Source organism: Mirounga angustirostris, unplaced genomic scaffold, assembly GCF_029215605.1.
Source record: "Mirounga angustirostris isolate CCGP_5_RB_7025 unplaced genomic scaffold, mMirAng1.0.hap1 SCAF_4, whole genome shotgun sequence".
In the NCBI taxonomy this organism is placed as follows: Eukaryota; Metazoa; Chordata; class Mammalia; order Carnivora; family Phocidae; genus Mirounga; species Mirounga angustirostris.
The window spans coordinates 22,325,077-22,397,165 of record NW_026991712.1 but is presented as its reverse complement, the minus strand read 5'-3'; the positions used below and the strand labels follow the sequence as shown (position 1 = coordinate 22,397,165).

At 37.5% G+C, this 72,089-nt stretch overlaps 1 protein-coding gene across 3 annotated transcripts; it reads right to left on the bottom strand.

Annotated features, from left to right (window-relative positions):
• Positions 1-17,036: 17,036 nt before the first annotated feature.
• Positions 17,037-45,698, bottom strand: RAD21 (RAD21 cohesin complex component). Of its 3 annotated transcripts, none has more exons than XM_045896008.2 (14): positions 45,491-45,698; positions 38,239-38,413; positions 33,496-33,625; positions 31,138-31,237; positions 29,325-29,431; positions 28,240-28,446; positions 27,646-27,771; positions 27,194-27,316; positions 25,272-25,495; positions 23,783-23,942; positions 23,203-23,351; positions 21,127-21,276; positions 19,398-19,481; positions 17,037-18,764 (listed from the first exon to the last, which is right to left on the bottom strand). In XM_045896008.2, exons 2-14 carry the CDS (start codon positions 38,380-38,382, stop codon positions 18,573-18,575), a joined length of 1,896 nt encoding a protein of 631 aa, XP_045751964.1. In that variant the 5' UTR covers positions 38,383-38,413; positions 45,491-45,698; the 3' UTR covers positions 17,037-18,572. The 3 variants fall into 3 exon arrangements, with proteins under 3 accessions (XP_045751964.1, XP_064444054.1, XP_045751965.1); XM_064587984.1 differs by lacking the exon at positions 45,491-45,698 and adding an exon at positions 45,236-45,377; XM_045896009.3 differs by lacking the exon at positions 45,491-45,698 and adding an exon at positions 45,077-45,218.
• Between the last annotated feature and the right edge of the window lie 26,391 nt (positions 45,699-72,089).

The window sequence follows — 72,089 nt, the reverse complement described above, 5'->3', positions numbered from 1 at the left end:
TACCCAGAAGTGGGATTACTAGATCACATGGTAGTTCTATTTTTAATTTCTTGAGGACCCTCTATAGTGTTTTCCATAATGGTTATACCAACTTACAATCCCACCAGCAGTGCACAGGAATTCCCTTGCCTCCACATCCTCAGCATACTTGTTATCTGTTATCTTTTTGATGATAGCCATTGTAACAGGTGTGAGGTGATATCTCATTGTGGTTCTGATTTTCATTTCTCTGGTAAGTAGCGATGTTGAGTACCTATTTATGTACCTGTTGGCCTTTGGATGTCTTCTTTGGGAAAATGTCTATTCAGTTTCTCTGTTCATTCTTTTTTAACTGGATTATTTGTTTTGCTATTGAGTTGTAGGACTTATTTGCATATTTTGGATATTAACCCCTTATCAGATACATGATTTGCATATATTTTTTCCCATTCTTTATATTGCCTTTTCATTTTGTTGATGGTTTCCTTTGTTGTGCAAAAGCTTTTTAGTTTGTTGTAGTCTCACTTGTTTGTTTTCCCTTTATTACCTTTGGTTTTGGTGTCAAATTCAAAAAGTCATAGCCAAGACAGATGTCAAGGAGCTTATCCCCTATGTTTTCTTCTAGAAATTTTATGGTTTCAGGTCTTAAATTCAAGCAAACCAAATCCAGTTTGAGTTGATTTTTGTGTATGGTATAAGATAGGGGTTTATTTTCTTTCTTTCGCATGTGGCTACCCACTTATCCCAAAACCATTTATTGAAGAGACCATTCTTTTCCCATTGTATGTTCTTAGCTCCTTGGTTGTAAGTTAATTGACCACATATATGTAGGTTTATTTCTGGGCTCTATTCTGTTTCATTGGTCTCTGTGTGTGTTTATATGCCAATATCATACTGTTCTAATTACTATAGCTTTTTAATATAGTTTGAAATCAAGAAGCATGATGCCTCCAGCTTTGTTCTTTTTTTCTCAAGATTGCTTTGGCTATTTGGATCTTTTCCATATACTTTTTAGAATTATTTGTTCTATTTCTGTGAAAAATGCCATGGGAATTTTATTTTTTTTAAGATTATTTATTTATTAGAGAGAGAGTGTGCAAGCACAAGTCCGGGGAGGAGCAGAGGGAGAGGGAGAAGAAGACTCCCTGCTGAACACAAAGCCCAACTCGGGGTTCCATCCCAGGACCCTGAGATCATGACTTGAGCCGAAGTCAGACATTTAAATGACTGAGCCACCCGAGTGCACCCCCCATGGGAATTTTAATAAGGATTACATTGAATCTATAAATGATTTTGGGTATTATAGACATTTTAACAATACTAATTCTTCTAAATTATGAGCACTGAATAGCTTTCTATTTATTTGTCTTCAATTTCTTTCATCAATGTCTTATAATTTTCAGTGTACAGGTCTTTCACCTCCTTAGTTAGATTTATTTTTATTTTTTTAAGATCTTATTTTTTTTGTAAATTTTTTTTTTTAAGATTTTATTTATTTGACAGAGAGAGACACAGCAAGAGAGGGAACACAAGCAGGGGGAGTGGGAGAGGGAGAAGCAGGCCTCCCATGGAGCAGGGAGCCTGATGCGGGGCTCGATCCCAGGACCCTGGGACCATGACCTGAGCCGAAGGCAGATGCTTAACGACTGAGCCACCCAGGCGCCCCAAGATCTTATTTTATTTTTAAGTAATCTCTCCATCCAACATGGGGCTCAAACTCACAACTTCAAGAGTTGCATGCTCTACCAAATGAGCCAGCCAGGCACCCCTCCTTCGTTAAATTTAGTCCTAAGCATTTTATTCTTTTGGATGCTATTGCAGAATGGATTGTTTTTATTAATTTCTCTTTCTGATAGCTTGATGGTGTATAGAAACTGATTTTTGCATATTGATTTTATATCCTGTAACTTTACTGAATTTATTCTAACAGTATTTTGGTGGAGTCTTTAAGGTTTTCTATATATAATGTCATTTACAAATAGAGACAGTTTTATGTCTTCCTTTCTGATTTGGATGCCTTTTCTTTCTTTCCTAATTGCTCTGGCTAGGATTTCCAATACTATTTTCTATAGAAGTGGCAATAGTGAACATCATGTATTGTTCCTGATTTTAGAGGTAATGCTTTAACCTTTTCACCATTGAGTTTGTTAGCTATGGGCTTGTCATATATGGCCTATATTATGTTGAGGTATATTCCTTCTATACCCATTTCATTGGGAGTTTTTACCACGAAAGGATATTGAATTTTGTCAAATGATGTTTCTATATCTATTGAGATGATCATAAGATTTTTATCCTTTTGTGAATGTAATATATCACATTGATTGATTTGCAGATTTCGAGCCATCCTTATGTCCTTGGAATAAACCTCACTTGGTCATGATGTATGATCCTTTTAATGTGCCATTGTATTTGGTTTGCTAGTATTTTGTTGGGGATTTTTGCATCTAAATTCATCAGAGATACTGTCCTGTAATTTCTTTTTCTTGTAGTGTCCTTGTCTGTTTTTGGTATCAAGATAATCCTGGCCTCATAAACTGAATTTGGAAGTGCTCTCCTCTTCTACATTTGGAAAGGTTGAGAAGGATTGATATCAGTTCTTTAAATGTTTGGTGGAATTCACCAGTGAATCCATCTGGCCCTGGGCTTTTCTTTGTTTCTTGGGTGGTTTTGATTACTGATTCAAATTCTTTACTAGTGATCTGTTCATATTTTCTATTGCTTCGTGATTCAATCTTGGTAGGTTATAGGAATTTATCCACTTCTAGTGGATCATAGTAGTCTCTAATGATCCTTTGTATTTTTGCATTATCAATTGTAATGTCTCTTCTTTCATTTCTAATTTTTTTTTAGTTTTATCCTCTTCATTATTTAGTCTAACTAAAGAAAGACTAAAGTCTATCTTTTTTAAAAAACCAGCTCTAAAGTGAGATAAGTTAGAGAAAGACAAATACCCTATGATTTCACTCAAATGTGGAATTTAAGAAACAAAACAAATGAGCAAAGGGGAAAAAAAGAGAGAGAGAGAGAGGGAGGGAGGCAAACCAAGAAATGGACTCAACTATAGAGAACAAACTGATGGCTATTGGAAGGGAGGGTCAGTATGGCGATGGGTTAAATAAGTGATGGGGTTAAGGAGTGTACTTGTGATGAGTGCCAGGTGTTGTATGAAAGTGTTGAATCACTATATTGTACACCTGAAACTAATATTGCACTGTATGTTAACTTACTGGAATTTAAATAAAAACCTAGGTCTTAGTTTCATTGGCCTTCTCTATTTATTGTCTTTTGATTGATTTCCATTCAAAGTTGGTATTTCCTTTCTTCTACTAACTGTGGACTTAATTTGTTCCTCTTTTTCTAGTTCCATGAGAGGTAAAGTTAGGTTGAGACCTTCCCCCCCCGCAATGTAGGTGTTTATAGCTATAACATTCCCTCTTTTTTTTTTTTTTAAGATTTTATTTATTTATTTGAGAGAGCATGCGAGCATGAGGAGGGGAAGAGGCAGAAGGAGAAGGACAAACAGATTCCCTGCTGAGTTTGGAACCTAACATGTGATCTGTCTTGGAGAACGTTCCAGATGCGCTTGAAAAGAATGTGTAGTCTGCTACTTTTGGATGAAATGTTTTATATATATCTCTTAAGTGTATTATTCAAGGCCACTGTTTCCTTATTTTCTGTCCGGATGACCTATCCATTGGTTTAAGTAAGGTGTTAAAGTACCATTATTGTATTACTATCATGTTTCCCTTTATGACTGTTAATATTTGCTTTATATATTTAGGTGGTCCTATATTTGGTGCATAGATATTTATAATTGTTATATCCTTTTGTTGGGTTGATTCCTTTATCATTATGTAATGCCCTTCTTTGTCCCTTATTACAGTCTTTGTTTTGAAGTCTATTTTGTCTAATATAAATACTGCTACCACAGTTTTTTTCTATTTGCATGGAATATCTTTTTCCATCCCTTCATTTTCAGTCTGTGATTGTCTTTAAGTCTGAAGTGAAACTTTTGTAGGTAGCATATAGATGAGTCTTGTTTTTTTTAATCATTCCATCCCCCTATGTTTTTGATGGGAGGATTTAGACCATTTACACTTAAAGTTATTATTAGTAGGTATGTACTTTTTGCCATTTTAATTGTTTTCTGATTGTTTATGCAGTTCTTCTCTGTTCCTTTCCTATTCTCTTGCTCTCTTTCCTTGTGATTGATGACTCAGTGTTATAATAACTGTAGTGTTGTTCTTAGATTTTCTCTCTCTTTTTTTTTTTGGCATATCTATTATAACTTTTTGGTTTGTGGTTACTATGAGGTTCATATATAACATCCTAAATATATAGCAGTCTATAATAAGTCAATGGCCTCTTACATTAAAACACATTCTAAAAGCAGTACGTTTTTACTCCCCCTTTCATGTTTTATTATGTATATGATGTCATATTTTTACATCTATTTATTTTGTGAATGTCTTAACTAATATTTTAGATATAATTGAATTTACTACTTTTGTCTTTTGACCTTATACTAGCTTTGTAAGTGATTGGTCTACCTTTGCTATGTGTTTATTTATTTAGTTTTAAATTTTTATGTATTTATTTATTTTGTAATCTCTACACCCAGTGTAGGGCTCAAACTCATGACCTTGAGATCAAGAGTCATGTGCTCTTCCCACTGAGCCAACTAGGCGTCTCTTTTATGTGTTTATTTTTATCTGTGAAATTTTTTCCTTTCATAATTTTCTTCTAAGTTATAGCCTTTTCCTTTCCTCTTGAAAAGGTCATCTCTTTAACTTTTCTTGTAAGGCCAGTTTATTGGTAAAGAACTTTAACTTTTGTTTGCCTGGGAAACTCTCCTTCAGTTCTGAAAGATAACCTTGCCAGGTAGAATATTCTTGTTTGTAGGGTTTTTTTCCTTTCAGTTCTTTGAATATATAGTGTCATTCTCTTCTGGCCTGCAAAGTTTCTGCTGAAAAATCAGCTGCTACCTTACAAAGTTTCTTTTGTATGTTTTTTTTTTTTTTTCTTTTTCTTTTTGCTGTTCAGCTTGTGTGATTTCCATTACTCTGTCTTCCAGATTGTGACCCATTCTTCTGTATCATCTACTTGGCTATTGATACCCTCTTCAATTCAGTGATTATATTCTTTAGCTCTGATTGGTTCTTTTTTATATTTTCTATGTCTTTGTTGAAGTTCCCACTGTGTTCATCCATTCTTCTCCCAAGTGTGCTGAGCATATATATGACTATTAATTTGAACTCTGTCATGTGGATTGCTTATTTCCATTTCATTTATTTCCTTTTCTGAGGTTTTGTCCTGTTCTTTCATTTTGAACAAATTCCTCTGTTTCCTCATTTTGCCTGACTTTCTGTGTTTGTTTTACTGCATTCGGTAGATCAAGCATGTCTCCTGGTCTTGAAGTTGTGGCCTTAGGTAGATGGCATCTTTTGGGGCCCAGAAGCATAATCCCTCCTAATCATCAGGGCCAGGTGCTCCAGGGGAGTCCTTGTGTGGGCTGTATGTGCCCTCTTGTTGTGGCTGGGCCACGATTGCTACATGGCTAACTGCAAGACTTGGCTGTGACTGTTATGGAGATACTAGTGATAGGTGGTTTGCGTCCCCTCCCCCCCAGGGTGAGAGCCTCCTTGGGGGAATGTTGGGGTGACTGTCCCAGCCAAGGCTGCCCACCAGGTAGGGCAGCAATGGTGCTGCTTTGTGGGGCACCAGACCCAGCCAGATCTGTTCACTGGCTGTTGCACTACCAGGGCCATTTTGGGGAGGTACTTGACCTGACTGACTCGCAATACAAGCTCTTTTCAGGAAGATACTGGCTTACAGTGAGCTAGAGGGAGAGGGGAAGAGGAGGTGTCTGCTGATTTCCCTGGCCTCTGGGGAGGATCACAGTAACTCCTATATATGTGCTAAATTAAAAGCCCAAGGCAGAGGAAGCCTGACCCTTAGTAGCAGCTTTTAAAGTGTGCAAATAGACCCCTTTCAGAGAAAGATTGGGATGATGGGTGATTTTTCCTGCTCCCTTTGTGCTGAGTCCTGGGGGATAGCTGTGGTGAGTACTCATGTACCTGTTAAGAATTTGTTCTTTGTTTGACATAGTCTTGTGTGTCTCATGGATGTGAGCCCCCACTGGCTTTCAGAGTTAGGCAATTTGGGGCCTGACCCTCAAATGGAAGTCCTAAAAATTTTGACTGCAGATGTGGGGATCCAAGGCCATGTCTCTTCAGAAAGAAAATGGGAGTTGAGTTCCCTCATGATTTTATATAGCTCCTGCTAGGAGTGGGGTTTATGGTAAGGTTTGACTCTCTTTCCTACCTGTTTTGATGTGGGATTTATTTGTTGACCCAATGTGTAGGAGTTGCTTGGCTAGTTTCTGGATTTCTTTTAAAGGAAATTGCTCCATGGATAGCTGTACATTTGGTGTGCCTTTGGGAAGAAGGGAGTTCAGGAACCTCCTGTGTCACCATCTTTGCAGCTTTTTGAGGATTGCTCGTCTCCAAGTGCATTGCAGGCAGAGAGAGGATAATGTGCTGAAAAGGAGGGAATGTTCAGAGAGCAACCATCCTCTAGGTTCCTCCAGCATCTCATGTAGATCCCCTAGTGTTGACGGTGACCTTGAGTCTCTTCATTCTCCTATTTTACGTTCCATTCTGTCAAATTCATATTCTGAAAACTCCATTTTCTAAGATGAATCCCTTGCTTTAAACATTTTTACAGTAGCCACTACTTACTGAGTGTTGACTATTTTAGGCACTCTTTATTTCATGTAATCTTCACAAGACTTTTCAAGTTCTGCACTGATGGTCCAAATTTGTAGCTGAATAAGTGGAGTCTCATGGCAACCCTGGTCCATTTAACTGCAAATACCAGATTACTTCTCACTTGACCTGTCATTCTCAAATTTGGGTACTGTTGGCAGAATGTCATGGGCTACTCTCATCCATGTAGTAAATAAGGTATACCTTCCAGGAGCATCAATGTTACTCAGAGATTATGTGGAAGATCTATTACTAAATAAATTCCTTCTATCCATGCATCCATTGAACTACTTTGTGTTCAGTGGGAAATAGGAATCTGGAGACACATTCTGCAGGGAGTGAGACCTAGACAACAGTGCTTTTTTTTTTTTTTTTAAAGATTTTATTTATTTGAGAGAGAGAGAATGAGAGGGGGGAGGGTCAGAGGGAGAAGCAGACTCCCTGCCAAGCAGGGAGCCCGATGCGGGACTCCATCCAGGGACTCCAGGATCATGACCCGAGCCGAAGGCAGTCACTTAACCAACTGAGCCACCCAGTCGCCCTAGACAACAGCACTTTTTAAAGTTCCCTGGTTGGTTGCTGAGGGCAGCAAGACTGATAACCTCTGCTGTACATGCTTTGGCCCCTCTTATGTCTCCCAATTTAGTTCCTATTACTTTCCTCCCACTCACTTTGTTCCAGTCTGTATCTGGTCTTGCTTCATCTTGAACATGTCAGGCATACTTATGTCTCAGAGTCTTTGCTGTAACTGTTCACTCTTTCTAAAACATTCTTCCTCTCTACAGCCCCTTATCTTTCTTACCTCGTTTAAGCCTTTGCTCAGAACTTCACCTTTTAAATGAGGCCGAATCTGACCACTCTATGTTTGCAAACTATATTTTTTGTAGCATATTAGATTTTAAATTTAAGTTTATTGTTGATTATTTGTCTCCATGCCAGAATGTAAGCTCTATGAAGGCACAGCACTTTATTTTGTGCATTCTTGTATGGTAAGCAACTTGAATAAATTTGGGAGAATTATCTTAAGACTTTGCAAACTTTTTTTTCTTTTTTTTTAGATTTTATTTGAGAGAGACAGAGCATGAGTGGGGGGAGGGGCAGAAGGAGAGGGAGAAGCAGACTCCCCACTGAGCTTGGAGCCCAACACTGCTCCATCTCAGGACCCCAAGATCATGACCTGACCCAAAGTCAGACACTTAACCGACTGAGCTACCCAGGCACCCCTAGATTTTGCAAACTTTTAATGTCATGTTGAGCTGTGCTAATATGATAGCCATTATATGACTAATGGCTATTGAACATTGAATTGTAGCTAGTATGAATTGAGATGAGTTGTAAAACACATGCTAGATTTTTAAGATTTAGTAAAAAAAAATAAATTTTACAGACTGATTACATTTTGAAGTATTTTGGATATATTGGATTGAATGTGTAATTAACTTCACCTTTTCAATGTGACTACTAGAAAAAATAAAATTACATAGGGGGCTTATATTTGACAGCACTGATTCGTAATTGATTAGGGCTCTCTATCTTAAAACTGTTTTTTGCTTCACCCTGTCAATATTAGCTAGTTTTGTATTCAAATCAACTATACTATTTCAGCATTCTCCTTTTCATTGACAACATTAAAAAATCTCATTTTAAAAATTCCTATTTTAGTTATTCTTCTGGTTATCTTATTAATAAGCTAACTAGAGCTTTCACATGTGCTAGTTATATGAGCATTTTAACATTTTGAGAATTGATAGAATTCATTACATACTTTTGAATGAAGGAGGCTGTTGCAGTAATCTCTGTAAGTCTTAAATAAAGTAGTGATAACAGAGGAATGTATTGAAATAAAAGAATCACCAGGTATTGGAGATGCCAAAGGTGAATTGAGATGCATGTGATCTCTCCATGTGAAGATGGTCCTCTTACAAGTTGCCCTACGATCAGAAAGATTAAGAACTTCGCACAAGCACGTGGCCTGAATCAAAGTCAGTGTATCCCCTTCACAATAAAAGTTAGGGGCTTTTCAAATTGCTTTTAATTAGCTCATAGGTTTTTACAACTCTTGGAAACAGAGGGACGTGGTTTTCATTTTATCTTAATTTTAGAAGCTGGGTTTTGAGACCCCTGAGTCATTGGTCTTTCAACTGTACCCTTTTGGTAGCTCTAAGCTTGAGGACAGAAGTCAAGACAGGATTCTACTCTCAAGGTCTCCACCTGGGCATTTTAGTCCCATGTCAAATACTCGTGGGTTCTGCTATACCTCAAACAAACCATTTCACTTTACCCACTATGTTGAGCCATCTTTTAAATGTTTATTATTTTTAAATTTTTTTCTTATTGAATTATAGTTGACACGTTACATTAGTTTCAGGTGTACCACATAATGATTTGACAAGTTTATGTGTTATGGTCACAGATGTAGCTATCATGTATCACCATGTAATGCTATTATAATACCATTGACCATATTTCCTATGCTGTACCTTTTATCCCCGTGATTAATTCAATCTATAACTGGAAATTTATATCTCCCACTCCCCTTCACCCATTTTTACCCACATCCCTACCTACTCACTTCTGGCAACCACCAGTTCTCTGTATTTAGGGTTGTTTGCTTATTAATGTATTTTTTAGATTCCTTATATAAGTAAAATCATATGGTATTTGTCTTTCTCTGACTTATTTCTCTTAACAGTCTCTAGTTCCATCTATATTGTCACAAATAGTAAGATCTCATTCTTTTTTATGGCTGCAAAATATTCTATTGTACATTTATAATACATCTTCTTTATCCATTTATCATTGAACACTTGGGTTGCTTCTTTATCATGTCTATTGTAAATAATACTGCAATAAGCATGGGAGTGCATATATCTTTTTTGAATAAATCTTTTCATTTTCTTTGGGTAAATACCTAGTAGTGGAATTACTGGTTCCTTTGGTATTTCAATTTTTAATTTTTTGAGGAAATCCCATACTGTTTTTCACAGTGGCAGTACCAATTTACATCCCTACAGTGGCAGTACCAATTTACATTCATGAGGGTTCCCTTTCTTCTACATCCTTGCTAATGCTTGTTATTTCTTGTCTTTTTGATTCAAGCCATTCTGACAGGTGTGAGATGATATCTCATGGTGGTTGTGATTTGCATTTCCCTAATGATTAGTGATGATGAGCATCTGAGTGATTTGTCTGTTGGCCATCTGTATGTCTTTTTTTGGAAAACATATACTCAAGACCTCTGCCCATTTTTAAATTGGATTATTTGGGCTTTTTGGTGTTGAGTTGTGTAAGTTCTTTATATAGTTTAGATACTAACCCTTTACTGGATATGTCATTTACAAATATCTTCTCCCATTTAGCAGGTTGCCTTTTTATTGTGTTGATGGTTTCCTTGGCTGTGCAAAAGTTTTTGATTTTGTTGGAGTGCCAATAGTTTATTTTTAATTTTGTTTCCCTTGCTTGAAGAGGCATACCTAGAAAAATGTTGCTAAAGCTGATGTCAAAGAGATTACCACCTATGTTTTCTTCTAGGAGTTTTATAGTTTCAGGTTTCACACTTAGGTCTTTATCCATTTTGAGTTTACTTCTGTGTACAGTGTTAAGAAAGTGGTCCAGTTTCAATTTTTTGCATATAGCTGTCCAGTTTTCCTAGCACCATTTATTGAAGAGACTATGTTTTTCCCATTGTATATTCTTGACTCTTTTGCCAGATTAATTGACCATATAATGGTGGGGCTATTTCTGGGCTCACTACTCCGTACTGTTGATCTATGTGTTTATTTTTGTGCCAGTACCATACTGTTTTGATTACTACAGCTTTGTTGCATATCTTGAAATCTGGAATAGTGATATCTCTAGTTTTGTTCTTCTTTCCCAAGATTGCTTAGGGTATTCAAGGTCTTTTGTGGTTCCATACAAATTTCAGGATTTAGTTCTGTGAAAAAATGCTATTGGTATTTTGATAGGGATTGCATTGAATCTGTAGATTGCTTGGGTAGTAGAGACATTGTAATGATATTAATTCTTCTAATCCATTGTAACAATATTCTTCCAGTCCATTAGAACAGAATATTTTTCCATTTGTTTGTGTCATTCTCAATTTCTCTTGTCAACGTTCTACAGGTTTTCAGAGTACAGGGCTTTCTCCTCCTTGGTTGAATTTATTTCTGGGTGTTTTATTCTTTATTGTGCAATTGTAAATGGGCTTGTTTTCTTAATTTCTCTTTCTGTGACATCATTATTAGTGTATAGACATGCAACGGATTTCTCTATTTAGTTTGTTTCCTGCAGTTTTACGGAAAGTCATCTGTCCATCCTAATAATTTCTGGTGGACACTTTAGGATTTTTTTTTCTTTTTCTTTTCTTTTCCCCTTTCCTTTCCTTTTCCTTCTTTCTTTTTTGAAAGATTTTATTTATTTGAGAGAGAGAGAGAGAGAGAGAGAGAGACAGCAAGCATGAGTAGGGGGAGGAGCAGAGGGAGAAGGAGAAGCAGACTCTCCTCCTGAGCAGGGAGCCCAACATGGGGCTAGATCCCAGGACTCCAGGGTCATGACCTGAGCCGAAGGCAGATGGTTAACTGACTGAGCCACCCAGGTGCCCCTAGGATTTTCTATATATAGTATCATGTCATTGGCAAATAGTGCAAGTTTTACTTCTTCCTTACCAATTTGGATGCCTTTTATTTCTTTTTCTTATCTGATTGCTGCAGCTAGGACTTCCAGTACTATGTTGAATAAAAGTGGTGAGAGTGGACATCCTTGTCTTATTCCTGATCTTAGAAAGCTCTGTTTTTTACCATTGAGTATGATGTTAGCTGTAGATTTTTCATATATGATCTTTATTATGTTGAGTTATGTTCTCTCCAAACACACTTTGTTGAGAATTTTTATCATGAACAGATTTTTAATTTTGTCAAATGCTTTTTTGCATCTATTGAGATGATCATATGGTTTTTATCCTTCGTTTTGTTAATATGGTATGTCAGGTTGGTTGATTTGTGAATATTGAACCATCCTTGGAATAAATACCACTTGATCGTAGCAAATGATCCTCTGAATGTATTGTTGAATTTGGTTTGCCAATATTTTGTTGAGGATTTTTGCATCTCTGTTCATCAGGGAGATTGTAGTTTTCTACTTATGTACTGTCTTTGTCTGGTTTTGGTATCAGGGTAATGCTGGCCTCATAGGATGTATTTGGAAGCTTTCCTTCCTCTTCTATTTTCTGGAATAGTTTGAGGAATATAGGTATTAACTCTTCTTTATTTTTAAAAGATATATTTATTTGACATAGAGCACAGCAGGGGGAGCAGCAGGCAGAGGGGGAGGGAGAAGAAGGCTCCCCGCTGAGCAGGGAGCCCAATGCGGGGCTTGATCCCAGGACCCTGGGATCATGACCTGAGCCACCCAGTCACCCCTAAATCTTCTTTAAATGTTTGGTAGAATTCACCTGTGACTCCATCTGGCCCTGGACTTTTGTTTGTTGGTAGTTTGGCTACTGATTCAATTTGTTACTAGGAATCATTCTGTTCAGATTTTCTATTTCTTCCTCATTCAGTTGGAAGACTGTATGTTTCTAGGAATTTATCCATTTCTTCTAGGTTGTCCAGTTTGTTGGCATATAATTTTTCATAAAAATCTTTTACAATTCCTTGTACTTCTGTGGTGTTGGTTGTTACTTCTCCTTCATTTCTGATTTTAGTTATTAGTGGTTTTTTTCTTGATGTACCTATCTCTATTAATTTTATCTTTTCAAATTAGCTCTTGGTTTCACAGATCTTTTCTGATGTTTGTTTAGTCTCTATTTCATTCATTTCTGTTTTGATCTATATAATTTCCTTTCTTGGGCTTTGCTTTTCTAGTTTCTTTATGTGTAAGGTTAAATTGCTTTGAGATTTTTCTTGTTTCTTGAGGTAGACCTGTATTACTGTAAGTTTTCCTCTTAGAACTGCTTTTGCTGCATCCTCAAACTTTTGGACTGTTGTGTTTTCATTCTCATTTGTCTCCATGTATTTTTTGGTCTCCCCTTTGATTTCTTGGTTGACCAACTTATTGTTTAGTAGCACCTTGCTTCGCTGGCATGTGTTTGTGTTTTTTCCAGTTTTTTTTCTTGTAATTGATTTCCAGTTTCATACTGTTGTCATCGGAAAAGATGAATGATAGGATTTCAGTCTTAAACTGTTCCATGAAAGGGACATATATGCAAAATGACCTCCAAAGGCTAAAGGAGATGAAGACTGATGGAGACTGAAGAAGTCTGACAAATCCAGGCTGATGAAATATGGTTTATTAAGGGGACTTATGGACAGGAGCATGTCTTTGATGGCTTCAAGACAAGTAGATCTCTGTAACCTCACCTCCCTGAACAGCCCTAGAGTCTGGGAGTACATGCTGGGGAAACACTGCATTGGAGAATGTTTAAGAATATATGTGTATCACAGTCATATCTCTAGAGCAGATCAAGGACATTATGCCCTGATCTGGGTGTGGTGAGACCAAAAGAATCAGGGTGGAGGGAGCTGTATTTAAGATTTCTGGTCATAGAGAGGTCCTCATGGTAGATTTGTCCAAGGTGGCATTAGTGTGTTCACATATAAATGTATTGAGACTTATTTTGTGGCCTAACATGATCTATCCAGGAGAATGTCCCATGTGCACTTGAAAAGAATGTATTTTGTGTTGTTTTTGGCTGGAATGTTCTTTATATATGTTATGTCCATTTGGTCTAATGTGTCACTCAAAGACCTTTTCCTTACTGATTTTCTGCCTGGAAAAATCTCTCCATTGTTACATCGAGTGTTAAAATCCTGTACTATTATTGTATTACTGTCAATTTCTCCCTTTATGTCTGTTAACTTGCTTTATGTATTTAGGTTCTCCCATGTTGGGTGGATAGATAGCTGTTGCTATGTCCTCTTGTTGGATTGGTCCCTTTATCATTATGTAATGCCTTGCCTTCGGTCCCTTTATCATTATGTATTTTGTCTGATAGAAGTATTGCTACCCTAGCCTTTCTTTCTTTTTTCTTTTTTTTTTTTTTTTTGCTTTCACCTGTATGGAATATCTGTTTTCATCCCTTCACTTTCAGTCTGTATGTGTCTTTAGGTCTCAAGTGGGTCTTTTGTAGGTACAATATAGATGGGTCCTCCTTTTTAAAATCCATTCTCCACTCTGTCTTTTGAATGGAACATTTAGACCATTTACATGTAAAGTAATAATACATATGTACTTATTGGTATTTTGTTAATTGTTTTTCAGATGTTTTGTAGTTCTCTTTTTTCTCTTGCCCTTTTTTTTTTTCCTTTTTGTAATTGATGGCTTTCTGCAGTTAGGCCTGGCTTTTTTTCATCAGAATAGCCACAGCATTTCAGAAAGTAGGATGCAGAATTTTCTGCTAATTGTCATTAGAGATCGAAGTTCCATACAGTGAAGTATTGGAAAGGCTGTTTTGAGTAATAAGGGATCAATTAACATAAAACTGATAACCATATTTCTCTGTCTCTCCATTTTACTTGACTTTCTGTGTTTGTTTCTGTGAATTAAGTGCAACAGTTCTCCTAAACTTCAAAGAATGGTCTTGTGTATGGTCGTCTGTAGACTGTGAGTGCCCAATGCCTTTCACTGGCTGGCTAGAGCTGTGGCTGATGTGGGCTGAGTCTTGGGGCACTCTGTGCTGGGGCTGCCCTAGGGGGGATGGCTGGAGCTGAAGTGGGCATGGGCTGGACTGGTCCTGAGGCACTCTGCTTAGTATATGCTCTGGTAGGACAGCTGAAGCTTAAATGTGTTCAAGCCGGGTCGTTTCAGCTCTCTGCACAGAAGAGCCCCTGGTAGGACAGCTAAAGCTGAAGTGGGTACTAGCTGAGGGGCCCAAGGCTCTACGTGCTGAGGGGCCCAAGGCTCTACGTGCAAAGGGCACATTGGCAGGCTAGCTGAAGCTGAAGTGGGTGTAAGCCAGAGTTTTCCGGGGTTCTCTGTGCAGAGGGTGCCTTTGCAGTGTGGCTGGAGTTGAGGTGAGGCATGGGCCAGGGGGCTTATGGGTCCTCTGTACAGGGGGCACCCTGGCATGATATAGCTGAAGAGGTCATGAGCCAGGGTGATCCTGGGCCTCTCTGTGCAGAGGATGTCCTGGAAGGACAGCTGAAGCTGAAGTGGGTGCAAGCTGGCGTGTCCTGGGATCCTCAGTGCAGGGAGTGCCATGGTGGGGCCACTGGAGCTGAGGCTGGTATGAGGCATGGTGGGGCCACTGGAGCTGAGGCTGGGGTGTTCTGCACAGGGGGCACCCTGGCAGGGTGGCTGGAATCAAGGTGGGTATGGGCTGGGGGTTCCTGAGGTGCCGTGTACGGGGGGCAACCTGGTGAGGCAGCTGGAGTGAACTGGGAGGTCCCAGAGTACTCTGTGCCGGGGGTTCCCCAGCAAACTGTCTGAAGCCAAAGTCATGACCAGGAGTGTCCTGATGTGTGCTACCCTTGGGCTGTGTTGGTGGGATGGCGGGGTGGGGGGGTTGGTGTGGACTAGGGGGCCCCGGGCTCATTGAGGTGTAAGCTGGCTAGGGCACCCAGACCCTACTTCCCGACCACCCTATCAGTGTTGGGGGAATGTAAACCATGGTGTTTGCCAACCTGACTTGAGAGTTCCAGCAACTCCCCTGCTGTTCAGTGGAGTTCTAGGGCTGCTGCTTTTATTTTCTAGTTCCTCTGAAATTGCAGCTTCTTTTTCTGTGCTTCAGGACATCCAGGACTGGCGTGGGCTAGGCTCCCAGGGCTCACCGAGGTAACTGGCCGGCTAAAGTGCCAGGAACGTTCTCCTGTCTATCAAGGTGGACGGGGAATGTAAACCCCTGGGACCTAGAGAGAGTTCCAGAGCCTCTTCCATCATTTGGCAAGGTTCTAGGGCTGGATCTTTTACATACTAGTTGCCATTTTAAACCAGGGCTCCTTTTCTGTGCCCCAGGGCAGATCTGCTCAGTCCCTCAGTACTATCCCTCCCCACCACAGTTCATAGCATCATGACGTGGGGATTCCGTTATCTTGTGTCCATCTCCTGCTTCCATGTATGGTCTCTTTTGTTGTGCAGGTGTTTAGTCAGCCCTCAGTTCTTCAGGAGGAATTATCCTGAAAGTAAGTGTAGATTTGGTGTTCCTGAAGGAGGTGAGTTCAGGATCTCTCTACACTGCCATCTTGGACCATGAATCGAAGTTATTTTCCATCTTCTGAGAATCTTTTCTGGACTACTCCCTAGATACTTTGGCATGCTATATTCTGGGCTCCTATCACTTTCATATTAGATTATAATTTCTCCCTAAGTCTGTTTTACCATAGGTGGGTGGGCCTCAAAGAATCTTTGGGTTTGAGTATAACTGGTGCTTAGTAAACACTGGTTTTCCTATTACAAACAGCATTAAGCTACTGATGGTTGAAGCCTTGCTCTATCTTTTTTTTTTTTTTTAATATTTATTTATTCATGAGAGAGAGAGAGAGGCAGAGGGAGAAGCAGGCTCCCCGCCTAGCAGGAAGCCCGATGCGGAACTCGATCCCGGGACCCTGGGATCATGACCTGAGCCGAAGGCAGACGCTTAACCATCTGAGCCACCCAGGTGCCCCTGCTCTATCATTTTTTAAAGATTTTATTTACCAGAGAGAGAGCACAAGCAGGGGGGAGCGGCAGGCAGAGGGAAAAGCATGCTCCCTGCTGAGCAAGAAGCCCAATGCGGGACTTGATCCCAGGACAACTGGGATCATGACCTGAGCCGAAGGCAGACGCTTAATCTACTGAGACACCCAGGCATCCCAGAAGCCTTGCTGTATCCTAAGCATAAAGTCTTAAGTGTCTTAAAGCTCACGGTTGGGAGCAGGATAAGGCTCGAACGCATAGGAAGGTACATTCCATGTTACTGACTGCTCTGGCTTGCAGCAGGCTTCTCCGATGGACCCAGGAAATCTCCAGTACATGCCCACTAGCGTACACTGACAGGCATGTCACAATTTGTAGGTAGTTAGCAGTTACAGGGATAGATCTGTGCCCCCCAGATTCCTCAGGACAAGCCATTTGTTACTTCCATTTTAATCTTAGATCTGTAACGTTGATGATGTGTATTAGAACATACTATCAAAGTTTCAGATCACATGGCTCTTCTTTTAAAGACACACTCGTCTTTTTTTTTTTTTTTTTTTTTAACAATTCACCTACTATTTGTATGGACAATTATTCTAGATAAGGCAAGCAACAGATGAGGCCTAATTAACATTTTCCTGGGGGAACATCATCAAACAGCTAATCAGTACTCCAAAATTTACAGCTTATACCACAACTTTTATTAGAAAAGTTATACATAACATAGCATCAACTATTTTCAAGAACAATATTAAACCCGGTAAGCAACAAAACCAGACTAACAAAATGTGTTAACAAGAAACTAATGACCTTTCTATAATCAAACATTCAATTATCTACAAATGACTTTTTACAAAGGGAGAAAAATCCATGGTTTACAGGCACATATTGAAAATAAAGCTGCAATAGCAATTTTTATACACTTACCATTTTCAAGAAACTGAATCATCAAAACAGTAATTACGAGTTCACTAATTTAAAACCTTTCACATAATTTAAAATTACTGGGTATACACTGAAGTCTGAGTTTCAAAAGTGATTTTTTTTTTTTTCCACAAAAGTGCCAACACTTAAGCTAGAACTTTCAGTGTGAGTAATTTTGCCCTAAAAAGTTAAGACATGTTCTGATAATCATAACAGTCACATAATTTCTGGTGCTATCTGGTCTGTTAATAATAAAGCCTTTATTTGGATGCTTTTCTTAAATTATAGGAAACCGGATATAGGATTTCTGTTGCAAAGCCATTAAAATAAAGTTCCAAACACAGGAGTGTGCAGCCTTGGGAAAATATCAGTACTAACACTTATAATAAATACCAGAGAAGCCATTAGTTATTAACAGCACTGTCTGCTTAAGGGTTAAGTCAACCAGGTGTGTAATTTCCCATCAGTCTGTCCTTTTAGTTGGCATAGCAATTTCTATTTTCATGATCTGAGTACTCAAATATATCCAAACATCTTTTTAAAACTTTGATTTAGAGCTTCTGGAAAGTTATAAACATTTTTATATTCTACTCTAAAAAGTCTACTTCTGCTCATTTTAGAGCCTCACTAAAACAACAGATTTTAGGATAGTCAGGTTCATTAAAAAGTTTCAAATGGAATGACTTACAAAAGAACACTTTAAACCAAGTCCTATCATTTTATAGCTGAAGGGGTTGAGTTTCACACACCCTCTTGGTCATTACAGAATTACACTTTAAAATAGTATCTCAGGAGGACATCTGTTTTAGGCCCCATCCCCAAACACAGCCGTTAACAAGACTGCCAGTGTTACTAGTGGGAAAAGACAACTTCTTTCTCTCAAAGGCTCACAGCATCGTTCTTACTTAAATCGTCAGGCATTTTTTTTTTCTGACAGGTTTTCCTTCCCAATGTGGTGATGGAGAACTAAGATAAAAATCCTGACTTTCAACTGCTACTCAATAGTATTACATGCGCCAGTATTGCACACATCTGTTCTGAACTGTTAAAATGATCTTCTGGGTCCTTGGGTGCGCTTGTTTTCTCCATCAGAACACAAACACACCCATCGAAGCAGTTTCCCTTAAAGATGAAATTGATAAAATACCGGGGGGAAAAAAAAATGAAGAAAAAGGCAGACTTTGTACAGACAAAAATCTAAATTTTCTCAAAGGGTTTTGTGTGCCCTACACATGGGGGCAATTTGTATACACTAGTGAAATGAACACTAGCTATAATGCTTCTAGCTGCTCAAATAATGTGGAACCTTGGTCCAGGTGTTGCAATGATGTCACTGTATGGTTCTTCCTGCGTCAGCTCAATAGCTTGTTGCTTTTTAAGAACCAAGAAGCTGTAGAACTTTGCTGCAGCTTGCTTTCTGTTTGTGTTTCGACATAACTCAAGCAAACTGATGGATTCAGCTCCAGTTTTAGCAAGAGCTCGCTGAAATAAAACCAAAGGAAGAATTAAATCAAAGTAATCTCACAGTAAAGTGGTAATTTAAAAAGGGTGCCAATTTTGGGTACCAGAAAAAGTATACAGTATATTCTGCTGGGGGTGGACTTTTTTGAAGAGTCTGAGTGAAGGTAATGGGGCAAAGTATATTATGGCATATCTAAAATCAAAGGTCCTTCCAACAAATGTGATACAATAGTAAAACTGAACATATACAGTCCCTAAAATTTCAACTTATTTTTAAAATCCAACTATCCTTTGACTCTATTTTGGGAAACCTTGAGCAACTTGCCTGGTATTTCACAGATGTGCAAAATATCTCATCTGTATCTGACTCAACAAATTTAATGGTTCAACACATTAAATATGTTCAATGAAAACCAAGAAGATGTAGACACAGAAAGGCGTTCTATAAACCACCACCCCAGCTTCCCTTTGCAGCGTAACTATAGGGAAGTGTTCACCTGGATGCTCTCCAGGCTTACTCTGGGCCTAAAAATTTATGTATTAAAATACATAGTGCTAGAAAAGTAGGCTTTCCAGTCCGAGCCTGTTGGCTCTTTTTTTAAGGGAGCAATGCCAAGTCTTTGCTCAAGTGTCAGTCAGGACTGGTGTACCTACCTGAAGCCCATGAAGCATCTGCTGAGTCCTTTTGTTCCATCTTCTTTCTTCTTGATCCTGATCACCTCCGGAAGCATCTTCATCCTGCAAATGGCCCCAACACACAAAAAAGCTGACAAAAGTGGTCTACTGCAAAATGAACTATTTCCTTATGTCCTGAAAGTTTTAAATTGTGTATTCTGAGTAACAGAAAATTATAAATCTCTTTGCGCTTAGTATGAACTTTGAAGCTTGTCTTTCTTAAATTACAGAAGAAAGTCTTCCGTATCTGCAAGTAAACATTTGGATGAATATATGATTCTATGCTGGTCTATTAAGGATGTGGTCTACACCACGTGGCCCCTGGACTTCTGCTGGTTGGTGAGCTACTGGTTACTGATTGGCCCCTGCTAAGACCATTGTGTTGGATATAAATCAACTATGCCACTAAGCACATTGCTTATTTCAACTGAATGTGTTTTTTCAGTAGCATGATTTTCTAGATCATTTATATTCTGTCAGATCCCAATCTCATTGTAAACCAGTATCAAAGAGCACAGATTAGCAGATGAGTAAGTAGTACTGGTCTATACAGTGTTTTAAGAGAAATAGGGTGTGGATGGCACAGTCAATTAAGCATGCCTGCCTTTGGCTCAGGTCATGTGGGATCAAGCCCCACTTGAGCTCCCTCCCTCTGTTGCTCCCCCCACCTCTCTGCCAAGTAAATTTTTTTTTTTTTTTTTTTTAAGAAATGGGCTATAATCCATAATACTTGATTTTACTTGAGCTGCCCAGCTCCCTACAGGACTTGCCTTCTAAATGACTTTCTAAACTCCTGAAGTTGGCATAGAGCAACAGCTGAGATGCTTCCATGCTATGCTGGAACTACATACCATACTTCAAAGAGCCAAGAGTTGTAAGGACTTCATAATAGCACAATTTTAAATACTGATTCAACACTAAGTCTGAGATAATGGCATACCTTAGACTAGAGTAGCTCTGGGGCTAAATTTTGACTTTTTACAACCATTTAGTGCTGGAGTGCTATGGTTTTTTAATCTATAGTTGACATTTTCATTAGTATCCATTTGTATTTGTAATTTACTGTATGTACCCAGTCCCTAACCTTTAGCCTTAAAAGAATTTTAAAAAGCTTCAATGCTTCCTAGAAGATATTTCAAGGTTTTTATTTTACATTTAAACAAAGATCCAGAAAGGGGGGGGGGGGGAGACCTTGAACAGCCAAATAAGGGCCCTGAAAGGAAATCCATTGCTAAAGTGCCCTTACTTTTCAAAAAATAAAAGCCATTCAAACCTTTACTCAACCTATTTTAGCCAAGTCACATCTCACCCCAGTTAATGAAAACAAATCTCCTACCAATGGACAATGGTTATCAGATTTCCAGGCCACAGAGATGTCATACCAGAGGCAGATGCTAAAAGCAGTAAAAATTGGCCACAAGATAATAAAACTAGCTACAATCAATTTAGAAGTCAACCAAGAAATCAGTGAAAGGGCGGTCAGTCCTATGTCCTTCAAAGGCCACAAGGGAGCCAATGAGTTAAAGCACAGCATAAAATTTGATGTTAACAATGATCTAAATTAAGAATTTGGTTAAATTTTGTTTCTGTTTGAACATTTTTCATCACTGTTATGCTCAACACCAGTTACTAAGAGAGCAGGTTGAAGCTCTATACTAAATCTGGGATGGGATTTATTCATGAAGTCTCTTTGCCAGTGTTTCCTTACCTCCTCCTCTTCATCATCTTCTTTCTCCTTCTCTTTCTCCTTCTCTTTCTCTGGTAGAAGTTCTAACTCCGGAATTAACTGACAGATATTTGGAGGCTCCTCAGGGGGTAGCTCTACAGGGGGTATTTCCACCTGCTCTACCTGCTGGGGCTTAAAGCAAGAGAAGAAATACTGGGGTCATACTGCCATTCCTCACAATCAAAAGTTGATTATATCTTGTTCTTACAAAGCTTTAACAGAAGAAATTAACAAAAGTGTTTTGTCCTTATACTTTTTAGGAACCAAATAGTTATAAAGTCTATGTGAGAAATTTGTAAATCACAAGAAAAACTATGAACAGAAAAAAAAAACCCCAAAACTTTCTGTAGTAGCATTTTAGGAAAAACCACACAAAACAGAACTGCCCACTAATGCAATGCATTTATTAACATTAAATAGCCTGTACTGTCAACTGTTACTGCATGAAATTGTCTTAAGGCTATTACAACTAAGCTTGGGCTCTAAATAAGAGCCTAGGAGCTCTTATGGCAGCAAATAATAGGAATGAGGAGACCATTTTTCTGAGTCTATCTCTTGATTTTTTCCCCTCGGGCTTAATATAAATAGCTGAGAATGTTAAAAACAACTTCTTCCAGGACCGTAGTACTAGAGTAACCCACTTGTTACCTGTCCCCACCCCCATTCCTGAGCTCATACAGAAAGATGCTATTTTGGACAACTCCACCACCAGAGGGAACAGAAAAATAGTTCTTAAGATTGCAGAGGAATCTTCTGCCAGTACCTCTTGATGGAGGCTGAACCAAAAGTCCAAGGTTAATTTATTCTAGAAATTTAAGACTGGGAAGCCTTACACTAGACCTTACTTCCTTCACAGTTTAGTTCTCCTACCCTAAATGAACTTAATGGTAGAGTGTCTGCATGAAGAGGCCAGTTTTTTTTTTTTTTAAGCAATTTGACAAGTATATTCTGATTATTTAGTAAGGTAGCTTAAAACTGTCTCATGTTGCAGGAACCTGCAACAGAATAGAGAGCTGAGGAGTCAACCCATGCAATGGGGAAATCTTATTTCAATAATGGTTCTGGGAAAACTGGACCACTATCTTACACCATACATGAATACAAACCAAAAATGGATTAAAGACTTGAATGTAAGACCTGAAACCATAAACTACTAGAAGAAAACATAGGACAGGTAAGCTCCTCAAAATAGGTATTGGCAATGATTTTTGGATTTGACAGCAAAGGCAATTTTTAAAAGCAAAAAATAAGCAAGTGGGACCACATGGATAGACTTGGAAGGCATTATACTAAGTGAAATAAGAGGAAGACAAATATGTATGATATCACTTGTATGGAGAATCTAAAAAAACTCAACTCATAAAAGCAGAGTGCAATGGTAGTACTAGGGGTTAGAAAGATACTTCCACTTGTAAGTTCTAGGGATCTAATACACAGTATGGTGATTATAGTTAATACTGTATCATATACTTGAAAGTTGCTAAGAGTACATCTTAAAAGTTCTCAGGACAAGAAAAAAAAATGTAATTATGTAGGTGACAGATGTTATACGTGTTGTGGAATCATTTCACAACACGTATAACAATACCGTAAACTAGTATGATGTTGTATGTCAATAATATCTCATTAAAACTAGAGGAAAAAATGTTCAATCTTGCTGACAAAGAAAACCGAAATTTAAGGAATGAGGTGTTAAGAAGTTTGACAGTCTGTGTGCACTTTACTCATGACATACCTGAAGAATTTACCAGGTTCCTTATATTGTTTTTCATCTTTAATCTAGAATTGTCAGATTCACCCTGAACTAAACTGGAACCAAGTTTAGAGTCAAAGATTCCACATTAGCCAAGGATGGTCACATTAGGCCATTTTGAAACAAGACTACCTTAAGAAGAGTCAGGAAGGCTGAAACTCCTGGAATATCTTCTCTCACTTAGGGCTCACCTGTGTTCACATCCTTGGCTGCCAATTCTTTCTCTCTGGACCTATTCCTGGTCATTTTTTTCCTCAACCAAAATATTTCAAAAGGGCTCCTTGACAACTGATGTGCTTACTTACAGGGATCACAGGCTCTGGGTCAATTTGTCCTGCTTTTCGCTTGACTCCCTGAGGAGGTGGTGGAGGCATGGCTGACTCGTCCAAGTTTGTTCTGCTGGTCTCCATCACTGACTCCTGGAGGCGGCTTGGCTCTTCCAAAATGGGCTCATCTGCAATTGGTCATATGAAGAGGAGATGTGAATTATACAGTCTTTAACAATATTTCAGAATTTAATACTAATGCATTAAAACAAAAGTACTTTCTCTAATGCAGAAGGCCAAATAAAAATTTTACCTCTGCAAAGATTACTCAGTTTGTAACAATACACATAAAGACGGGAAAGGGCAAAATTCCACCACCTGTAAATCTAATGCAGGATAATCCTCTTAGCAGAAGATTACTCACAGCCAGTCCTGAACTTTAAACCGTTCCAAAAACAGAAAGCTTCCTATTTAACAAACCAATCAAATGTATTTCCCTGCCCAAAAATTTGAGTATACTCCTTTGTTCCTGATTTCTCTTACTCTGGCAATATACAGGTAAATCTTAAACCCAACGTGCATGTAAACTTCATCAAGGAACTATTACGACAGAACACACCGATAACATCACGCTGCTGGTGCTGCTGCTGCTGATCCTCTCTGGGAACCTCCGGATTTTCAAATTCTTTGAGGAATTCATCCAAATTATCAGCCTCTCCTCCTTTCCTCCTTTTTCTAAGATCTTCTGGTACTAGCGGTGTAAGACAGCGGGTAAAGAGCTATTAAAAAAAAAAAAAAATCTCAATTATAAATCACATTAAAAATTTACCACTGACATTTCTATTTTCCATTAAGTACGTTTTCATACAGTTGTAATCAGTGTATATATAATTCAGCGTGATTTCTACTTAATGTTAGATCCACACTTCATTACATCTTAATATAATTTTTAAATATAGGATATTTGATTTTAAGTGCAGCAATTTTAAAAGTCAAATTATCCAGTCTTGTAACTTGGAGATAACACTAAAATTTTAAATCTTCCTGCAGTTTATTTTCATATTTACACACTTAAAACTGTATCTAATGGAATCATACCAGGTAGTTTTACATGTTTTTTTCACTTAATAATATGGAAATCTTATTAACTATCACAAATTTTCATGACTGCGTAATATTCCACTGAGTGGAGATACATATATGTATGTGTGTATACATCACATTGGAACCATTTTTCAATATTTTTTTTAGTTTAATTGCAAACAATGTAATGAACATCCTCACAGAACTGGCTTTTTCCATATTTGGAATTACTTCCTTAGGAAAATTTCTAATAATGAGACCAGTGCGTCAAAGAAATATTTTAAGGACTTTCTTCCAAATGATTATATGATTGTTCTTCCGATAAATAGTAAAATCTATAGAATCAACTGGTTCTATGCATATTTCAACGTTAGACTAACCGTCTCCTAGCACTGCTTTTACTCTCCGTTCTTCCCTTCAGAACCTTGTTTTGGAGTAGTCTGGAACTTAAAATGAGCAGAAAAAGGCTTACGGGTGAAAATAATTCTCATAAAGCCAGAGAATTCTTCACTGGCTACGAAGCAAGATCTACAGACGGCAGGCTTGAAGCACAGTGTACACTGAGGCCAAAGAACAGTAATTTATTAAAAGGGTGAAAAGGGAGAACTAGTATTAAAAACCTCAATGGCTTTTTAGGATAGAAAAAATTCCGTCTATATGTATTTTTTTAATTTTATCAGAGCGAGAGAGTACAAGCCGGGGGAGCGGCAGGCAGAGGGAGAAGCAGAGTCCCCGCCGAGCAGGGAGCCCGATGCGGGACTCGATCCCGGGACTCCAGGATCACGACCTGAGCCGAAGGCAGTCGCTTAACCGACTGAGCCACCCAGGCATCCCTCCTTCTACATCTTTGAGAAATACAGGTATCAGCAGGATCTTTCAGATCAGGTTATATTCACTATATTGTGATTTAAGTAAAAAAAGGTGCCATATAGTTGAAAATATCTGATCAAAAAGGTCAAAGGTTTCAAAAATTTTTAAAAATGGCCAAATATACATAGGATAAAAAATTCTGCAAACTATATTACCTTCAGTAGTCTATTATTCCATAAAGGCTGAGCAGGTAAGGAGAAGAGTTTTTCCACTCCCCCTGTCTCTTTCCACATCATCAATTTCTTGGTGGGTGGTGCCAGATCCAAAGTAGTAACAATATCAGAATAATCACTAAGTTGGGCTCGAATCGTCTTACTATCCAACTCTTTGACACTGTCAACAATCAGCTTCCTCTTCCTCTTGGCTTTTGTTTCTTTGACTGGAATGATAGAAGAAAATAAGGTCATTTTCCCGTGAGGCCATCATGAAACAGAGCTACCAGACTTGGTCTCATTGAAGCCCTGCTTTTCTATATACCTGGTAGAAAACCCTCAAGACGGCAGAGTCCGTGTTAACAGATGTGTTTCTGCAGTTCCACATAGAGGCTGGCATGCAATAGGTGCTCAATAAAAATCTGAATTAATGAATATATACAGACTTTGGGCAAAAATGAGTAAAGTAATGTAAAAGCCATTATGTTTTGCCCATGTACTGTAAATATGAAACATCTCACCCTTGATTCAGATTAGGCTCAAGTCCTGGGTTTTACGACTATTACACCTGGGTGACCATTAAGAAAAGTTAACTTTATCTTGCTTATCTCTTTATTTCCTCTTTTCAAATATGGCCAACCACTTTTAGGAGTTGTAAAATACTTAAGTTCTCCGTAAATGGCTGCAATTACTATTTTTAGTGGAAAAGTTAAAATTCATATATGGCAGTTGTACAGATTGATTAAATGGAAAAAAAAAAAGTCCACACCCAGTCAGATGGACCTGGAACTCCATCCTAGTTACTTATTGTATATTTATTTCTAATCCTTACTAAAATTGCAAAGTAGGTAGCATTATCTCAATTTCTTAAGATACAAGTAAGTTCAAGATTTCATCCTGTCAGAAATGTTACATGCCCAAAGATTTTTCTGCATAAAATTTTAGGTAAAGATGTTATTCAGTGACAGCCTCTGTCCAACCCCTATCCTCCAGCTACTAAGTTCCCTTCCTTCTCTTTGAAAGTCAAAAGTTATTAAAACAGCCGGCAAAGCCTGGTCATCCTATTTTAAACAGTGCAATGCATCCACCATCCTGCCTCATTTACAGTTCTCTATAATATCTGGCATTAATACAGTACATATTTTACTTACCCATGATCCACTAATTAGTACTTAAGTTCCAGGAGGATAAAGACTTGTTCATTGTTACATTTTTAGTTTCTAAACAGAGTAGGTGCCTAGCAAACACTCTTTGTAAGTGAGAAGCCCAAGTCACAATTTTTGGTGATCAAATTCTAGGAGAAAACCTAAGTAAGTTACTCTTGTTCTACTTAAAAGTAATACCTATATATTGAATTACACTCTGATTTCAAGTGTAACTGAAATGCAAGTATACCCATAAACCATCTAGAAATTTTAGTTTCACATCCAAATTACATATCTTAACTTGCTTTTACTGAGAAGCAGCACCCCCAATATGTTTTGCTATGTCTAAAACAAATACAACACTGATTTTAGAATCTATCACATTTCCAGTTTAAAAAAAAAAATTCTTAGGCTTTCCCAGATTGTAGCCCAACTATTATACAAAATCTAGAACTTTGAAACAATCTGTACTTCACTGTAAAATGCTTTGCAATGTTTTCTAATTGTTATACATGTGACTTGTTATCATTTTGGGAACCCCGAAAGACTAAGATACAGGTTAGCAAAAAACTCAGTTCTATACTTTTATATTTCAGAGCAACTTCTACAGGTATTCTCTAAGATACTTAGATTATAACTGAAGATTCTATAATACAAGACTGACAAAGAAGAAAGAAGCTTAGCTATTTATCTAAAACAAGAGTAACAGAATAGAGAAGAAGAGCCAGAATTAAGACCTTATGTTCTGAATTTTGTAAGTCAAAAAGTCTGTTTGCTCACCAGTGATATCAATAGGTTCCAAAGCAAAGGCTTCTTCTTCATTTGGAACAAGTGTTGTCTGATCAGTCATAGTTGGCATTGGTTCAACAGGATCCACTGAATCAGGACTATCAGGCCCTCCCACTATAAAAACAGAAATTTGGTCATAAAAGGCATGGGTATTTAATACATCTCCTACAAATGGGGGAAAAAAAATCCCTTTGAGAATTGAAAGAAACCCACTGGTACCAATACCAAACACTTCCAGTTATGAAGGAGGCCCTCCAGAGGGGCGGCTAAAAAAGGGGAGGGGTGCAGGGTTAATCACGTAAGAGAATCAGAACAATAAGCACTGTTTTTAAGGAGATTTATAATTCATTAAAAGCTGGAACTTTTAGTTTGTGGTCTTCGACATCAAATACCTTTTTAGCTGCATACAGCCACGCCCATGACACCGAGCAGGAAATGCTTACTTGATACGTTCTCATCTTCGTCCATATCATCATGTGCAGGCTGTTCTGGCAACATCACACCTGCCTCTGACAGGGCCGGGGGATCATCAAAGATACCACCATCATTATTACTTATAAGTTTGTCATCTGAAATAGGGAACATAATTTAGTTACAACTTGAAAAAGAAATGCTAAAAGAATTGCCAATCATTGGGAAAATAAAATTACATTAAAATGAACCAAATTTAAAAATCTGTACCCGACTTGCATCTGTTTCTCTTCAAGGTAGCATACAAAAAAGTGTAACGGTATAGAGAAAAAATTCCATTTTCCAGTTCACATCTCCATTTAAAACATTTACTATTAAGATATCAAACACAAATAGAGCAGTTTAAGAACTAGTAAAAACTTAAAACTCTGAGACAAGCACCTTTAACAAAATCAGGTATTGTTATAACATTTTTAGGCTATAGTTTGCGACCCTGAATGAAATCAACTAGTCACAATCCACACATGTCTACCTAACGAGTTGCTTATGACCCAGAATTAGCGACTGCTTTAAAACACTGCAAATGAACAAAGAAATGTTAGAATAACCACCTTCTTGTCACCTACCTAATATACCACCATCATTTCCTTCTCCAAAATTGTCATCTTTATATTGGTCTTCATATTCTAAATGATTAATTTTCTCATTCAGATTGCTGGTGCTCTGTTCAGGCTCTAACAGGAGGTTAGAAGCGCTAGTGCTCACTAACATGTCATCATCCTCAAAAGCACTTCCTTCTCTCATGATCTCACGATCATCCATTCCAAAGTCACCTGAACAAATTTATTAGTTGAAAAAAGTTACAAACATCACTGTTATAAAAGAAAACAGCTAATGATTACAATTGGAATGTCACATTTGCTAACTGAAACCTTATTAACCTTTGAGTATTAAAACATCCAGTTTCAACTTTAAACCTATAGCATCTATATTTCATAAACTGATTCTGAGTATGACTAGCACACTCAAACATAGGACCCAAATTTAGGTTATCCTAAATATGTTAAGTAAATTTAAATATGTCTATAGGTTAGGTTGCATAAACATTCAGACTTAAACTTTGTTATGTTTTCATCAAGAAAAGAATTTGGCTAGCTGCTTTAAACACTATTCAAGAATAGTAGATGGGGTGCCTGGGTGGCTCAGTTGGTTAAGCATCTGCCTTTGGCTCAGGTCGTGATCCCAGTCCTGGGATTGGCCCTGTGTTATCAACAGGGATTCTGCTTCTCCCTCTCCCTCTGCACCGCCCCCAAACCGGCCCCACCTCATGCTAGCTCACTCTCTCACACACACACACACACAAAAATAATAGGTACATAATTAAATTATTCCCAAGTGATTAGTTTAAAAAATGTGCATTACTTCAGTATTGGGACTTTTCACACAGATTCATATATAGGTTCTATCACTGTACGGGAAGCAGGAATAGGCAAAGAATGAACTCAAGTTTGATGCATAAACGGAAATGATTGATGCTTAATATACTGTAGGAAGGAAAATTCTTTTCTTGATGAAAAAGCAGGAGATGAAATTTTGTCCTTCTGTCATCATGAATGTAACATGTCTGGGTTTTCTTTTTCAACTTGCTAGTTGTGCTGCAACATAATTCTAACATTATTTGCTAGTGGCTAGCGATTTGTTTCTCTATTACCAAAATCATTTTCTTGTAGAATACTGATGTTCCCAACTTCTTCTCTCATGGTTATTTCTTCCACTCTACTCTGGTTCAGGCTGAACTGCTGGGCCACATCGATGTCACTTTAAAAGAATTTCAAATACATTTTAGTCTCAAGTCTCACTGCAGTGTATAAGGAAAAAAAAATCCTAATTCTCTCTACAAGGAAAAAAGATACATACAAAAGTCACCATGGTTTTTAAGACTTAATATTTGACACTAAATACAATTTAAGAATCTGAACAATGATTTGGAATTTAGTTTGTATTTAGATTTAAAAACCATCAATGACCAGCAAGCAAAACAGAATATGCTGGAATCACTAGCTAGGTAATATACAGAGGAAAAACTTGAAAATGAACAGTCTAGGGAGGTATGGGTTTTCATCAGGGTCGTGGTATGAACTCTGAAGTTACCCAGCTTTTCTGAGACTGTTTCTTCCTCTAACAAATTAATCTCTCATATCATTTAAAAATATTAAATAAAAGACATGTAATATTAAGCAACAACGCAGAATTATCATTGGCCAAATTCAGAATGTGAATACTTCAAAACAAATGACCAGGTTTATTCAGGAAACAAATGGCAAGTAAAAGCATGAAAGGCTTCTGAGACCTATCAACCAAATGCAGTCTGGAGAATCTGTAGAGACCCTAACTTAAACAAACTGAAGAAAAAAAGGCCTATGTGTCAACTGGGGACATTTGAATGCTGATTGAATATTGCATTAAGGAATTATTATAACTTATTTTAAACGTGGGATGTTATTATGGATAGATTTAAAAAATTCCTTACCTCAAAAGAGATACTAAGTATTTACAGAGGAAGTAAGAGATCTGTTCTTTATAATAATCCAGTGGGGGTTGGAAGGTGAGTCGAGGAAATACATATGAAATAAAACTGGCAACGTATTCATAATTAAACCGGTTGATCAGTACATGGGGTTCCTAATACTAATCCTTCTACTTTTTAGCGGTTAAATTTCCATGATGAATACTTTTTAAAAATACATTAGAAGAGGAAAAAATAAAGGAAAGCAGCTAGATAGCATCTACATTAACACACACACACATATATCAAAATAAATGATAAATAGGAGTCATAGATCATTTTAAGACGCAGAGAAGTTTGTCTCAAAAAATGGGGCTTGGTGTAGAGGGTTTCTTGGTTGTCAGTTGTGCCACTAAATCACCCAGGAAGTTACAGGCACATTCCCTGTCACGGTAAAGACAGCTGAATTTTGAAGACTTGAGAAAAGGGAAACATACTATAGTATTCTGCTATAGCCATCCATCTCTGTACAACTTTCCCTTCTTAAATGTGTGTTAGGACAATGACCCTTTCTTGCTCTTTAAAGAGTTATCTCATATGTTTATTAAAACACAAAAAAAACAAAAACAAATTGTGGCTGAGTATAGCGTGGCAAAGATGATAACCAGCAGATGACTTTAATATATACCTCCAAAGAAAAATCATGAAGCAATAGTTCCTTGTTCACTGATACCATTATGTAAAGCATACACCTGGAAAACCGTTTAGTTTACACAAGCTTTGCCTAATCACATCAGAATTCTCCTATCTTAGCTTTGTTAAAGTTGGATCTATACAACTTTCTTATAGAAGAAACATTTCTCAGTTATATGTTCCACATTTATACACTATCCTAATTGAAAGTATATGCATTTTAACCTCACATTAACTTGATGACAAAATATTCCAAGGAAAACTATATGTTTGGTGCCAGTAACGTTATTTGTAGACCAAGTCAACAATTAAAAGAGGGACATACTCTAAGTCAGGCAGTGGCTGATCAAAGTCATGAAATTCTTCAGGTAAGGTAATAGCATTGTAAGCAGCTTCTCGATTTTCCTCAGGCAGGTCAACAACACCTGGAAAAGAAATGGTAAGCTTGAAGGCCTAACGGTTATACCACAGATTATCTAGAGACCAAAGGAAGGTAAAGTCAGTATAATTTCTCAGGGTTATAGTCTAGAAAGATTGATAATATATGCAAAGTACCACGGAAGTACAAGTACTTTTGTTTTTCTATCATCATAAGCCAAACTATTTGCTTTCCAAAAACAAAGTCAAAGCACTACCTATGCATTAAGGTGATGGTCTTTAAAAGGACATATCGGGGTGCCTGGGTGGCTCAGTTGGTTAAGCGACTGCCTTCGGCTCAGGTCATGATCCTGGAGTCCCTGGATCAAGTCCCGCATCGGGCTCCCTGCTCGGCAGGGAGCCTGCTTCTCCCTCTGACCCTCCCCTCTCTCATGTGCTCTCTCTCTCTCTCTCTCTCTCTCTCATTCTCTCTGTCTCATATAAATAAATAAAATCTTCAAAAAAAATTAAAAAAAAATAAAAGGACATATCAACAAATAAATATTAGTAAGAGTTTTCTCAATAAACATGAAATTTGTAAGAGAAACAACGGCAAAGGAGCACCCTAAATGTTGAAAGAGGAGTTAGTTATTTTAGGGTAAGTGGGATTATACTGTTTTAATTATTTCTCTATAGTCTTCAAGTTGTCTATACTAAAAATTCATTGCTTTAAAAGAAAAATAAACAAAAAGCATGGCTATTTAAGCAAAATGCAATTAGTATCCACATGTTAGAAATCATTCAAGTATCACAGCCTCTGCCTAAACATCTTTGGTTTTTGTTTTAAGTTTTTATTTAAATTCCTGTTAGTTAATAGTAATATTAGTTTTAGGAGTAGAATTTAGTGATTCATCACTTACATATAACACTTATATCTAACAAGTGCCCACTTTAATACCCATCACCCACTTAGCCTACCCCCCCGCCCCCACCTCCCATCCAGCAAACCTCAGTTTGTTCTCTATAGTTAAGAGTCTTATGGTTTGCCTCCCTTTTTTTTTTCCCTTTCCCCTCTGTTCATCTGTTTCCTTTCTAAGATTCCATGTATGAATGACATCATGTGGTATTTGCCTCTGACTTATTTTGCTTAGCATAAGCTAGCTAACACTCTAGCTCCATCCATGTCACTGCAAATGGCAAGATTTCATTTTTTGATGGCTGAATAATAATACTTCATTGTGTGTATACACACACACACAAACACCCCCCCCCCATCTTCTTTATCCATTCATCAATGTACATTTGGGCTCTTTCCATAATTTGGCTATTATAGATAATGCTGCTATAAACATTGGGGTGCATGTACCCCTCTGAATTAATGTTTTTGTATCCTTTGGGTAAATTCCTAGTAGTGCGCTTGCTGGATCATAGGCAGTTCTATTTTTAATTTTTTGAGGAACCTCCATACTCTTCTCCAGAGTGGCTGCAACCAGTTTGCATTCCCACCAACAGTATAAGAGGGTTCCCCTTTCTCCACATCCTTGCCAACATCTGTTGTTTCCTGTGTTAATTTTAGCCATTCTGACAGGTGTGAAGTGATACCTCATTGTAGTTTTGATTCGTATTTCCCTGATGAGTGATACTGACCACCTTTTCATGTGTCTGTTAGCCATATGTATAAACATCTTTTAAATAAAATCTTAGATCTCAAAAATTTCACTGTTCATATATTAAAATAAAGTACTAAAATATAATTCAGCAGAAACTACTGTATAAGGCATCTTTCCTATACACTGATTATTTTAATTACAATAAAGTATCATCAGTGCTCTAAAAAATTACAAAGTGATAACATGAATTCAGATAAATACCGTAGTTATTATCTATGGAAATTTGGTTCCTAGAGCCCAGCTTTAGAATCAATCATTACCTAAGATAAAACAACAAAAAACTATAGAGAACATTTAATAAGAGTCTCAAGTTAAAAGTGAATTTTAATATGTTAAATTATTCAGAAAAAAATTTTAAATCCTTAGATTTTTTTTTTCTGAGCTACACATTTTAAAAAAATCATGTAACAGTTTTCAACATTTCAACTCTCAGTTCTACAAAAGCTGATGAAAAGGGATTAAAAAAAAGGAATGATTGTCATAACTCCAAATGCATAATGTGGGTTTCTCCCCTTGAACCATGTCTCTCCAAATCTTGCCCTATTTTTGAAGGGTTCCTTGTACTACAATTAAAATGAACGGATCTAGAATGTATCTTTTGCAGTTTTTCACACTACATAAACTCCAAGGTTTAAAAGAAAAAGAAAAAGCAATACCTGGCCGAAAAGCCATCTTTATCTTAATGAATGCTTCATTACAGTCTGCAAGCAGGTATTTGGCTTTTCTATGATAGATTCGAACTACTCCCAGTAAGAGATGTCCTGATGTTCGGAGTGCCATCTTCACCTAAGAGTAAAACATTAATATTAACCTAATTTATAAAGTTAATTTTTTGGTTTTAGAGGTAATCATACTTCAAAAGCTTGTATTCTGTGCAATTATAGGCAGCTTTTACTTTACCTCTTTATACTCTTGATCATTTATCTGAAGTTTCCTTATAATCACTTATATTTTATTTATGCCTTTACCTGTAAATCCTGAGTATCCACAAAGAATAGACTGATAGTAATTCATCAGTTAACACATATTTGAAGGTAGCTATGAAGCAGGTAGGGTAAGGCACTCCATAGACTGCTGTCAATAAGGACATTAAGGAATATGGAGCACTTCTGGTTGCCAATCCAGAGCTGTTGGTCCTTGCTGGCTAACTGAACTCTGATTTTGTTTGGGAAGTCAATGTCCTCAGCCTTGAAGAACTGACTCATTCTTCTTTGCTAATGCTTCGTGAGTGGGCACAAAACCCAATTTAACCAACAAGAAAGAAGAGTGAAGTAGGTCAGTTTCTGAGAAAGATTTTCCCAATAAAAGAAGAACGCCTGCCTCTTTCTTCTCCCCTCCTGTGTTGTGAGCAGGTGGGGTTTGGATCTGCTTGTAGTCACGAGGCCATAAGTATAAGGACAAGAAACCAACATAAGACTTGTGAGTCCTGGAGCCCCTGGGTGGCTCAGCCAGTTGGGCATCCGACTCTTGGTTTCCGCTCAGGTCATGATCTCAGGGTCATGGGATTGAGGCCTGCATGGGGCTCCATGCTCAGTGAGGAGTCTGCTTGGGACCCCTCTCTCCCTCTTCCTCTGCCCCACCCCCCTCTAAAAATAAATAAATCTTTAAAAAGAAAAAAAATTGGTGAGTCCTTAGATGAATGACATCATTGAACTGCTCAACTAATCCTAAATCTTCCTATTTCTAAACTCCTAGTTAAGTAAGACTGTTAACTTCCTTATTGTTTAGGCCATTTTTCACTGAGTTTTATCAGTAGACTGGAAGGCAAACTAACAATAAATGGTAGTGGTAACCCATCTTTTTTCACAAGAAAATATACTCCTGCTTTTTTCAAGGTAGATCTCAATCAACATTTATGTGGGATCCACTGTGTGGGACAAGATGTAGTAGTTGGGAAAAGAAAGAAAACACCCAATCTAAATAGAATGATTCAAAATTCCTCTGGCTATAATACGGAAAATTTTTTGAGAACAAGACAACATGAACTCAAACTTTCCCAGACTATTTTCCAAATCAGACCATAAAAGTCCTCATATTCTAAAGTAAAGAGTTGTTAATCATTGTTAATCATTTACAACCAAATACATTTGGAATTAAGTTATGACTGATACATTATGTTACTTATAAAATGAAACACTGTATTTTTAAGTTATAGGTGTATTGTCCACAGCAGCCTAGGATTCTATTTGTAATGACTCTTAGGCTCTACATTTATGGCAAATTCACATGACTTACAGCATAAATTATGAAATTTACTGCTATATAAATTCTTAGGTATCTAAAATTATAAATTTATGATCAAATCTAGGACTTATCATATGAAAAATCCTTCCTATGAAAACTAATACCCAATTAAAACATTGCAATTAATGGAAAAAGAGAATCAATCTACTTTTATGATGTGGTCTTAGGAAATTTAAAATACTGACTGCACCTTAAGAAAGGAGGAAGGGTTTAAAACCCTCTGCGTGCCATTATCTTGTAAAGGATCAGCAACTTTGAAAAAAGGTGGTGTTTGGGCAAAAACTTTCTTTGTATATTAGTTTGGTTCAGAGTTTAACATAGGAGTAGGTAAAATGAAGTATGCCATTTTTGTTGAGCTAGCTCATGTAGATGTAATAAGGAAAACAGGCTATATATCCAGAGAAAGCTCTATAGAGGTTACCACTGGCTGTTCCAACGGAGGGGTGGGGGTAAGAGGGGCAGAAGGCAACACAGCTGCAACTGAGCTATATGTCTGACACTTGTTCGAAACAACTAAACCAACGTTCACCCGTAACAAGAACTGCACACCAAGAGCAAACATTAGAAATTTTCAGGTCAGTTCACTCTGGAAATACCTTTATATTCTACCAAAATAAAACAAGATCAATCAAATAACCCACATAGAAATGTTTTTTAAAATAAGTTATTCTTTCTCTCGCACACAGTCCAGTTTTTTACGTTATTCCTGAACCATGTGCCTTGCTTTGTGGCTATTCGCAGATACCTTCATATTATCAGATTGTCTTGTACTCTTTCGTAGCCTCCCTAACAGGGTACAAAGTACTCTGCACATACTATGAAAAAATTTGTTATCCTTTTAAGCCAAATCACCCTCAATATTTGTTTATAGGTCTTAAAGATTAGTCACACATTAATTTCAAGAAAGCAGCTCAACTTCTTTTTCCATTCACTTACCTCAGTAAGCATACCTATAAAAAGTAGAAAACATTATATTTTCATACAGTCTGACCAGCAGTGCAAACTGGTACTATCTCCCTATAGAGCAAACTATGAATCCATATCAGAAATCTTTAAGTGTATCACCTGGCCCATCAATTCTATTCCTAAACATCAACATTAAGGAAAAACTTACAGATGTGAACAAAAGATCACTGAACATGAAGCTTCTCTATGCAATACTGGTTTTGATATATTCTAACTTCACATAAAAATTAAATCAAAAAAGAGATGTGAACAAAATATTTTGCAAGCAATGTTTATTCAACTGGTTATTTTTTAAAAAGAGGAAAATAAACCTGTAGTCCTACTACCCAGAGAAATCTTTGTATATTTTAATACACTGTACAGGGCCAGAGGAATTAAAATTCAAAAAATCAGGAACAAATATAGATTATTCAAAAAAGAGACCGGTAAAATAAATCATGTACAATCAAAAGAATGAATTACAGGTTCATAATCCTTTAGCTTAAATCCTAGGGGCCAAATGTGTTTTGGAATTCAGAGCGTAAGAGATAACTGCATTATCTTTATGATATATATTAAGATATCTTTATGATATATATTAAGACATTCCCAGCAGCATCTATTTAAGAGCAGTTTCTAATAATCATTCACCTTAGTGATTCTATAGTGAATATATGAATACACAAGGGACCTCACTTCAATTTCTGTCAAGTCTGTTCCCGTTTTTTGTATTTAAATTCTGTGGATAAGAGACTATGACACTGTATAATGCAACACTAAAAATGATGATAAAGCTATGAACAGAGCTTTTCCTGAATGTAGACTGGTTATAAAACATATAATGCAGTTGTATACACATATGATAAGGAGAAAAATTATGTGTAAAAAATATATACACGTTTTAGAAGGCATACCAAAACACTATTCTCTAGGTGGTAGGACCAGAGATCACCTATTTCCCTGTTTGTAAAGTTTTTATTTTAATATTGTCTTAGAAAGAACATGATAGAAATATCCTTAATAGCAATAAATTCCACCAACTGTAACTCTAAAACCAGCCAAAATTCCATAGACAGATGGAAATTTTATAACTTAACTCTAATCACAAACTTTCACTTTTTCACCTAAAACATATCCTGTCCCACATGACTTTTCTGAACAAGTCTCTTCTAGATCCCAGCTTTATTCCTTTGAGACCCCCTTGCTCTTTCAGCAATAAAGGATTACTCTTTTTAACACCCTATGGCAGCCAGCAGCATCCAAACTGCCAATTCTAAGAGTAGCTCCCAATGCTGGTCCAGACAGCTGTAATCTAGGACAATGGGTGCATGTATGTGTTAATACAAAGTCCAGGAACCTTTAAAACACATCATATATATACATATTTTCGAAGTCAATGTATCTGTTTTTCAATGAAGTGCTCATGATGTTAACAGATGTAATATAGATGTAATTGTGTCTGTGTGTTCTAAAGTCCTTTCTTGGTAACACAAAAACCCTGGATTACTTCCAGTTACACTATAAAATTCAAGGGTGAAAACCACTGCTTCAGAACAGTTTCAGAAGATGTCAATAAAAGCTCTTCTAGGCATAGAGCAGTAAACAAGGCAGATAAGGTAAGGACTTTCATGAGGCTTCCATTCTAGTGGGAGACAGATAGTAATTAAATATTCAGGAGAAGAGCACAGCAACTATAAAAGTTTTGAGGCGGGAAAAAGCTGGATATCTTCAAGGAAACAGCAAAAAGCTGGGTATTTTCGAGAAATAGCAAATAGGCCTGTGGAGGTAAGGAGGAACAAGCGTTATGGATGCTATTTTCTAGGTGGGTAAGATAATTAGATCTGATCACTACAACCTTTTCCAATTAATGGATCCTTTTTTTGAATATTTTCTAAATTCCCAAATCAGAAACACTTACATACAATTTTAAGTACAAATACATCTAGGAAGACAAAATATAAAATATTTGACCTCATATATAAAATGCTTGACCTCATACTTATCTACCATGAAAACTGGCAAATGAAAGTATCTGTGCACTTACAGAATTTTTAAAGGGAATAGCATATCAAACTGGAACTATGGATAATCTGTAAATTTTTCTTTGCCTCCAGTATACACAGATGTCAACCTAAAAAGCTGTTTTACAGAATTCTATTTTACATATCAATAATCAATAAAGTGAATAAAAATATCAACATCAAACATACCTTTGGTGAGATGATACTCTCTACACTGCTCTCTAAATTACACTCAAACACATGGGCTTTGGTTAGCTTCTTATCCCAATGGGCCGCTAGCCAAATTTTGGCCAGAGGCCCTCTCTTACTGAGGACAAAGTGTGCGTAGAACATTGTTCCGGCTGATTATGAAACAGGAGGAAACCTGAAAGGGAAAAAAAAGTTAATATAAATACCATATGAAAACAAGGATTTATCAAGACATATAAAAAAATCTGAAAATAAAAGTTTCCAATTCTTTTAAATATGAGAACTATGAAAGGTTTGAGTAAAGTACAATACACATTAAAAAAACAACCACCTATTGCTTAGTTTTGAGAGGGCAAGAAAAAAACCTCAAAATATTAAGAGCGGAAGGGAAAAGGGACAAAAGAGCCAAATCACTTTCATAGTCCAAATAAAAGTGCCAGGGTTTTGTTTTGTTTTTTTGGTAAAAATTGTCACCAGAAAACTCTTGTTCATTCCATTCCTATCCTGATTACTGACTGTGGAGTCTGACTCTGGCCAAACGCTAGATAATATATTCTTCATGGCAAGAAAAGTATGTCCAAGAAGAAAAACACTCAGGCACAGATATTAATTAATGTGTAAATTTCCATTTTTCAGAACCCCATTAACAATTGATACTCAGCTAGATGCTTTATACAATAACTGCTATCTCATGACAAGCACTGTAATAATAAGCATTTCATATTGTACCAAATAAAGATAAGCAGGTGGGTTGGCCCCATTTTCCAGGTAAGTAGTTTAGAAAAGCTGAGGCTTAAAAAGTATTATATATATAGTTTTCCCAACTCAGGAACTTGAAAAGCACTTGTCCATAATTTAAATACTATTTCAGGATAATGACACAGTGTAACATTTATCTTATGACTGAAACAGCCTTAGAAATATAAGCGTTATTCACATTTTATTTTTCTTTCAGCAAGCTATGTATAAATACGTAAGAAAAAAAAAAGCAGCTTAAAAACTCCAGCTTGCAGAGCACATTAACTGTGCATGTTTCCTATATTTCCTGTGTTGATAGTTCCCTTATATTATTTACTTTCCCTCTTTCACAGATTAAAAAAATCTATTTTGCCAGATGAATTTTTTTCTAAAATGCCTAGGACTAGAAGATATGTCATGTTTTTACAGAAATAAATTCAAGCACACCCGTAGCACATGAAAAGTACTTAAACATTTTTAAAACATTTTTGATCTTGAAATAATTATAGATTCACAGGAGTCCCAGAAATAGTACAGAGAGGTCCCACTTACCCTTTAACCAGTTTCCCCCAATGGTGACACCTTACATACAGTATCAAAACCAGGACAGTGACACTGGTACAATGTGTATGTATAATTCTATGCCATTTTATCGCATGTGCAGATCTGTGTAACCACTACTGTGAGGGAATAAAATGCAAAACTAATTCATCAACACAAAGCTCTCCCTCTCCTATCCTCTTAAATTTCACATCCATTCCTTCCTCTCTACCATTCTTAAGCCCCAGCAACCACCACTCTGTTCTTCATCTCTAATTTTGTCATTTTGAGAATGTTATATAAATGGAATCATACAATATGTGACCTTTTGGATTCAGCCATCTAACACTCTTTGAGATCCACCCACGTTATTGCATGTATCAATAGTATACTCCTTTTTATCACAGGGTAGCATTCCATGAGATGGATATACCACTATTCGCTTTGTCAATCACCTATTGAAGGATATTTGGTTGTTTCCAGCTCAAGGCTGTTTCAAATAAAGCTACTATGAATATCTGTGTATATAGACTTTCAGTGAACAGAGTTTTCATTTCTCTGGGACACATGTCCTGACGTATGACTGTTGGGCAGCATGATAAGTGTATGTTTAGTTTTAAAAGAAACTTTAACATAACGCCTATCAAAATCCTAGTGAGTTTTCTTTATAGCCATTCGTAAGATTTTTGTAAAATTTACATGGAAAGACAAAGGAATGAGAATAGCTAAAACTGTATTTTTTAAAAAAGAATATAATGAGATGAATTTGTCTAACCAATTTCAAGATTTACATAGCTACAAAGTCAACATTGTTTGGCAGACAGAAAAACACACAGATCAATGAAACAGGGCAGGGAACCCAGAAATCCACATAAATAAGTCCACCTGATTTTTCACAAAGATGAAACTTGACAAAGGTGAAAGAATAGTCTTTAAAACAAATAATGCTTGGGTGATTGGACATCAACCACGGGCGGGGGAAAAAAAGAACCCTGATCCAAACCTCACACATTATATGAAAAGTAATTCAAAATAAATCATAGACTTAAATGTAAAAGTTTAAAATTTTTAGAAAAAAACCAGAGGGGAAAAACCTTTGGTATACCTAAAGCTTGATACGTGTATTTATTTTTTTGAGAGAGAGAATGAGAGAGAGAGAGAGAAGCAGACTCCCCAGTGAGTAGGCCCCTGGGATCATGACATGAGCGGAAGGCAGACGCTTAACTGACTGAGCCACCCTGGCGCCCCAGTAAGAGTTTTTAGAAAGGACACCAAAAACATGTCCCATAAAGGAAAAAAACCCAATGAACTGAACTTTATCAAATTAAGAAATTTTGTTCTATGAAAGAGCTGAGAATGTAAAGGTACAACAGGGGAAAAAGTTTGAAAATGACATATCTGACAGGGACCTGGATCCAGAATAAAGAATTCTAAAAACTCAAGTAAAAAAATCTAATTAGAAAATGAACAAAAGAAATTTCACAGAAAAGGATATGCCAGTGTCAAATAAGAACAAGAAATGATGCTCACCATCACCAGTCATTAAGAAAATGCACATTTAGACCCATGAGAGATCACTGCACATCTATTATAAGACCTAAAATAAAAAATAATGGCAACACCAAAGTCCAGTGAGGATATACAGAAGCTTTATCTCTTATACACTGCTAGTGGGAATAAAAATTCCTTTTTGAATTAGCTTAAAAAAAGAAATCCAAAGTAAACTCTTATTTTCATGTTTTTACAGAGAGACTGTAAATTTTAAAATGAGAATTTTGCTTACTGTACTTTGAGTTAAAAACTGTGCCCATTCTTTCCAGTGATGTACAGAAAATATATATTAAACATATCACAGACAAGAGACTTCACGCCTGTCAAAAATGTTTGAATGTGTGGAGGTGCAAAAGTAATTCAGTTAGGTTTGCCTCCTCTCCATTTTCCATCACTTAATAGCATAGGGTTCTGAAATTCTCATTTGCTGAACCAGATGCTCCCAGGAGATCATTAATTTACACTAGGAAAACTGTCTCCAAAGGGGAAAAAAAAAAAAGGCTTCATCAATTGCCCAATGTTGGGAACTCTCTCTCTCAAATGTGAAATTAAGAAAAGAACTAAGGAATACGAAACTAGGAAGAATTCAGATCAAACACTCTAAGGTAGAAGAATTAAATAATAACACTTCAAGTGTATCTTATGCCTTGCTCAGCAGTATTTTATAGTTCAAAATATGCTTCCCATAATCAAAGAACCTATGTTGCAAGGCAGTGCTTTTACTTTAAGCCTAAATGTTTGTTAGCGTGAAAATTAAGCTGCATCCCCAGCACTATAAAGTCTACAGGATTTTGTAGAAATTCAGTATGTCAGTGTGTTCTTAGAAATACCATCACTGTCATACACAAGAAGTCCCAAGTTTCACTGAAGATAGCTGTGTTCCAATAAAAATCTCCTTAATATTTAGCTCTTAGAATATTGCCTGCCGCATGTCAACTACTAAATACGTGCTTAATGAATAAGGAACTGAGATACACCAAGTGATCTCATAATCGACACACGTAAAAAATTCTGGAGATTTTAGAAATTAAAACTACTGGCGCTTTTCAACAGGTGTCAGTAGCTCATGGCCAGGACTTAAGCTCCTAGTCAGAGTACCATGCCTAAAATATCCCAGCTATGTGGAGGCAGAGATTCCTAAATAGATGTTTTCTTGGCATGGTATGGGGGTAACTAAAGCAGAGTGGTGCTAAAATTACTCTGGGAAACAATTAGCAAGAGGAAATCACCCTAATAACTAAAGGAAGCCTGAAGCACAGTGGTGGATCAACTACTGGCTTATATCAAAATAAGGAGAAAGTGTAATCATTGCTTTTAAACAATCTTTTTCCTTAGTATTACTATACTTAACCAATCTTAAAAAAAGTTGATTAATCTCTGTAGATTTGAATTTCTGTAGATCTATGTTAACCCTTTGCAAAAGATCTTAGCATAAAGCCTGCATTTGGTCCCATACCATAGTTTAGCAATTTCATGATTTCTCATTTTTTTCTAAAGCAGCAAACTTTTTCAATATATCCTAAAAAGTAATTTCATGTTTTTACAATATGAATTATGATATTTCACTCATCTGTTAGAAAATAGGGCAGGACAATGGTTGTATAAATTGGTATGACCTTCTCAAGGGCAATTTGCCAACATCTTATGAAAATCTCAAACATTCGTACTTTTAAACCAGAAACTGCACTTCCAGTAATAATGCCAAAGATATACATAGAGATGTAAAATATTAGTAACAACAAAAAAATCTTAAAAAATCTCACTAAGATCTAAGAATTCTGTGTGTCCATCTTCATGACAGTCGTATAAGTACTGGCCCATTTTACAGACTGGAAAACAGAGAAAAGGAGAGGACAATGTGCCAAAGGTCACTAGCATTTAATGCAAGTGGAAACTTGAATTTCAGAACCCACACCTCTAACCGCAACACTGCGTTGCCCTGCCAGCATGACTTTTAACGGCAAAATACTAGAAATAACTTACCTAGCTGCTAATTAGCATCTTTTAACAAATTAATACACCCATATAACAGAATTCCATGAGGCCTTAAACACCGATATACATATATGTATTTAAAAAAAAAGGAGGGCTCTCTCTCTATAACATATTTAATGCACTTGCATAAAATATCTGTGGTGTACAAATGAAACTGATGACACTGGTTACCCTTTGGAAAGTGGGTCTGCTGGGAAAGTGAGACCAACCTTTTTGTACTGTTTAACTTGGAACATACACAAATATCACGTACTCTAAGTACTATTGAATTCAAGACACAATGCTCCTTTGCCATTAACTGGCAAGTCAAGCTGCTTAGTCTGTGTGGTTCATTTTCATAAACTATAAACACCTGGAAGACTGAAAGTCAGGGATTTACTAACCTTGGACAACATCTATACCTAACTCGTGGAAGAATGTATCTCTTGGGGGTTGGGGAGTGTCTCAGCAATAGAAGCTATTTCCAACCCTGCACACTAGAGTTCCCCACCCTTTTGGTACTAACATTCTTTGAACAAGAGATTTACAATCAGAAGGTCCTAGATTCAAATTCTGCTCCCTCGTTAGTTGGTTAGTAAGGGTTAAACGTTACTTAACATTTGAGTCTTAGCTTTCACATCTATAAAACGAGGATATTTACCAAACAGGATTATGAGAATGAAATAGAACAGCAAACCAACACAATCCCACTGCAGATGTAAATAAACAGTAACTCTGAAGAAAATCTCACAGCAAAGCCTATACAGGTCAACATGATTATGCCTAACAACCTGACATCACATTTAAACAAATAACACAAAACTGTATTTCTCAAAAATTAGAAATTTCCCTTCTGCACAAAACTGTAAAAGATAAAATTTCTCAGAATATGTGTTCCAATAAATAAAAATTCATCAGGAAAGAAATAATCAACTTTAAGAATACTTTAAACATATGCCACTCTAAGTGGAAAACTTAATTCTAGAGTGTACTAATGCGTTGTCTTTATAAACAACAAAAAAAGTAAATTAGCTTACACTCTACCAATGTTAAGTCTAACTTTGTATAAAAAGCACTATGTCCATTAGTTATGCACTGCTGTCACCTCAACCATTTACGAACTGTTAAATAATTTAATCACGGGATATGGTATACGTCCTCATCAGTGTCTTTTGAAAGATCATTATGAGATGCCTCCAACATTAAAAAAAGGATATTCAATGACTCTACAACTTAGGAAAGCTTCTCCAGCCCGTCTCCAAAATTCTGCCGACTCACACAGGTCACTGGCATTTGCATTCCTTTTATGAAAATAAGAATTTTTTTCTGGATTTCAGTGGTGATTCTAAACGGCATTATAAGAGCAAATATTAACTTTCGCTTGCAAAGAGAGCCGATAAACACAGGCCTTTACCAGAAAGCCTGAAAAACACAAGCGCGTTTTTGAACGCTGAAGACGGCCTTACAAATCATAGGGTGGGCAGACAAACCCTCCAGTGTTTCCTTCTTTCAAATTTGAAGAAGGCCGCTAGGTATGGCAGCACAAATAGACAGCGTCACCCCACTCTATCACAGCAGATCAATCGCAAAGCCTTTCCCGGCGAGCAAAAAGACGTCAAGCATTTGTCAGAAACACACACCTTCCCAAAGCGTCTCTACATCAGTATCAAAACACTCAATACCCCTAATCATTAGAAAACTCGGGGCGGGGCGGGGCGGGGGGGGACCAATTATGCTAATTTCCTTAGAATCAGAAGCAACTTCCCTTGGTCGGGTTTTCTATTGCTCTGTCCAGTATGTAATATTCCCAACGCAAAATTTTTCGTTTAAAAAAGGAGAGGGAGAGCAGCAGCAGTCCCTGGAGAGGCGCCCGCCGCAGTGATGTGCGTTCACGGCGCCCGCAAGGGCAAGGCCCGCACGTCTCCGACCCCCGAACCCAAGCTCTGCGAACGGCTGCTGCCCCTTCGAGCTGCCATCGCGGGCGCCGACCCGCCGCCGCCTCCCGCCCCGCGTCTTCCTAGACAGCCATTTTTACCGGAGTAGGCGGCCCAGTGCCCAGAGCGGGCTCGTTCAAACCTCTGCCTCTCGCTCCGCGGCCCAGGGTTTCCTCCACCTCCCCCGGGAGATGCGGCTCCCGAGGGACCGGCGGAGTAACGGCTTTTCGGCCTCGGAACGGACCAGAACCATTTGTTACCGAACAAGCGATAATGCGGGCCCAGGCTGCGCGGGTCCTGGCCGAGGGCGGGCCCGGGGGAAGAGGCCTGGGCGGGCGGCGCTGCCGTTCCGGAGCTCGGACGGTGGCAGCACGGCCACCATCCCGGGGCGCGGCGAGGGCTCTTCTCCCTCGCTTCCCCCGCCCCCCCAGAGTCCGGCTCCTAGACTGCAAGACGGCAGGGAAGGGGTAGGCGGAGGAAGCCCGAGGATGAGAGGGGCTGGCCGAGTATCTTACCTTGCTCTCCGCCGGGAGCTGGGCGGGTTGGGTGGCCTGGGGAGGGGAAAAGGGTCGGGGGAGGGGGCGGGGAAAGGGGGGGAGCCCCTGTGAGGTGTAGCTTCGGAGCAGCTCCCGCCGCCGCCACAGCCACCGCCTCCTTTCCGATTCACTCAAACAAACAAGATGGCTGCCGTTACGCCGCGGCTCTTCCTGCCGCCCAAATCCTCGGTTCAAATCGGCAGGATGTTTACGGTCAAAAATGGTACCTATGCGCCTGCGCAACCAGCCTAAGCCCTAGAAGGAGCGACGCAGGCGCATTGACCATTTCCTTTTCTTTGGACCCCCCCCCCCCGCCCTCTGGTTGTGCAGCCCCGAACTGAGCAAGCGCAAAGGTGATTCTCTTGCCAGAGGGTCTTCAAGCGCTGCGGACCAGGGAGACAGCGCACGCGCAGCGCTTGCCAGTGGCATGAATATCTGAGTTTTTTTTGTTGTGCACAAAAAAAATTCATTTTAATGGTTCCATGGTGACGAAGATAACATAAAACCCTTAAGCTCCATAAAATCTAGGGGTTCATTGAGTCAACCTATATTTATACATGGTCTTCTCCGAACCATATATTGCGATAGCTAGGATCTGGGGCATAATGATGAATACGGAAGAGAGAGTACCTGCCTTCATGAAGCTTTCGGTATAGCTAGGGAGGAATTTTTAGAAATACTTGTGCCACATAAAACGCCAAATGTACAAGGAGACCGAAAAGTGGGCAGGTTTGGTGTGGAAGAGAAGGGCTTCCTTGAGGAATTGATGTGGAGCTGGGATGTGGATGTGAGTTCCCAAGAAGAGAGAACAGGATGTGCAAAAGTCCCATGGCAGTAGAGAACAGGATAGGGATAGAGGGGGAAAAAAGAAAGTCATGTGTCTGGACACTAAGGGAGGCTTCTTCATTTTAGAAAGACTATCCAGGCATATTGGAGAGGACTAGAGTAAATGCCCGGGTGTGAATTTGTGTTCTTTTGTGGGTTTTTGTTTTTGTTTTTTTTAAAGGAAATAAAACCAATAGGAATTGGTAACCGATTCTTTATGAGGTTGTGGTAGAGGGAGTTGCAAAGATGTGATAGCTAGGCATCTTTGCAACTCTGGTTTGGGACTTAATTGCAAGGATTAGATGGACTGGACTGGGGAGCCATACACTGAGACAGAGCAGATGGGAGGAGGGTTATATGAAGTTAGTTTTGTTTTCTTTTGTTCGTTGTCTATCCTACCATCAAGTCTCCATTCTCTCAGTGGCCTCCTTAACTGGTCTCTCTACTCCCACTCTTGTCTTCCTTCAATTAATCACTTTCCTGCAATGCAGTCTAAGGAACCTTTGCAAAACACATGTCTAATCACTCCCCTCCCTTTCTAAAAACTTTTCCATAGTTTTCAGGCTATTACCCAGAATACTTGATGTAGCCCTGCCTCCTGCTCTAGCTTCCTCTGCTGCCTGCTCCCCAGCTTTCTCACAGTGCTCCAGTCACTCCACTTTTTAAATCATCAAGTACACTATGAGCACTTCTGCCTCAAGATTTTTTCACTGGCTATTCCCTGTGCTTAAAACAGCATTTTTCATTTCCATACCCTCCCCTTGGTCTAGTTCTTAATCTTTTACATCTTAGTTCCACAGTCGCTTCCTCAAGAGAGTCTTCCCTGATCCTCTGTATTATTTAGGGTAACACTATTACTATAAAATAGATCCCCTCCCCGCCCCAAATTTCAGGGCTTTACAAGATGGCCTTACCAATTACTGCCTGTATGGGGATAATAATTTTCATGATTTTTGAAAGAATTAAATGAGATCATATATACAAAGCACACAACATAATGCTTGGAACTGAGTAATTACTCAGTAAATTGTGGCTATTATTCTTGTTCCTTCTACTTTCTGAGCAATGAAATAGCAAGCAAGGTAGGGCAAATATTTATCAGATATCCAACTTTTTAAGAACATTAAAAATACCTGGATATTCTAAATGTCCCTCTTAACTATACTTGCTCTATGACCAATTTGAAAATTTATCTCCCTCTCCCCCCTCCCCTCCTTTTCTCCCTCATTCTTGCTTTCTCTCCCCCCCCCTTCCTCCTCCCCTTCCCTCTCTCCCTCCAGTACTGAATTCCCAAGGTACTATCACTTCTTTTCTCTGGAACTATTTTTATTTTTAGCCATTAGATCTCCACCCAAGCCCACATTCCCTTTCATGGATTTTATATAGTTTCTTCACATACAGCCCTAGTCCCCTACATCTGCTGGATTTGATTCTTTTGAACAAGGTATATGTTCTGTTCTGGCTCAAAGTCCCATCCTATCAACATATTCATTCATCTCCTTGTACTAAAATGTCAAGTTAACTTTTCTTGTTACAGAAGTTAGCTGCAGTCAACATCTCCTTTACCTGGAAATACTTATTTGATGAATCTGCATATGTTAATTTTAATAATTGTGAATTTGTTTGACTGAAACCATGACAGGACTGATTTAAATTATAGCTTTACTCTTCCTTTAGTTGAAAATGGTCGGCTTTTCTTTTCTGATTACTTAGTTGATTACTTGTCTGATTTGGGACAATCACTGTCTGAGTATGTTTATGAAAGCAGCTGTGTTCTTTCTGTCTTATTTCACAATGACATGCACACACCCATGCATATACACACAACTGAGACAATGTGGAATAAAAAACTTGTTACAGAAAAAGACGACCAACTGATAGTAGCAGAGTTACTTAAGACTTACACACAATTTTGTAGACTTGTTCCTCTGAATTCCCAAATTTTAAAAAACAATTAATTTTATATATATATATATATGTATATATTAAGTAGGATGCATTGCATTAGGAGAGAAATAAGGCAGATGGATAGATTTTCAGGAGTATTTCAATGTTAGTAATGGGTGAGTATTGAACATTCTGCACCAGAATTTTAAGAAATCTTCTTTAAATAAAGAACAATCAAAGTGTAAAATATTTGTTGCATGAGACCTCTAAACCTGATTAAAGAAAATCCAGAAAGAGTGAATAACCTCTTTAAGATTTGGAGCTAGGGCAGAGAAATGGACAGAAAGTAACTGAAAAGACAACTGTAGATTCCGGCTCTTCTTATCAACAATATCCTTTTTATCTCTAAAAGAGACTGTAATATTTTGATCAAAAATAAAATGCATTTTAAGGACAACAGTCCTAGTCAAAAATCTTATAATCAGACAAGTTATATAAGAAGCAGATGGACAAAACATTGAAATATCAATTCTTAATATGCTTAGATATTAAGTAAATGACTGGTGATGGGGTGTGAGAGAGGGTTTTGTAAGTCACAGAAATGGTAGATCCTATTCATAGCCACATGCTCAGCTTTGGGCATGTGGGTTTGAGTCAGTATTGTGCTCTGGAGAGGGGCTGCAAATATCTCTGTCCAGGCATACTAAAGGTCTGCTCAGGCAGGTAGGTAAAGAAGAATCACAAGGGGCCAGAGCAGGCCCAGGGATCTGCAGGTCTGTGGGCCAGGTGGGACTGTGAGTTTGTCAAGGATTAAGGTTGAAGCCAGGGAATGCTGCAGATGCAGAAGCTGGGTCAGGGTCTATGCTAATTACTTAGACTTTTCTCAGAAAATTTCATCATGCTAACTGTATTTCAGTGCTAAGAGCAGTTTTAACTCTTAAGCTGGGAGCTTTTGTCAGTGACTATTTCGATGCCTTTCTTCTGTTTTCAAACCCATCATCTCTTCTGTGCATCCTGCTGCACCTTTGAGACTAAGTGTTTATTCAAAAGCAGATGGATAGTGTTTCCTCTGAACTCCTCTAGCCATTGCAGGATGCAGGCATTTTCGTTGTTGTAACATGATATACTTTGTTCCTTTCATTCTGCCTAACTGCTTACTAAAAATAGTAGGGCAATTTGGAAGAAAATATGGTTGGGTAGATCTCTTAAATCCTATACAACTGACAAAAATGGTAACATCTTAATGAAAAATCCTTGCAAACTTAAAAAAGACACGTTAAATTATCATTAATAAAGAAGTCATACAGTAAATATAGTACTTTTCCTAAAAAGAAGATGAAGGTAGCTTGTTGGAAGAGGTGTAAGGGAAGGTAGAAGCTGCTGAGTTATGAGACGGGGGCAAAATGCACAGAGATAAAGGAAACTAGCACTTCAGAGACACAGCTTGTAGCTAAACTGAGCCAAGAGCTGACTCGAAGTGAATGGGCATCATGTACAGTCCTGTGTCCTCCATGGCCTCAGCTGTGTTAATGTGCTTTGCTTTAACATGATGGGGGCAAAAAGTTAATGTGCCAGGGAAAGGAATCATACCTGAACTAATGTAATTTCCATGTAATTTGGAAATCATTTCCCTATCTGCTAATCCTATGCGAGGAATTAACATTATCATATAAACTCACACTGAAAAATAACAGACTGAAATTCTTTTCCTAAGACTAAAGGCAAACTTTATTATCAGTGAGGTCTGATATATTCATGGTAGAATGGCAGAGAGTGATGCTTGTCCAACTTTAATAGACTTATAACTTGGGAACTTGTGAAATCGCTGATTTGCATTTGGCAGTTTGGGGTGGGGTCCAAAATTCTTTGTTTTGTTTGCTTGCTTTTTTTTTTTTTTTTTTTTGGCAAGCTTCCAGGTAATTCTGAGGCTGCTGGTACATGGACCACATCAAGGAATAAGGATTTTTTACAGAACAGACTTTGGAACTAGGTAGACCTGGGTTTATATCATGGCTCTTCCATTCAGTAGCTGTGTGACCTTCAACAAGTTCCTCAACTTCTCTGAGACTCAGTTTTCTCATCTGTAAAATCAGGCTAATTATATTATGGCCGTGATGTTTATTACCCAAGATGATCTAAAGCATCTAGCATAGTGCTTGGCACATTATTTAAACCCAGCAAATAATAGTTACTATTCTAGTATTATTGTAGTTGGATCTGATAATTTTCTCCTTCACTATTGATTTAGAATAAAGATCTCTATTGAGTTCCATGACAAAAACTGAGAGTTGCTTCCCAACACTTTCCCCTTTTCCTTTAGTATGGCACATGGCCCCAGGTAAAACATTACATTTCCTAGCCTCTCTTGCATATAGGTGTGGCCAAGTGAATATATTCTACTCAGCGATATGTGGGTGTTCCTAAAAGATTTAAGAAGGAGTAGCCCAGACTTCTTTTTCCTTCATCTTGCTGCTTGGAATGTGGATGTGATACCTGGTGCTCCAGCAGCTAGTTTGGACCATGAGCACAAGGGTTATACTAAGGATAATAGAACAGTAAGATGGACAAGTTTGGATCCATGATAACTTTGTAGAGCTCTCATGTGACCTCTCAAATGCCCAGACTTCTTTCTTATAACTGAGAAATAAAGTCATGTATTGATATTTTTGTTTCTTCTGTCATTTGCAGCTGTATCCAGTCCTCACTGATACACTTAACTAGTTTAAGTGCTTTATAAGATACAAGGGATATAAAAATTAATGTCTGATCTCTAACTTCAAGTAGCTCAGTCTTCTATGTTATATCATTTACTTGTCTTTTGTAGAGTACTGTTTTATAATTTCATTGAGAGAATTTTGTCACCTATAAACCTCACTTTCAAGCACGCTGTTTCCTCATTTTTTTATTATGCAGATGAGTCTCCCACCAAATGTGTTCTTCCAAGTCTTTATCATACATTCCATTTTTCTTTTAAAAACGCATTTTAAGTCATAGGGGGAGAAAACCAGGACCTGTAAATAGTCATGATCAGTTTCTCCAGCATTTTTCTATAGCTTTCACAGTCACTAGCTTCATGGTGAAGAAATAAATTTACATGTTTAATCCCAAGACTTGGCAGTTCCCTATTCTAGATTTTAGGTTCACTGGCAATACTTTACAGGTTTCCTTTGAAGGCAGCATTTCATGTTATCTGAAATTGTTAGGAGATGATGAATTTGTTGATCCCTGGAAAGCTTTCTATTACATTTCTCTCCAAGATGCTGTCTCCTAAACCAAGGAGCATTTCTCTTTGGCCACGTCAAGTCCACATAGGAGAGTCTCTGCACATGTTGTAGAATTATCAAGGTGCAATGGTCATGAATTATTCCTGGGATAGAGTTTTCTCACTAGGATCTTTTCCTTCTTAGCATTATGTTGAATATGGGTAACTATAGCTGCTTCTCTGGATGGTCCAGAATCAACCATCATATTACAAAGGTGCATCTGATATAAAACTCTTTTCTTATGTACTATACTTTTTGTCTGGCATACATTGGATTTAATTTATGTTAATGTTTTACTTCAACCATTGATAGGATTTTAAGTTGCAGAATAAAAGTTTTAAAACTAGACAAATTCTTTTTCTACTAGCTCATGGAAGGTCAGGTTCAAAAAGATAATAGTAGGGGCGCCTGGGTGGCTCAGTTAAGCATCCGGCTATTGATTTCAGTTCAAGTCATGATCTCAGGGTTGTGAGATTGAGCCCCACCTCAGGTTCCAAGCTCAGCATGAAGTCTGCTTGTCTCTCTCCTTCCCCCTTGCCCCTCCCCCTGCTCATGCAGGCATGCTCGCTAGCTCTCTAAAATAAAGAAAATCTTTTTAAAAAAGGATGATAGTAAAGAATTATTTATTTTAGATGTGAAATGGTATTGTGGCTGTATTTTTATTTTTTATTTTATTTTTTTATTGTTCTGATACTTTATGTCTTTATTGATTTTTTTTTTTGTCTAGTTCTATTACTTTCTAAGAAAGACATATTAAAACCTCACACTATAATTATGGAATTGACTATCGCTTTACTTATATCAACTTTTTAAAAAGTATTTTATTTATTTGACAGAGACACAGCAAGAGAGGGAACACAAGCAGGGGGAGTGGGAGAGGGAGAAGCAGGCTTCCCGCCGAGCAGGGAGCCCGATGCGGGGCTTGATTCCAGGACCCTGGGATCATGACCTGAGCCGAAGGCAGACACTTAACGACTGAGCCACCCAGGTGCCCCTACTTATTAATTAATATATTTTAAAACTCTGTTATTAGGCTTACACACAATTATGACTTACCACTTTCTAATAAACAGATTCCTTTATCATTATAAAATGTCTATCATTGATAATGATCTTTGTCTTGAATTCTGTTTTATCTGCTATTAATTCCACTGCACTCTTCTTATGGTTACTATTTGCATGGTATATATTTTTCTGTCCACTTACTCTTTAAAAAACTAAAAAAAGTTTTTAAGTTTTTTATTTTAATTCCAGTAGAGTTAACATACAGTGTTATATTAGCTTCAGGCATACAATATAATGATTCAACAATTCTATACATCATTATTCAGTGCTCATCATGATGAGTGTACTCTTAATCCCCTTCACTTACTTCACCCATCACTCCACCTACTTTCCCTCTGATATGCTTTATTTTAAGCGAGTACTCTCAGTTAAAGTTATTTTTTATTCAACAAGAACATTTTTTATTTGAAGCATACTTCAGAATGCACGGTTCTCTAAGATACATATAAAACTTTTTATCGAAGAAAAATAGAATGCACATTTTCTTCAAGTACACACAGAAAAATCCCCTGCTTAAATCACATAAAAAGAGACATAACAAATATTACAAATTTAAGAAAACTGAAATCACAACAAGTCTATGTTACAACCACAATGGTACAAAACTAAAGTTCAACAATAAAACAAAGCTGGAAAATCTACAATGTAAATATTAAATATTTAATTTATAAATATTAACACATTACTGCACAAGCAATAGGCGAAATAAGAAGTCAAATGGCAAATCAAAATATGTCTCAAAAAAAAAAGTAAAAGAAAGCACAATATTCCAAAACCTACAGGATGCAGCAAAAGCAGATGTTACAGTGAAATTTATACTATAAATGCTTGTATTAAGAAAAAAAAGTTCAAATAAACAACATTACAAGGAACTAGAAAAAGAAGAAACTTAGCTGAAATTTAGTAAAGGAAGGAAATAACAAAGGAAAATCAGAAATAAATAAAATAGAGACCAGACTGAACAATAACATAACATTGAAAATGACAATTTTTTCTAAAAAAATAAACAAAATTGGCAATGCTTTAACTACATTAACTAAGGAAAAAAGAAGACTCAAAAACCAAAATGAGAAATGGAAGAGAAAACAATACAATAGATAACCACAGGAATACATAGTGTGATAACACATTACTATAAACAATTATATACTAACACATCAGATAACTTAGAGGAAAAACCCAGATAATTCCTAAAAATGCACAAGTTACCAAGATTGAATTATGATTCTTGAATCCAAGAAGTAGGAAATCTTCTTAGACCAATAATAAGAATGAAAGTTCTCAAAAATCTCCCAGCACTGGGCACTGGGTGTTATACGAAACTGATAAAGTACTGAACACTACATCTGAAACTAATGATGTACCGTAAGTTGGTGAATTGAATTTAAATTAAAAAAAAAAATCTCCCAGCACAGAAAAGCCCAAGACCACATGGTTTCACTGGTGAATTCTACCAAACATTAAAAAAAATAATGACAAGCTTTATCAAAATCTTGAGATAGAGGGAACACATTCAAAATCATTCCATGAGGCCAGTTATTACACTGATACCAAAGCAGGATAAAAACAATAGAAGAACAAAAAAGCCTAGTGTGTCTGATCTAAGTATTGCTACTTCAAGTTTCTTTTGACATCCATTTGTGTTATAAATGTTTCTCCATCCCCTCACTTTCAATCTGCAGGTGTGTCTTTAGGTCTAAAATGAGTCTCTTGTAGGCAGCATATAGATGCGTCTTTTTTTTTTTTAATCCATTTTGACATTCTATGTCTTTTGATTGGAGCATTTAGTCCATTTATATTCAAAGTAATTATTGATAGAAATGTATTTATTGCCATTTTATTACTTGTTTTGTTGTTTCTGGAGATTTTATCTTTCCTTTCTTGTCTTTGTCACTTTGGTCTCTCCTTTGCACTCAAAGGGTCCCCTTTAATATTTCATGCGGGGCTGGTTTAGTGGTCACAAGCTCCTTTAGTTTTTGTTTGCCTGGGAAACTCTTTATCTCTCCTGTTCTGAATGAGAGCCTTGCTGGATAGAGTATTCTTGGCTGTAGATTTTCACTACTCATCACTCTCAATATATCATGCCACTCCCTTCTGGCTTGCTAAGTATCTGTTGAGAAGTTTCCAACTAGCCTTATGGGTTTTCTTTTGTAAGTTAAGGATTTCTTTTGTCTTGCTGCTTTTAAGATTTTTTATCACTATATTTTACAAATTTATTTACAATATGTCTTGGTGTTGGCCTGCTTTTGCTGATTTTGATGTGAGTTCTCTGTACCTCCTGGATCTGGATGTCTGTGTCCTTCCCCAGATTAGGGAAGTTTTCTGCTATTATTTCTTGAAATTTTCTGCCCCCTTTTTTCTCTCTTCCTCTTCTGCAACTCCAATAATATGAATATTATTACATTTGATGGAGTCACTGAGCTCCCTAAGTCTATTCTTGTGTTGCATAATTATTCTTTCTCTCTTTTGTTCAGCTTCATTATTTTCCATTATTTTATCTTCTAGGTCACTAATTCACTCCTCTGCTTTTTCCAGCCTGCTGTTCATTGCATCAGGCCTGTTTCCAATCTCATTTATTGCATTCTTCATCTCTGATTCTTTTTTAACTTTTTTTTTTTTTTATCTCTCGTAAGGGTCTCACTGATTTCTATTCTTTTCTCAAGTCTAGTGAGTAGCCTTATGATTGTTGGTTTAAATTCTCCATTAGTCACGTTACTTTTATCTGTTTTGCTTAGATCTCTGGCTGTGGCCTTATATCGTTCTTTCATTTGGGATAGATTCCTCCATCATAGAATTTTGTCTAAGTCTCTGCCTTCTTCTCTGTGTTAGAAAAGCTAGTTATGTCTCTTGCTCCTGAAAGTAATGGCCTTATGAAGACAAGGTCATGTAGTGCCCAGGGTCTGGCACTTCAGGGAGTCTCCAGTGTGTGCTGCATGTGCCCTGCTGTTGTGTTTTGGCTGCTCCATCCTTTAGGACAGTTGTCTGCAGAGGTTCTCCTTGCCTGCTGTGGGCAGTGTTTGGTCCCTGGCCTGAATGTGGTGACTTTTAACTAGGTGTGCTCTGGTCTGCTTGTGAAATGAGACCTGAAACCAACTCCACCAGCACTGAGGCCCTCCAGAACTCTGGTCAGGAGACATGGTGTGGGCAGGGGTTTGTACTGGTCTTCTGGGGTAGGGGACCACCACACTGGGACTGAGGCAAGCTTGACTGAGAAGGGCAGTCCCTCCAGAGTGCAGAGATGTGGGGCTTGGTGTAAGCAAGTTAGGCAGCCAGTGTCAGAGCTGCACTGCTTCCTGCAGGTGGCTCTGTTTATGCTGAGAGGTGGGGGAAGGAAATGGCACCAGCCAGGTCCTTTGTTTCCAGAGAGGCATCTCCATGAATGATGCCTCTCAGGGAAGCACTTCTAGACTAGGGCACTGTGTGCCCTAGGCATTCTTCAGATGGCGGTTCCCATGCTGTCTGCCCCTGGGTTGTTTGCCTGCCTTCTCTCTAGGAACAAGACAGTGCCCTCGGAGCTTTATCCCTGCCAAGCTCACTGACCTTTAAAACCCCTGCTTGTGCTTGCTCTCCCTCTCTCTGTCAAATAAATACATGACGTCTTGTCTTAAAAAAAACAACAACAAAACAAAACAACAGCAAAAAAACCCCCAACTCTTAGCTTTAAGCCCTGTTGGTTTTAAGAACTCATGAAATTCAGCCCCTCTCATTTTCCAAGCCAGTGGATTTGGAGAAATGTCTTCCTTGTCCATTCTCCTGTGTGCTCCTCTCTTTCGCCCTTGTCCACAACCTTGGCTCCCTCTCCTCCACAGCACCTGCCATCTGTTTCTCCCATTAACCACATCTCTGTACTTCCTACCTTCTTTGATGTGGCCTCTTCTCTCCCTTTATTTGTGGAGTTTGTTCTGTCAGTCTTCAGGCCAATATCTGGGGTATTTAGGATGATTTGATGGTAATTTAGTTGTGTTCATGGGACAAGACGAGCCTAGGGTCCTTCTACTCTGCTGCCATCTTGTTATTCCACTTGTGGCTATATTTTTAAAGAGCATAATTATCCTTTAGAGATCCATACTAAAATATTTACATGTTAAATGATAGGATATTTGGCAGGTATTACAGAATAATCCCCAAGAAGTAGGAAGAGAAATGGGTAGGGCTATAAATAAAACAGGGTTGGCTGTGAGTTGATAGTTGTCGAATTTGGGTGAACTGTATATAAAGGATCACTTTAATTATCTCTTTACCTTTACATATGTTTAAAATACTGAAAATTTTTAAAAAATAAAAAAATGAGATTGAGATATGAATAATTTTAACCTTAAATAAGCAAATTTCCAAAGATTTACAGAATGTTTTTCAACCAGCAATGTGTCAACCATTTGGAATTTATCAAAGTATATTTATATATAACTATGCAATTTGACAAGCTATTCATCTCTTCTATTTACCAACAATCAATTGGAAATAGGAATTCTCATTCACACACCTTGCTGTTAGCACAGACCCTTTATCTACTGTCTCACTATGTGAGGGAGAACTGAGATGAAATCTACCATGGTCTTCCATGCCTTATGTTGCTTCCCTACTGCCATCATTCATTTCTTTAGCACAGTGAGGCCATGAATATCAGAGGCAAAGGTGGGTCATGATTTCATCTGTCAAGGATCTAGCAGATCAATGGCAATCTTCATCTTTTCATCCCAAGGTGAGCTCTGCCACCCTCTATTTCTGTCTGGTAACCATACATCTAATCATCCATTCAACAAGTATCTATTTGATAACTGTTATGTGACAGCAAGATTTCCAATATCTTAAAAACTTACTCTTCCCTTCATATCCCCTTCCAGCTACTGTATCATTTCTCAGTTTCCCTTTAGAACAAAACTTCTTGAAATAATTGTTTATGTTTTCCACCTCCAATTCTTCCCCTTCCATAATTTATCTTTTTATTGTGGTAAAATACATATAAAATTCACCATTTTAACCATTTGTGGTATAAAATTCTGTGACATGTAGTGCATTCTCAAATGTTATATAACCATCACTACTATCTAGAGTATTCTCATCACCCCAAAAGAGAACCCCATACCCATTCAGCAGTCATTTCCTACTTTCTCTTCCCTCCAGCCCATGGAAACCACTAATCCAAGGATTTTCCTATTCTGGATATTTCATATAAAAGGAATTATACAATATGTGACATTTTTCTTGCCTGATTCTGTAACTTAGCATAATGTTTTCTAGATTCATCCACATTGTCGTGTGTACTTACTTCACTCCTTTCTACAGCTGAACAATGTTCCAAATATACCAGATTTTGTTTATCCATTTGTAAGTTGATGAACATTTGGATTGATGCCACCTTTTGTCTATTGTGAGTGATGTTGCTATGAACATTTGTGTATAAACATTTGTTTGAACACTTGTTTTCAATTCTTTTGGGTATATGCTGAGGAGTGGAATTGCTAAGTCACATGGTAATTATTGAGGCACAGCAAAACTCTTTCCCAGTGTCTGCACTATTTTAGATTCCTACTAGCAATGTATCAGAGTTCCAGTTTCTCTATATCTTTACCAACACTAGTTATTTTATGTTGCATTTTTAAAAATTTATCTGAGTGGATATGAAGTGGCATCTCATTATGATTTTAATTTACACTTTTCTGACTAATGACAGTAAGCATTTTTTCATGTGCTTGTTGGCCACTTATATATCTTCTTTGAAGGAGGTCTATTCCAATACTTTGTCCATTTTTAACTGGGTTGTCTTTTTGTTGAGTTGTATGAATTCTTAACATATTCTGGATAATAGATCCTTATCAGATACATGATTTGTGAATAGTTTTTCTACGATTGGTCATTCTAGACAAAGGATAGTGCAGAGCCAAAGGATCTCAAATGTTCTGATATTCGATAATGTGGGTTGAAAGTATAGATTAAAAAATGTAGTTTGCCTATAGGCTCATTATTAGCAGAAATAAAAAATATTTCAAATTCTTGAGTTGTAGGCAATAGTAGAGTCCATTTCTAATACCCAAACACTTCCCCAAATATTGAAGTATTTAGATGTGCAATTTAATTCCCAGACTGATATTTGAAATATTGTCTTGGACTACAATTTTGTAGTCCATTAAAATGAATGTTAATGGGTTTAAGGAAGAACACCACAACTGAAATTCAATGTTTTTGAGTCTTTCCTGTTGCTGGACCTTTGCAAAATAATATATATTGATTAAATTTAATGTACTGGATTACCAGGCTTGGAAATTTGGCCTGACATTACAACTGATATTTGGAAGTCAGTAGACTCTTGACATTTGTGTAAAATAAAGATACCACATGCAGAATTCCTATGAATGACCTAGAGATGATGTGTTGGTCAGGGTCTACCCAGGAGATAGAAATCACTTAGTAATTTGAGTGGTACATTTTAATTTAATATAAAAAAAAGAATTACTACTTAATAATGAATTAATAATGAATTTATAGCATGGAATTAACTACTAAAGATTCAATAGTTGATAGTTAACTAATAACAGAGGATTAATGACTAAGCAATAAAGAGAACTCAGAATACAAGAGCAGTAGATACAGGGAGTAGCTGCTACCTCTACAGCTGAGGATCAGTACCCACGGAAGGAAAAGAAAGGAGGCCAACACTGACACCCAGACCATGTTGGAGAGGGTGTGGCTGTGGCCTACTTAATGGCAGAGAAAGCTACTGCAGTGTCACCAGTCATGGCTGCCTAGAAACCACCCTTTGGGCCCCCAATGAAACTAGCTGGTAATCAGGATTCTGGGAATTTGGGGAAACTCACCGGGAAGCCACCCTCTGAGGGGCTAGTGAGACTTGGCAGTGGTCCTGGCAAAACTTGCTGGAGTGTGAACGCTTCTAGGTGTCCCATAGGTTGCTTGCTTTTAAGAGTTGTGGGAGCAGGGCGCCTGGGTGGCTCAGTAGGTTGAGCGTCGGCCTTCAGCTCATTTCGTGATCCTAGTGTGCTGGGATCCAGTCCCGCATCTGGCTCCCGGCTGAGCAGAGTCTGCTTCTCCCTCTCCCTCTGCCCTTCCCCCTGCTCGTGCTCTCAATTTCTCTCAAATAAATTAATAAAATCTAAAAAAAAAAAAAAAAAAAAAAGCGCGCGAGAGAATTGTGGGAGCAAAAACCCCCAGGGAAGAGCAAACCCTTCCTCCAGCGATGTCCCTTCAACGCCCCCTGCTGATAAAGCCTAATATTGCACCAGCTGCCAAAGGGGAGATGTTCATATAGTCCAGCTCCTGTATCACAAAGCAAGACAGAGACAGGTGGATTTGGATTGATTACTGGCACAAATGGTGTTTTGAGACTGTTTGAGAGAAAATCCAGGAAAAAATATGGTTGACGCAGAAGACATTCAGAGGTGGTTATTTGTGCAGTGCATGGTAGCAGTGTGATTAATTTGAGTACAAAAGTTTAGCAATAGCTGAACCAGGAAACCTGTAATAATTAAAAACAGATATGTTGAGGATTATCTGAATTTGTGAGCCAAAAGTTCACAAAACAGGAAATTCTCTTTTGGAGCAGACCCAAAGGCAATGCCAGAAGCAGGTGCTATACAATTAAGTATGAGTCCATATCGCATGTTTGAGATAAAGTGTTCTATTAAATGAAGAATTGCAGATATCAGCAAGCAGATGACTTTTTTGTTTGTTTTGTCTGGAAGTGTTGTGGCAAAGGGGACTTGAAGTCAGACCAGGCCTATTTTTGAGGATAAAAGATAAATTTTTCCTTTTAGGTGCACATCAATTAAGACTGCATTTTTTTTCTTAAAAGTAATAAAAATGACCTTTATTTTTTCCTGTAATAAATAACAGTGGTTTCAGGAATAAAGAATATGACATCTAATTATTTCACATAACAAAACATCTGGAGGAAGAAGCTCCTTGATAGCCGCAAAGACCCACATCTTTTACATCTTTCTCCTCTTTCATCCTTTAAGTATTGGCTTGTGGCTTCATGGTTGGAACATGGTTTCTCTTGCCCTAAGTATCATGTCACCACTTAAGACAAGAAGAAGGAAGAAAAGAGTTACCATGTGCATCTATGCTCAGTAGACATCATTGGTATCAAACTGTTGGACAAATAATTTTATTGAACTATTATGCGTGTGGCAATGTGTCAGGCTGTGGAATTTAATGATTTTTTAAAATGTACATTGTGGGCCCTTCCTACAGATCCAAATATGAGACTCGTCCTTCGTAGGGTTTCCTTTTCTACCCTACACATGCTTGACTTTGCATAGCAGGGTCTTTCTCCAACCCCTACACACTTAAGGCAATTCCTCTGCCTTGAGCCTACTGGTACATTCTAGGAGTTATCCTATTTATTTATTCTTACTATATAATGTTTTTGGGATGACTTTTTTGTTTTGTTTTGTTTTAGATTTTATCTGAGAGAGAGGGAGAGAACACAAGTGGGGGGAGGGGCAGAGGGAGAGGGAGACAAGCAGACTCCCCATTAAGCAGGGAGCCTAACTTGGGGCTCAATCCCAGGACCCCAAGATCATGACCTGAGCCAAAGGCAGAGACGCTTAACTGACTGAGCCACCCAGGCACCCCAAGGATAACTTTTTTGTAATGGGTTTTCATGATACAGTTCACTAATACAAAATCTTTTTAAAAAAATATAATTTCTATTGGGGTGCCTGAGTGGCTCAGTTGGTTAAATGTCCGAGTCTCAGTTTTGGCTCAGGTCATGACATCATGGGCTGTGAGACAGCAGGGGGTCAGGCCGTGCTCAGTGAGGAGTTTGCTTGAAGTTTCTCTCCCTCTGCCCCTCTCCCTACTCACACACACTCTCTATATCAAATAAATAAATCTTTATATATATCTATTTATATATAATTTATATATATTTAAAGATTTATTTCTAAGTAAATATATTTATGTAATTTATATATTTTATATAATTTATATAAATAAATGTTTTTATATATTTATACAATATATTTATTTATATAAATTATATTTATATTTATATGTATATATGTATAATTTTTATTAAAGGCAGCAAAGATTTTATTCTCTCCCTCCTCTATTCCTCTTTTAAACCTAATAAACTATGAATTATGCTAAATAATATGAAAGTGCCATTTTCCAGAGGTATTCTCTTTGTTGTTAGAGTCTGACTTCTATGTGAGCTATGGGCAATTTATGATTGATTTTGGTGGCAAAAATAGAATCTCTCTTAATAATTTTTACTAATGATAATTTCTTATTATCTGTTTTACAACTTTAGAAGGGCTGTTCATTCCTTCTGTAATTTCTTGGGCCAATTCTTAAAAATTCATGGAATAACTCTTTAAGTAAAGAGAAAAAACAGTGTGTTAAAAGTGCAATATAGTTAATACATGGTATTTGATAACCTTGTGTTACTAAGTTTCAAGTATCCCTGAGAAAATATGTTGGTTTTATTCATCCTCTGATACCCTCTACTTCATTTGCTTTCTCTATTATGGAATCCCATGTTACCAAATTTGTTTGTTCAGAGGAGGAGCCCTTCCTTGGCTTGTTTGTGTAACACTATATAAATTATGGAGAGGGTCCCCACCCCCCGTCATGATGTTTTTCTGAGATGGTTTTCTGACAATGTTTTCAGTTTCAAAAGCAAACTCCACAGATCCATGAAAAATAACTAGACACAAAAACAGTTTAGCTGGTTCAACAGAATGTGCAAAAGACAGGAAGCAACAGCTAGATTCTCCGTCTTTCATTGTCCCAAATCACACAAGTCATCAACTGAGTAATCAGAAAAGAAAAACAAGTCATTTATAGTTGCAAGAAGATTTGAATCCATAATATGCACTGTAAACCCATAACAGATGTTTCATAACCAAATCAAGCTGATTTGTGTGACTTAATTTGAGTTTCCCAGTACAACATATATTGAAAATTCCACAAAAATATCGTACAGGATATATTATGTAAAACACTCAGATACAGAGATGCAAAATTTTCTTGCCTCTTGGGAGCAGTCTTAACAAGCATCAGTAGCAGGTGCAAAACCATTCTAGGCAAAGGGCTGGGCTGGAAAGAATATATGTATTCATCAGTTACAGAAATTGATGTTTCTGAGGGATTAGGAGGAGGAATTTTTGGGATTGAATAAGTTTTAACTATTCTGAGTCATTGAAAGAGGAATCTAGAAGTGTTCATTTTGTTTGTGGGATCATATAAACTTGAGCTCAACCTATTGCTATCATTTAGTGTTCCTGATGTTCAGCTTTCTTGTAAAATGGGGACATAATACTAGTCAGGGCTCAGTTGTGTATAATAGGAAACATCTGGATAATCTAAGATGAATGAGACAGATTGTGGAGAAGAGCTGGCTCTCGCTGGGTCTCCAGGAGTGGCTCTCAGAATATCAACTGAGAACCACCCTCTAAGAAAAAGTAATCTCTGCCACTGTGAGGAAGCGGACGAATCAGAAAGGCATTGTTGGGACACTTGGTTTCATCATCACACCGACTTGGCTTTGGACTGGAGTTAGAAGCTGCCGCCAGCATTAGACTCCAGAGCCAGACCATGCCTACTAAATCCATTCCAGCAGAATGGATGTTGCTGGCATCCTCATCTTTGCTTCCTTTTCACTTACTAAATGAATGCAACACACATTAATTGGATACTTACTACAATAAATAAGTAAAATATTTGTCATGCTGGAGAGTAAAAAGTGCAGCGGAGAAAAATAGTGCAGGAAGTGTAGAGAGTATTGAGGGGGTGAGGGAAGGCCCCCCCGAGAAAGTGAGACGTGAAGATTTGAAGGAAGTGAGAGGATGAGCCATGTGGGTGTTTAGGGAGAAGGAACAAGGTGTGAAAGCTCTGAGACAGGAGCTTCCCTCCAAGTTTCAAGGAACAGTAAGGAGACCAGAATGGCTGGATGAAGTGAAGAGATGAGCCCTTTGTTAGAGATTCATACTTATTCCGAAGTAGAAATTTCTTCAGAGATTTCTTAAGTAATTAATCACTTGGTTTGCTATATTAATTGCATGTATTTTAAGCTAGGATATTCAAAGATTTGAATAGAATTCAAACTAATATATTCTTCTTGCAGTGAAAGATCTACTGATACCAATAGATTTCAAGCCACTGTGCTTCCAAATAACATTGGTGCTATTAAAGATGTCACATGTAGTTTGCTATTTTTTCTTTGTTTCAGACGTTATCAATGAAAAATGTAAAATTACATGCCTTTGATGTAACATTTTTGTGTGAAGAATTAATGAGTTACATGATTAAATCTACCATTTACGGGATTCTTACAACAGACTTCATCTTTTTTATAGTACAGTTATTACATCTAAAGAAGTCTGAGTATAAGTTGTCAGACGCATCAGAGAAACATATCTTAAGGGTGGAGAATAGTAAGTAGGTTTTGACACACTACTTCTTTTCAATGGAAAGCTAAAAGTGAGAAAACAAACTCATTTCTGTGGGAGATAGCAGCTTACATTTATCTTTCTATGACAAATACTCCATCCTCACAAACAGTATACGTATTCTATGAATATTAGTTTCTGTCTGAGACAAAGAGCTCTTATTGTAAAAACCTTTGTCATTACAATTGTATATAAGTCTAGGGATTAAAAGGAACACATGGAAGCTGGGCTGAGAAGACTACTCAGAAGACATCTGAGAGAGTAAGCATTTGAGCAGGAGTCCTCAGCCTTGGCATTATTGTTATTTTGGGCTGGGCAATTCTTTGTCGTGGCAGCCTTCCAGTGCCTAGGATCTTTAGCAGTATCTCTGGCCTCTACCTACTAGAAGCCAGTAACATCTCCCTTCCCCTCCCTAAATGACAACCAAAAATGTCTCTAGGCATAGCCAAATATCTCCTTGGGGGAAAAGTACCCAGTTTGAGGACCACAGAGTTAGAGTCAGAGGAGTGATACAATTTTTTAAATTGATCTGAGCTTGAAATCTGGAAGAGACAGCTTCATGGATATAGGAGCAGAAGGAGTCACTGAAGAGAGATGTAGTGATTAAAAACTGGATCTCAGAGACAATTTTAGTATCAACTACAACTCTAGTTAAATAATTATTGGTAATAATTGCTATTTTAGTACATGTTTCTCAGACTAGGTTGTAAGCTACATGAAGGCAGGGACTGTGTCTCTCACTGTCAGACTCATATCATAATCCTAAAGTCAATCAGTCACCAGGTATTTATTGCACTGCTATTGTAGGTTTAGCAATGGGCTATTGTGCTTTGGAAATGAAAGTGAGGATTTAGGCCTGAGTCCTTAGAATAGTTTATTACCTAGTTTCACAGAAAAGAACTATTGTGTATGAAACAATAAGAAGCTATGAACTCAATCGTACTAGGGACCCTTGCTGAAAGAAGGGACTAAAGAATATGAACTAAACTTTCAGGGAGGGAGAAGGACTGCAGCTGCCTCTTGATAAATGCATAGGTGGGTGGAAGAAAAAAACAAATGAGAGAATCCAGATATGGTGAAGAGCATAAGCAAAGTTCCACTGATGGTGGCCAATGTTTATTGGTAATAGGAGTTTGTGTTATCACAATAGGACTTTGGGCATTTTAAAGTTAAAAAGGGTCTTTGCTGCCACATATGAGTTTAACAACCAGACAACTAAAAGGAGATATCCTCTATGCAAATGACACCAGAATCCTCATGAGAAGATACAGGTAAAGACATATTTTTGGAAATCATCTTCCAAGGGCGTAGATTAGACTATTATTAAAGACATTTACCAAAAAAAAGTGCTTGCTTGCTGACGCCAGATCCTGAAAGACACCAGGCGTTACAGAACAAGACAATGGGGAGAAAAAGGCAGCAAAATGGGTCAGAGAAGAAGAAATAAAAAAGGAAGGAAGAGAACCAAGAAAATACAGGGTCAAGGCATGTTCAGAAAGTGAATGATGTGTCATCCTTAGGATTTCCTATTACAAAGGAGAAATACAAAGGAGACCAAGCCAGTTTGGGGAACTCCCAAAGTCATCAGGCCTGAGTAATGTCATCAAGAAGATGAGGAGCTCAAACTTGGTCATTCAGTTCTCATGGCCTCAAAAACATCATGAGAGGATGATTCAGTTACTCTGTAGTTTGTATTTCTCTTTGTGGCTACAACATGGATGGTTTACACTTGGTAACAATTTTTTTTTTCTTTTTTTAGTTTTTTTTAAATTTTTATTATGTTAGTCACCATACATTAGTTTTTTAAAATTTTTTATTGTTATGTTAATCACCACACATTACATCATTGGTTTTTGATTACATCATTAGTTTTTGATGTAGGGTTCCATGATTCATTGTTTTCGTATAACACCCAGTGCTCCATGCAGTACATGCCCTCCTTAATACTCATCACCTGGCTAACCCATCCCCCCACCCCCCTCCCCTCTAAAACCCTCAGTTTGTTTCTCAGAGTCCATAGTCTCTCATGGTTCATCTCTCCCTCCAATTTCCTCCCCTTCATTTTTCCACTCCTTCTCCTAATGTCCTCCATGCTATTCCTTATGTTCCAAAAATAAGTGAAACCATATGATAATTGACTTTCTCTGCTTGACTTATTTCACTTAGCATAATCTCCTCCAGTCCCATCTATGTTGATGTAAAAGTTGGTATTCATCCTTTCTGATGGCTGAGTAATATTCCATTGTATATATGGACCACATCTTCTTTATCCCTTCATCTGTTGAAGGGCATTTCGGCTCTTTCCACGTTTTGGCTATTGCGGACATTGCTGCTATGAACATTGGGGTGCATATGGCCCTTCTTTTCACTACATCTGTGTCTTTGGGGTAAATACCCAGTAGTGCAATTGCTGGGTCATAGGGTAGCTCTATTTTTAACTTTTTGAGGCACCTCCACACTGTTTTCCAAAGTGGCTGTACCAGCTTGCATTCCCACCAACAGTGTAAGAGGGTTCCCCGTTCTCCACAACCTCTCGAACATTTGTTGTTTCTTGCCTTGTCCATTTTTGCTTTGATTTGAATTTCCCTGATGGCTGATGATGATGAACATTTTTTCATGTGTCTGTTAGCCATTTGTATGTCTTCTTTGGAGAAGTGTCTGTTCATGTCTTCTGCCCATTTTTTGACTTGATTATTTGTTTTTTGGGTGTTGAGTTTGAGAGGTATTCAAATTGGCAAAGAAGTTAAACTCTTTTTTTCGCAGATGACAGGATACTTTATGTGGGAAACCCAAAAGACTCCACCCCCAAATTACTAGAACTCATACAGCAATTCAGTAATGTGGCAGGATACAAAATCAATGCACAGAAATCAGTTGCTTTCTTATACACTAACAACACAACTGTAGAAAGAGAAATTAGAGAAATGATTCCATTTACAATAGCACCAAAAACCATAAGATACCTCAGAATAAACCTGACCAAAGAGGTAAAGGACCTATACTCTAGGAAGTACAGAGCACTCATGAAAGAAATTGAAGAAGACACAAAAAGATGGAAAAACATTCCATGCCCATGGATCGGAAAATAAACATTGTTAAAATGTCTATGCTACCCAGAGCAATCTATACCTTCAATGCCATCCGGATCAAAATCCCAATGACATTTTTCGAAGTGCTGGAACAAACAATCCTAAAATTTGTATGGAATCAGGAAAGACCCCGAATCGCCAAGGATATGTGGAAAAAGAAAAACAAAGCTGGGGCATCACGTTGTCCGATTTCAAGCTATATTACAAAGCTGTGATCAGCATGGTACTGGCACAAAAACAGACATATAGACCAATGGAGCAGAATAGAAAGCCCAGATATGGACCCTCAACTCTATGGTCAAATACTCTTTGACAAAGCAGGAAAAAATATGCAATGGAAAAAAGACAGTCTCTTCAATAAATGGTGCTGGGAAAATTGGACAGCCACATGCAGAAGAATGAAACTTGACCATTCTCTAACACCATACACAAAGATAAACTCAAAATGGATGAAAGACCTCAACGTGAGACAGGAATCCATCAAAATCCTAGAGGAGAACATAGGCAGTAACCTCTCTGACATCGGCCACAGCAAATTCTTTCAAGATACATCTCCAAAGCCTAGTGAAACAAAAACAAAAATGAACTTTTGGGACTTCATCAAGATAAAAGCTTCTGCACAGCAAAGGAAACAGTCAACAAAACAAAGAGGCAATCCACAGAATGGGAGAAGATATTTGCAAATGACACTAAAGATAAAGGGCTGGTATCCAAGATCTACACTTGGTAACAATTTTTATAGAAAAACAATTCAATTAATAAAAGGAATTGCTGTAAAAGTGTGAGTGTGGAAGGACAAGACTCACATGTTCAATGGATAATGGGATCCAACATAGATCATAATAATGTTCTTGAAATACGCCCAGTGTGACAATGAGCTAGAGCAACAGCAATGTCTTCTCTCTTGTATCTACCATGATGGTGTCATACACAGTATTTTGACTGCCCCCAAATCCGCTGTGCTGTACCCATCCATCCCCCCTCTCCCTTCAACCCCTGGCAACCCCTGATGTTTTTACTGTGTCCATAGTTTTGCCTTCTCCAGAATGCCATATAGTTGGAATCATACAGTATGTAGCCTTTATAGATTGGCTTCTTTCACTTAGTAATATATATTGAAGGTTTCTCTATGTCTTTTCACCATGGCTTGATAGCTCTTTTTCCTAAAGTGTTGAAAATATTCTACTGTCTGGATGTACCACAGTATGTTTATCCATTCACCTACTGAAACAAATTTTGGCTGCTTCCAAGTTTTGGCAATTGCAAATAAAGTTGCTATAAACATCTGTCTACAGGTTTTTGTGTGGGCCTAAGTTTTTAACTCCTTTGGGTAAATACTAAGGAGCACGATAGCTGGATTGCATGGTAAGATTATGTTTAGTTTTGTAAGAAGCCACCAAACTGTCCTCCAAAATGCCTGCACTACATTGCACTCCTACCAGCAATGTAAGTTCTTCCACATCCTCACTAGCATTTGGTTTGTCAATGGATTTTGACCATTTTAATATGTGCAGAGTAGTATCTCATTTTAATTTGCATTTCCCTGATGACCTATGATGTGGAGCCTCTTTCCATATATTTATTTGCCATTGTGTATTTTCTTTGGTGAGGTGTGTGTTAAGCTCTTTGGCTCATTTTTTTAATCAGGTAGTTTTCTTATTGTTGAGTTTAAGAGTTCTTTGTATATTTTGGATAACACTCCTTTATCAGATATGTATTTTGCAAATATTCCTTACCATGTTTGTCTTTTTATTGTCTTGATAATATCTTGCAGAGCAGGAAATTTTAATTTTAATGAAGTTTAGCTTAACAATTATTTCTTTCATGGGTTCTGCCTTTGTTGCTTTATCTAAAAAGTCATCAACATCATTTAAATTTTCTTGTAGTTTTGTGTTTTACATTTAGGTCTGTGATCCATTTTGAGTTAATTTTTGTGAAGAATGTAAGATCTGCCTCCTTCTCCCCCTCCTCCTCCTTCTCTCTCTCTTTTTTTGTATGTGGGTATCTAGTTGTTTCAGCACCATCTGTTGAAAATCTAAGTACATTTTAGGTGTTATTTAATCCTTATGAAAACCTTATGAATTAAGTGCCCTCATCATCCCCATTTTGTAGACAAGGAAACTGATAGCAGAGAGGTTTAGTAACTTATCCAAGGTTACTAGAAAAGGGTGGAGGATGTATTTAAACTTTGAAAGTCTAGGTTTGTAGACTGCAATTTTAACTACAGGGCTAATGTTGTTAATTTTTGCCAATAATTATAATAATGATATTGATAATCACTGCTATTTCTTGAGCATTTTCTGTTTTATTAAAGGGACTTTGATAGGTGGTGAGTGAAACACATGACACCATTTAGTTTCTCGAAAGAAATAAAATATTTTATGCATATATTATGTATATCTATATATTGTTTATTCTGCTATTGTTAATTTTATAATCCTGTATCACAGATAGAGAAACTGAGACTTAAGGAGGTTTAAGTATCTGCTAGTAAGTGGCAGGTACACTCTTTGAACTGAGGTCTGTCTGACTCCATAACCATGTGCTCAACTGTCAGGTAATACTTACTTTGCTTTTGGAAATTTAGTTTTTTCAGTAGTCTCTGCTGCATCCTGCAGGTCTTTCCCAATAAAAGGAAATAAAAACTCTACCTGAAGCCTAAAGATGGGATCAAGAATCCAGTATCTCCTTTAAATTGTGCAATTCTAGCACATGTAGTGTGGTTTTACAACTCATCCCAAATTGCATTTATCACTCTTGTTCCAAATACAGACCATAGAGACCAAGTAGTCCATTTCATGAAATATGGGTAGCAGGAGTCTTTGGGTTTTCTAATGGGGAAGCAGAGGATGCCAGCAATAACTTCCCATGTTTCCATTAAGATATATTATTGGTGCTTGCATTCATGTAGTTGAATCCATAAATTTATAGAGAATTATACTCATTTTTTTTCATCCCAGAAGTTGAAAGTTTCCAAGTAGGAAAGTAAATTGACTTTCATGTAATTTTCTTAGTTCATTTATGTTGAGAAGCCTTTTACTATCTGAAGTTTTCTGAGTGTAGCTCAGAGGCAAATGAATCTTCCACTTTAAGTACCATGAAACATCTGGGAGTTAGTTCTTATCTGTTAAATTAATAGTTCATGGAACTTCAGTTCTGTAGAGTTTGTCCTAAATTCAGGGTTGAATGAAAGTCCTTTTTCCCGATTGGAAAAAGCCTTTGCTGATATGCTGAGATTGGTTTTGCCAAAGATTGCAGTTTGCTCCTTGATTTAATTAGGTGATTCTCATTCTATTTTACTTTAAGAAGATGTCTCTATGGGATTAAGTGAATTTTTTTAAACACATATGATACAAAAATTAGTTATCAGCCAATATCAGAAATTGTTGATTCAGTCATTAGACTGGCAGGCTGAAGTGACCTGAGATTAAGATACTTTTCAGGAGCACTCTTCAGATGGTAAAAATTGAACAATATTCCATACAAGTTCATCCTTTTATAGTAATCATTTCACCTTTTAGAATTCAAAACAAATGGTAAACATGAATTTCTGTATTAAACACTTTCTATAATAAATACTCTGTTAGACATTTTCTATGCAGACTTTATTTCACTAAAAACTGGCAAACCCAAACACCCAATTCCACCCAATATACAAAAATGTTCCCTTTTGTTCTAAACATAGCACTGTTCTTCAGATGGGGTCTGATCTTCACAGAATAAAACTGATTGATCCCCTTTCTCATTGCAAGCCTTTAATAATGATATGGAAGACCCAAGCAGAGTGTCAAATAAGAAGTTAGTGAATATTAACTGCATTTGAAAATAGGCTAAGTTCATATTTTACCACATTTAACCCATAATAAGCTTTCAATCAAAGCTCCTCTAATTTTTAAAATTACTATTATACCTGCTGCTGCTAAGTCACATCTTCTTGTATTTATGCACCTGTTTCCTACATTTATCCTTAGTTAACTTCTTAGTGGTGAATTTTTGGTTCATCTTATTGGCGACTTTGGCTCAAGTTCACGTAGGTCTTTTTCAGTTTTGATTTCATTAACAGTGTCATCTGGAAATTTCTTGGCTATAACTTTATCCAAGTCATTAACAATAAACAATGAAGCAAATAAGAAATATTAACTAGACAGCACCAAAGACAGAGTCAATATCTAGTTCAAGCAGTTGGATTGATTCTGTTACCACGTGTATATATACATGGACTCGACTTTAGCATTAACACAGCCTTTTCTAACTTACAAAAGTCTAATTCATATACCAGAATGCCAAAGGATTATTTTAACAAAAGATTTATATGCCGTGACCAATGTTATCATTGTGTCTACCAGCTGAAATTTCCCTTCCTATTATCAAATAACTGGGACTTTAACTCAATGAGTCAGAAAGTTGCTTTTTTGAGAATGACCTTGCAGAGCAAAATCCACCTGAATTAATGTAAGAATTATTTTCATCATCTCGTGTTGTCCTATACAAGTAGCAAGAAGTCTTGATTTATCAACTGGCTGTGTTTCAAATGCTGACTTGGGATTTTCTTGGTTAGAATTTTTAACATATTTTTCCCTTAGTAATGATATTACCATGGTGGGTAAATTGCAAGCTATTCCCAAAAGACTTTTTTGAGCTGTAATGTAGGTAAAACAATGCACTTTTAGCAAAAATAGGTAGGAAATTGTAGCTGTATTACAACTAATACTTAAACAAAACAAACGCATTGAATGAAAAGTGGTCCATAAAATATTCACAAAAATTCTCCAACCTTCAATTTCTCTTGTGTTAACCTGGCCCCATGTCTACTTTCAACACTCTTCCTCCATCTTCATGACACACTGGATATATTTATAAAGCAGCATTTAGGGGCTTCTGGGTGGCTCAGTCAGTTAAGCATCTGTCTTTGGCTCAGGTCATGATCTCAGGGTCCTGGGATCGAGCCCTGTGTTGGGCTCCCTCCTCAGCGGGGAGTCTGCTTCTCCCTCTGCCTCTGCCTGCAGCTCCCCCTGCTTGTGCTCTCTCGCTCTCACTC

Excerpts from the sequence above, each read along its gene's own strand:
- RAD21 (XM_045896008.2), bottom strand. The coding sequence starts at position 38,382 with ATGTTCTACGCACACTTTGTCCTCAGTAAGAGAGGGCCTCTGGCCAAA. Across the intron at positions 27,317-27,645 it reads CGAAGATGAGAACGTATCAA|TGGGAGGGCCTGATAGTCCT; the intron begins GTAAGCATTTCC and ends CTGTTTTTATAG. Across the intron at positions 19,482-21,126 it reads AAGATGATGAAGAGGAGGAG|GATGAAGATGCTTCCGGAGG; the intron begins GTAAGGAAACAC and ends GGCCATTTGCAG.